At 40.7% G+C, this 72,089-nt stretch overlaps 4 protein-coding genes across 4 annotated transcripts; 1 reads left to right on the forward strand and 3 right to left on the reverse strand.

Moving 5' to 3' along the window:
* Positions 1-34,589: 34,589 nt before the first annotated feature.
* On the reverse strand, positions 34,590-35,409 carry LOC134624277 (histone H3). Its single transcript, XM_063469238.1, has one exon. It carries the CDS (start codon positions 35,357-35,359, stop codon positions 34,949-34,951), a length of 411 nt encoding a protein of 136 aa, XP_063325308.1. The 5' UTR covers positions 35,360-35,409; the 3' UTR covers positions 34,590-34,948.
* Positions 35,410-35,704: 295 nt separating this feature from the next.
* LOC134624279 (histone H2A-like) lies at positions 35,705-58,106 on the forward strand. The gene is made up of 2 exons (XM_063469239.1): positions 35,705-36,087; positions 57,935-58,106. Exons 1-2 carry the CDS (start codon positions 35,705-35,707, stop codon positions 57,939-57,941), a joined length of 390 nt encoding a protein of 129 aa, XP_063325309.1. The 3' UTR covers positions 57,942-58,106.
* LOC134616297 (histone H1-like) lies at positions 37,395-37,964 on the reverse strand. Its single transcript, XM_063461052.1, has one exon. It carries the CDS (start codon positions 37,962-37,964, stop codon positions 37,395-37,397), a length of 570 nt encoding a protein of 189 aa, XP_063317122.1.
* Positions 39,624-40,311, reverse strand: LOC134616306 (histone H2B 1/2). Its single transcript, XM_063461063.1, has one exon. It carries the CDS (start codon positions 40,300-40,302, stop codon positions 39,928-39,930), a length of 375 nt encoding a protein of 124 aa, XP_063317133.1. The 5' UTR covers positions 40,303-40,311; the 3' UTR covers positions 39,624-39,927.
* Positions 58,107-72,089: the final 13,983 nt, after the last annotated feature.

Below are 72,089 nucleotides of genomic sequence, written 5' to 3' on the forward strand. Positions count from 1 at the left end.
GAAACATGCAAAACGGTGTCCAAACCTTTGTATTTGAGCTTTATTTATGTCTTACACAGCATCCCAACTCTTTAGCTAACTTAATAACTTTAGCTAAAGTGAATAGTTAGTCTAATTCATTAGTGCAGCATTACTGGATCACCTCTGTTTGAAGTAATATGATATACAACTATCACTGTGTTTAACTATCATGATAATTCTTAGGGTACTGACTGCATGCTTAATTAGTTGTTTTTTTAAACATACTGCTCCATTGCTATGTTTGACAGGCTGAAGTTGTCGGGTCACCTCCTAAATCGACCATCTTTTACAGGTGTTTTGTGCCAGAAATGGAGTGTCCACTGAAGACTGAAGATACTGAATCTCTACGCCGTGCCATTGATCCCTCCTGTGCCTTCATCTAGACAAGAGACATCAACTTAACCACTCTCACATGCTCTGTACCTACATCACCTTCCCTGACAATCGTAGCTTAGCTCATCTGAGGGTGAAATTATAAGAATGTGTTATTTTGCAAAGTGCTCTCTAGGGTTCCTAAATAAAATATGGCATTGAGGTCATTTCTTTTGAATTAATCCCTTCTTCTGAAATATAAGAACCTCTCCTGGTTTAAATGGCACTTTCTGTTCCTTACTTTCTGTTCCACTCCCAACCTCAAATAGATGCTGACAAGCTGACACAGTAACATGGAAGAGGGAAAGAAGCTGGAAAGGACTCCTACAAATAAACCCAATGCCTAACAATGAAAAATGTAAAATAAGAACAATAATAATAATAAAGATAAAAGATGAAGTAACAAGTTTTTAGTTTTTAGTTTATTCCAAATGATCATCCAGATGTCTGTGACATGTGATGACAAACACCATAATGGAAGGCCTTTGTCATCACATGCTTAAACTCATCATATATTTTTGCATATGCTGAACAGGCAGTCAGACATGCTGTAACTGTGGGGTAGAAAACTGCATGAACACCACACGGCAGGGGTCTCAAACTCCAGTGGGCTGGAGTTTGAGACCCCTGTCATATGGAATATGACAGGTGTGGTTGAACTGCATGGAGACTCTGAAGTTTCTCTTCTCTTCTGGCAGGACAGGAATGTCGCCTTGTCCTGTGAGCCACCGTAAGGATGTACTTAGAGTAGAACTGGACTGTCACCGGCCTCAGGCTCTTCACCTTATCAAAGACAAAGCAGTCATTTAGATAAAATATTAGATATTGTTTACCTGTAAATGCACAAAGAGAATTTAGAAATGTAATTATTGTCAAGAGTGAACAAGCACTGATAGTGTAATCTACAGCTGTGGCCAAACGTTGAGAGAACGAGAAGTGTTGTTTGTTTATTTACAAAGTTTGCTTGTTTCAGTGATAGTTGTATATCATATTATATCACTTTAAACAGGTGACTGCAGGAACAAATAATTATAACAAAAACAGCATTACAGGAAAAGGTGCAGAAGTAGCATTACATGAGAGAGTGCAAAAGTGGAACACTAACAGCCATCTAACACATCTTGATAAGTATAGATCAAAAAGCAGAACTAGGAAGAGAGCTTGATGCGCTTAGAGACCCCACAAACTCACGCTCATAGAAAATGAGGCTATGTGCAGAAAAAGGGAGACAGAGTGGATGTGTAGAACCATAAAAGGTGAGATGAATTGATGTGTAAGACAATAAAAGGAAAAGATAAGAATTTCAAAGGACGAGGGAGATGTTTTGTTTGAAACTGATTTGGTGCATGAACGCAGAGTACTGAATGAGGAAGAAGTATCAATGTAACAAACTGAGGGAGTGCCCCTCGGATCAGCAGGAGACTTTTGCACTGTGCACATTCCCCGTGTACATGGAAGAATAAAGAAGCTGCTGAACTGAAAAGTCTGTCTTGAGTCTTGTGTTTTTGTTTTTTTGTTTTTTTTTACCAGGTCAGAATCCAAGTATCGGGGTGACAGCTGGTCGCCAACAGGTCCCCAATAGGGGTGGGTTTTAATAATCGATTCATCGATTAAAATCGATTCTGGCTTGGATAACGTGAAATCGATTCATTAAAATCCTGAATCGATTTTTTAATATAAATTTATTTTGGCCAAAACGCCAGAATCTCTGGTGAAACCTCACAAAATTTCAACAACCACCAAACAGCTAAGACAGTAAATGAGAGCAGGTACACGGATTCTGCACAAGGACGTAAACACACAACAACAAATTTAAACTTTTTAAAATTATGCAAAATGCAAAACGCTTAGCCGTGTCTCTAATAAAACCGCTGTAACGTCAGAGGTAACGTTCATAAGTTGATTAATGGTTTTCTTTCGTTTTTGATGTACTGCAGAATATTTTTATAAAATCCCAGCCCAGGAAAACCACCTTCATGTTTTTCTGTGTTTTATCTTCAGCTACTTTGACACAAAGGCATCTGATGTGACTCTTACACCTTTGATAAAGACTTGCGTGTGTCAGCTTCCTTTTTATAGATACAAAAATATGGAAATGTACTGATCTGAATTATAATATTTCTGACTGTCAAAATTTCCCAGATTCAAATCGAATTGAATTGAATTGAATTGAATCGAATCGAATCAAATCGAATTGAATCGAATCGTGGATCGAATCGATTCGGGACCTTGTGAATCGGAAACGAATCGATTCAAGAAATCAGTGACGATACCCAGCCCTAGTCCCAAGTCGTTTGGTACCGGGCTGCGAGAGTTGAGGCTCGGGTGTGTAATTTATGGTTTTCAGGGTTTTTATCGTTAACTCAGTTTCCCTGGGTCTTTTCCCATGTTGTAGTTGTGTCTTATTTTGAAAGAAATATTTACGCATTACCATAGCGACCGGAGAGCATTGAGGGGCAGAGAGGAGAATGGTACTCTCAATGCCGTTGGCACATTTTCAGGAGGAAGCTGCTAATAAAGTTATACAATATAATAAATGTGAATTCACGTTTTGTAAAATGGCCTGCGTTTGTATAGCGCTTTACTTAGTCCCTAAGGACTCGAAAGCGCTTTACACTACATTCAAGTCATTCACACACTGGCAATGGCAAGCTACATTGTAGCCACAGCTGCCCTGGGGTGCACTGACAGAGGCGAGGCTGCTGGACACTGGCGCCACCAGTAAGCAAACATGGGGTTAAGATCTTGCCCAAGGATATTTGTCATGCAGCCAGGAGGCAGCCTGGGATCGAACCACCGACCTTCTGATTAGTGGCTGACCTGCTCTGCCACCTGAGCTACAGCCACCCCTAATCTTTCATTATATTTACAAAATGCCACCGTTTTTGTCTTGGTCGTATCATTTTATTTTGTTGTATTTTTCTGTGACACCTTAAAGGCCGCTCCGTATCTGACATTAAACTGATCTGTGGCGCAAACAAGGTTGGGGACCGCTGCCATACAGCATGAGAGTTAATAAAATTGTACTCATATAAATATGATGTGTAAATTGATTTATTATTGTACCTCCACGCCACAGTGACCCAATTGTTCACCCCAGTGAAGAGGTGATCGTTTTCTCCTCGTTTTAATAAATTTGATCATCTGATAATCAAAAAATCAAAATTATCAGAGAGAAATTCTCCTATATGGGCTGCAATGAATCCTGGGATATGGTAGGACAGGAAGGATACACCAGACACATCCTTCAAATTGGGGGAAATGGACGCATTTGTTGCCACATTTTGAGTGCTCTTTGAATTCAGACAGTCCTCGTCGCGTCACTGTGATGTCATTGCCTCCAAATACGGCATGTGAAGCATCCTTCCCCTGAATTTGGACACAGCTACTGTGAGAGGAGACAGAGGGGAAGAGTCATCAACACAAGAGGTCAAAGGTCAGTCAGTACAGCTAGAAGAAGAAAAATCTGTTAAATTAGATTTAAACAAATTTTTGAAACAGTTTTATAGTTACAGAGGTTTTCTTATTCTCTAGAGGGAAAAACAAGATTTGTTTCATGTGAATGTTCAGAAAATAATCAAGGAAAATATCATCAAATTAAGGCAGCACGATTTTCAATACAGTTTCAAAGATAAAAGAGACGTTATGAAAATTTGACCTTGAAGAAGAGGTCAGGGGTCCAAAGTAATATGATATTTACATATTATACATACACAGCAATACATATTTGCTGTCTATACAAACAATGGAAGTAAGAAACAGTTGTACACACACACACAAAGTTTGAGACCGGCTGTAACGACCTGAAAGCGGTTGAGTGACGTCACTCTTTGAACTCCCCCCTGAATCCTGCCCTATGATAATATTTTAATTCAAAAAGAAAAAAAGTTCTGATTGAAAAAGTCAGATTTTTCCCCACTTGAACTTTTCATATGAAGGAATTTTCTCAGATTTTCATAATTAGACACAGAGACACTGACACAAAGTTTCTCCTGACAGTAAAACTCAAACTTTTCTTCTTTTTGAACTCAGTCTGAGTAAATGTGCCAGAGACAGTTTGAGTTTGCTTACAAACACAGAGCATCAGGAAGGACACAAACAGAGATAAAGATGAAATACTTACTGTTGTTGGTTCATTCTCTTTAGGATGATGTTTGGTTTCCTCATAGTGTGGACACAAACTTCAGATACGATGCAGACCTGTCAGTGAGTTTAACTCAGTGTGCTGCATCACTGACGTTTCATGCTTTTCTTCCTCTTTTAAAGACGTGTTTAACAGCTGAGCTGTTATGTAATCTTACAACTGTACAGTTAATAGTGTAAATGTGGAGTTCACAGTCGGGCTGATGCAGAGACCATTTAACCCAAACTTCTCCAGAAGACTTTCACAGTTCAATAATATCCTGTCACAGTCTTTACACAGAAACACTCCCATTACAGAGACGTTTACAGCCAGAACAACGTGGCAGAAGCTGTTTCAGTGCAAACCACAGAACAAAAACAGTGACGGCATGTTTTACACCTCTGCAACACTTTGCATTTCACTTTGTGATGACTTTGACAAAGTTATGACTTGCTCCTTTAAAATGATTTACAGATTAAACTTTACTGACTTTTAATGTTTTCATTCTTTAACAAAAACTGTTATTAAAACAAATGCTGCTCTACAGGAAGTTTCAAAATCTACTGTGATGCAACCGGACTGAAGAAATAATCATCCTTCCCTCTTTGTATAAGCAGCTTTGAACTGTTTTTGTCTGCTGAGCTGATCGCGAATGATCGACTCTTCCAAACTATTTTATTATTAAAACAAAACAAAACTGCTATGTCAGCTCCAAGGGGAGAGAGAGACCTGATGAAACAGCTGGCTGAAGAAAACAAACCACCAACTAAAGAAGAGGAGACAGCAGCAGCATGTATGTGCTCTGTCTTATATTTGACTCTGTTTCTACTTCCTGCTGCTTTATTTATGTCTTCTTTATTTTTATGTCACGTTTGTTAAAAACATCTTTGATAAAAGCAGGTCCATCCATATTGCTGCTGTTTTTAAAATCCCAATACTTTATTAATGCCTGAAGAATTTTATTACAGTTTTGACCTGTTTGTCTCCTGATGTCTCTTTTGTTTTATCTAGCCTCAGGTTTTCTCTTCTCGTTGCCTGTCACCTGGTGTCTAGTTATCTGTGGTAGGATCTGTCTTTGACCTCAGTCTTGTCTCCGTGTTAATTAGTCCGTATCCTCGGTCATGTTGTTTTTTCGCCTGTTCCCCTTTCAGGTCTGTGTTTCTCGCATTCCCTCTGTTCTCTGTATTTAGTCCATCTGCGTCTCTGTGTGCGTTTTGTGTACTTCCTGTTTTACTTTGAGAGTCACTTGTCTTGTGTGCAGCATGTTGTGTTTTGTTTGCTTGTCTCATTAGTTAGATCATGTTCTGCTGTGTTCCCACCTGAGGTCTGTTCCCTCGTTTGCTCTTGTGTGTATTTAATGTCTGCATCTCCCTCACTTCTGTGTGTTCTTCCAGTCTGTTTAGTTTCTGGTGTCTCCCAGTTTTACTTTGTAATCTCAAATTCCAGCAATAAAACTACATGCGGAGTTTAGTTTTAGTTTCTTTGAATTCTGCATTTTGGGTCCATTCGTGCCTGCCTCACACAGCTGTTATGACATATGAACAGTAACAGACTGAACTAAATTAAATAACACAATATGTTACAAAGTTTACAAAATATAAGAAATAGCTCAGTTTAAAAACCCAGAAGATGAAATATTTATGACTGACATTTTACTCTAAACTTTAAAACAAAGTTTTAAAGTTTTTATTTTTAATTATGGGCAATATGAAGTTTTTACTGATTTACACATTTGAGGTGACCTTGACCTGATTTTCACCAAAATTAAATCATCTGAGCTGTTCTTGGTTTCTGCCCTCACACAACATTCAAAAATGATACCAGTGGACACTAGACTACGAACAAACAGACAGGGAGACAAATGTACATTGTACAATATAAAAATTCAGACTTTTTGATAAATAATGTAAAAATTGTGTTACATCTTCAGCATGTAGGTGAGGTATGAGGTCACCTTTGTGGTAAGGACAGTACCTTTTCAGTCTGTTCATTCTGTTTTACTGTCAGAGACGCTGTTTCATTTGAAATGTTGCTTCTTCTGAAGATTTACATTTACTCAAAAGTATTTAGTTTCTCAGCTGCAGAGACGTGAAAATTGAAATTTAAAAAAAGAACCAAAATACAGACTTCACTTTTCACTGGACTAATGCTCTTTACATGAACATTAACACATGTTCCTTTTTGTTGGAGAAGTTCAGTAAAAAATGTATGTAAGTAAGTATTTATAATTTCCTTATCATTTGACACATGGCGCCACGTTGTGTCAAATTAAAAACATTTCAATTTGTCTGAAAATTTGCTCTTCTCTTACTAACTGTCTCTGAGTGGCTCTGCTGTCTGTGCTTACGGCTCTACATCCTGGGGTTTGCTTTGCTGATTTATTATGTGTTGTCTTGCTGTTATGTGTATCTACTTTCTTGTTTTTCATATGATTCAGTGCATTAAACTCAGTTCCAAGAATCCTAGTCTGTTCCTGAGGATCTTTTCCACTAACAGAAGTCAAAAAGTTGTGGTTTTTCAGTCCTGTTTGATCAGGCCTGCTCCTCGACTGGTTCCCCACATGGATTTGCCCCTTGACACTTCTTATTTATCCAGGACACAAATATGTGTGAGAGTAGGTGTGAAAACAAGAGCGTTGTAAAGTTTGCTGATGACTGTTACTGTTAGTCAGCTCCAGGATAATAACAGCAGCCACGTCCCAGTCAAAATCAGCTGCAACCCTGTGTGGTTGTTATAGTAAACACAGCAGTCTTTTCTTTTTATGTTTTATTTTATAAAGTGATTTATTGTTAGCAACACAAATGTGAACAGAGGGAAAATTTTGTTTTGGCACACTGATCATTACAGTCACAGCCTGTTGTCTTTAACAGTCTCAGTGTTTTTCTTTTCATGTTTGTGGGAGAATTTCCCCAAATCATGCGATGATCATGATTACTGACAGTCTGGTATGAAAAGTTGTTTTGTTTGGAGTTGTGCAGGACTTGTCTTTGTCATTGTATCACAGAAAAGTGTCATCAAGATGTAGTCATAGCCGGATTGGCCAGCAGGTATCCCTGTGGAGATGGTTTCAGATTGTTTTGACACTTCAATATAATTACTGCACAAATGCTTCAGTGTTTCACGAAGCCTCGCTTTGCCCATCACTAGTAAGCAGGCACCAAGTGCTGTTACTGCTGCACACACGATCTTTTCTCAGATCGACCAAACTGTCCGACCTGTAGATGTACATGGTTCATTCCCATGTGTCAGTTTAAAGATATCTCACTGATTGTCAGAAAGACAAGTTTGCTTCTCTTCTCTACTGCAAGTGAAAAACAAACTGCAGGATGTCTTCAGTGTCATCAGTTCAGCTATATTAAATCAATGTCGTGCTACATTTTGCTGTAAGAAGCAGTCGGAAATGTTTTCATGTAATTCAAAAGCTTCGGATGTGTTATCAAATTTCAGAATTGCTGAATATAATTTCATTTTCATTTTTACTTACAATTTATTTTAAGCTTATAATCATTTGTATTTTACTCTAAAATTGAAAACTTGATTTTATTCATTTTAAATGATGTCAAGGTCTGGGCTATGTGACCCACTGTTTATGGTTTAGCACTGATTGTTTTTGGTTTAAGTAATATTCTGTGTTGTTGTTGTTGTTTTGTGGCCCTGCCAAGAGGGGCTACTCTTTTGAAATGAAGACAAACACAGCAGTTGGAAATCTCCAGTTCATGCGATGTGTATGATGAAAATTATGGTGATGAATAGGGATGGGTCTGACATAAACGGTAGTAACCAGACCGAAAAGCAGCGCACATTTCGGTGCTTTATTTCGGTGCTTTTTTTTTCCCTGAGATGTCATACACTTTGGATTCCAGCCAATCATTTTACCTTTCCAAGGATAGTAGGCGGGCCCAGGTACGTACGTTCTTTTAGAGCAGAGCTACAGATTAAAAACGCCCAAGGCGAAGTTGTCAATAGTCTGGCTGTAAAATGCATAATAGAACAATGACAAAATGAAGAACAATAAAAAACAAAAAGCACAACATAAAATAAACAAACAGTGGGTTTACAGTGAATATGCAGATATGAACAGGTGGGTTTTGAGTTGGGACTTAAACTGTGAGAGAGAAGCAATGTTTCTTATATCTGGGGGTAGAGAGTTCCACAGCCTAGGAGCAGAGCAACTGAAAGCTCTGCTTCCCATTGTGGTGAGGCGGAAAGAAGGCAATGCAAGCTGGATAGAAGAAGAAGATCGAAGTGAGCAGGCAGAAGAGATAGTGCTTAACAGGTCAGAGAGGTAAGGAGGGACTCTTTGATATGAAACTCCTTTGATTTATAGAAATGATTGGAACAAACCAGGGCTGGACTGGCCATCGGGCATACCGGGCATTTGCCCAGTGGGCCGCTCGTGATTTTTCGTTTTTATTGGCCGATGGGGTTTTATTTCTTTTCTTTTTTTAACGGTATAAATGAAAGGTGGTGGATTGGCCAGTTGGTCATGATCGACTCTGGGCTTGACCAGTTACAGCCGAGGAGGTCAAACTTTAAAGTTCAGGTGAAAAGGAACGCGATTTCATTACTACTTCAGCTAGAAAGTTGCTAATTCAATCATGAAACTGATCAATGATCAGCTGATTGGCTTTTCTCTCTGCGCCAGAAAGAGGGAAACAGCGGATGTCGCGCTCGGTTTGGATATGTGGTGAGAGGGAAACATGAAGATGGAACAGATGTTCTTACTGAATCATCAGAGCTGAACAGGTGATGGAGAAACAGGTTTACATTTTAGGTGACATGAATGAGTTGAAGGGAAGTTATGAACTGTTTCTGAGAGACAAATAACACCAGGATTCTTTTCTATGTAGCTGACAGCTGGTAACTGTGCAGGGGCGGGTCTAGCAAAGTTTTGCCAGGGGGCAATAACATGGAAAGGGGGGCACAAAGAAATACTTTTCTTTCTTATTCTCATTTAAAATGTCTAGCTTTGAATAAATATTTATCTGAATCTTGCAACCAAAGTTTTCATCTGATGTAAAATGTATAGAAATCTATTATTGTATTCAGTAAATATTAAGTCTAGTATATACCCTAGTAAGTTATAGTATTCTTTCCTTTGGGAAGGTACCATCTGTGTAGTCTGCAGTTCTGTTGAAGAAAGATGTTGAATCTATTTGATTACAGAAGAAAAATAATAGATTTCTGTGTATTTGTTTAATACGTGCATTAAATTAAAATCGGTTTTGTCAATTAAGCATCTTGAAGCAGAGGGTGGGGGAGTGGTTCCCTATTTTTATTTCTTTTCTTTTTTTGCTGGGAGTTGGCAACCCTATTAGTTAGGTATATGTAATTATAAATTAGGTTGTTTTATATTTTTGCTAAGTACTGTTTAGAATACCAGAATAGGGAGGGTGGTGTAGGTTTAAGTTTATTATAAAGGCTTTATGGCTTTTCCTATAATACCATGGTGGGCCGGTCAGTAATCAAAATGCCCGGGCTGATTTTTTGTCCCAGTCCAGCCCTGAGTACTGCAAATTTAACCACCAAAGCCGTACAGAGTGCGGCCCTGCCTCTTCAGAGTGTATCCATGGCAGTTACGGTCTTTCTCTTGGCGTGCTCAGTGTAGGTGCCGGCGTCATGGATGACGTTCTCCAGAAACACCTTCAACACACCGCGAGTCTCCTCGTAGATCAGACCAGAAATACGCTTGACGCCACCGTGGCGAGCCAGATGGCGAATAGCTGGCTTAGTGATGCCCTGACGCTTTGCGCCTCCTCACCCCCCTTTCTTTTTTTCCCCCTTAAAATACTTTATTTAAATATCAAATTCACAAATACAAATACACATCATATAAACACCATGCACAAAGTATTCACATTATATTGTTTTACATTTTACAATGATAAAAACTCCCACAGCAAGTCATTACATAGTTTCATATCTCTAGTTCTCCTCCTCCTCAGGTCCGCTACAATATTTTTACATACTACGGAACTACTTATCATTTTTTGTTCTATAACCCCTTTAGTCCTTGTTTTCCATATGTGTACATTTATAATGCACATCACCAACCAAAACAATCTTCTTTTATTTTCACTTACCTTTTCTTTAAACAAACCATATCTTACTGCTTTATATTATTTTTAATTTCAAAACCGAGTTTATCCATCTTCTGTCTTATTTCAACCGTCCTGTAACATGATATCAACAGATGATCAAGAATTTCGTCTCATCACAATTCTCCATAGTGCATTTCTTTGTAGTAACGAAACAACTCCACTGAACCACAGCTCTTACTGGGAGACGTCCGACAGAGATAAGCCACACTGTATCTCGAATGTTCTCGGAAATTACTTTGTCATATATGTTTTTAACTATTTTCTGATTTTCTTCTCTTTCAGCAAACTTATATTGTATCATTCCTTCATTTTTTTTCCAGATTGATTTTATTATACATTTGTTTTGAATTTAATTGTAAGAGATTTAAACCACACAAGTTCCACTGATCTACCAAATCCCCAAACACAAGTTTAAAGTATGGCACTCCCGTTCGGCTCTCCCTTTCATGTTTTCCCACAAGGATTTCTCCCCTTGGATCCAGTGGGTGCTTCTCTCTAATGCGCTATATACATTTTTCAAAAAACGGAATCATCAAAATGACACCAAGATCTGGCGCTCCTAAATCTCCATTTTCTTTTCCTTTGTACATTAATTTCCTCTGTGTTACTTCGCGGTGTATCCTCTAAATCAATTTAGTACACAATTTACTTAAATTAATAAAAGTTTTCTAAGGACGTGGGGAAGACAGTAGCTAAACTCTTAGAAGGGATGTTTTAAAATTGACACATCATGTGTTAAAGTTTAACACGTGCTGCATCAGCTCAGGGACAACACATGATGTGTCAGTTTTAACACAATTAATGTGTCTGCTCCTTTAACACATTTTCTGTGTTAAAAAAAGTCAACACATGGATGTGTTAGTTTCACACAAAGATGTGTTAAAATGTGTACATTTCATTTTTTCAAAAAGGAGAAAAAAAGATGCATTTATTGAATTAAATTTTTTACTTAACTTTTTACATAAGTTATCCCACATCAAGCTACCTCTTATTGCACATGTTTGCTCTTTTTCTATAATTTTCTTTAATACCTCTTCTCAGCAGCGGTTGCCCGGCGCGGCATCGTGGTGCCGGCATCGGCAGAAAACCAAAACACGAAAACACCAGACATCATGATACAGACTTATAATTTGCACCGATGTTTTTTCAAAATTCTATACACGAAAAGTGAGCGCGAGAGCCCTCGGTGCGCCTGCTCGCTGCTCAAGTCAAAGTAAACTTTATTGTCATCTCCGCTACATACAGTCCAGCATATAGAGAGACGAGACGACGAGGCTCCAGTTACAGCAGTGCAAGTAAACAAACAATAAATATAAGAAGAGTATGAAAATAAATATACACTTTAGGACCAGGGTTAAAGGGATCCTTAACCTGATTCACCTCACCCCCCGCTATGTGCCAATTGTGAGGAGGGAACCTGTGACCATGAGGAGCATTAGGAGGTGGTCAGAGGAGGCCTTAGTGGAACTACAGGGCTGTTTCGAGGTGACCGACTGGGAGACACTCTGTGAGCCTCACGCTGAGGACATCAATGGGCTTACTGAGTGTATCACAGACTACATAACTTTCTGCACCGACTCCATTGTTCCAACTCAGACTGTTCATTGTTACCCAAATAACAAGCCGTGGGTGACTAAGGACATCAAAGCTCTCCTCAACAACAAGAAGAGGGCTTTCAGAGAGGGCAACAAAGAGGAGGTGAGAAGGGTCCAGGTGTTACTAAAGGACAAGATTAGAGAGGCTAAGGACAATTATAGGAGGAAGCTGGAGTGGAAACTCCAGCAGAACAGCATGAGAGAGGTGTGGAGGGGCATGAAGACCATCACTGGATTCAGGCCAACCAACAGCAGGGGAGCTGAGGGAGGTGAGGATAGAGCTAACGAGTTAAATCTGTTTTTCAATAGATTCGACACCACAGTGTCTGCTCACACCCCCACAACCTCACCTGTAGTCAGCCTGGAATCCAGAGCCACACCACTGTGCCTGCCTCTCTCTTCACATTACACTGTTGCCTCCTGTGAGATTCCTGAGACCCCTCCCCCACCCATCACCTTCACTCAATACCAGGTGGAGATGCAAATGAGGAGACTTCACTCAGGCAAGTCTGCTGGACCAGACGGAGTGAGTCCCCGCGTCCTCAAGACCTGTGCCCCCCAGCTGAGTGGAGTCTTTCATAAACTGTTTATGCTGAGTCTGAGTCTGCAGAGGGTCCCAGTGTTGTGGAAGACATCATGCCTCGTCCCTATTCCAAAGACGCCACGTCCCAGTGGCCCCCAGGATTACAGGCCCGTGGCACTGACCTCCCACATCATGAAGACCCTGGAAAGGCTCATCCTGGACCAGCTGCGACCCATTGTCAAACCACATCTGGATCCCCTTCAATTTGCCTATCAGCCTCGTCTCGGAACAGAGGACGCCATCATCTACCTGCTTGATCGTGTCTACGCCCATCTGGACCAGCCGGCGAGCACTGTGAGGGTCATGTTTTTTGACTTTTCCAGTGCTTTCAACACCATCAGGCCGACCCTGCTGGGTGATAAGTTAGCAGCGATGCAGGTAGATGCTTCTCTGGTGACCTGGATTGTTGATTACCTGACAGGAAGACCACAATATGTACGTCTTCCACAGTGTGTGTCTGACAAGGTAATCAGCAACACAGGGGCACCACAGGGGACTGTCCTCTCCCCCTTCCTCTTCACCCTCTACACCACAGACTTCAGCCACTGCACAGAGACCTGCCATCTTCAGAAGTTTTCTGATGACTCTGCAGTGGTTGGATGCATCAGCAGGGATGATGAGACGGAGTACCGGGCTGTGGTCGACTCCTTTGTCACGTGGTGTGAGCAGAATCATCTGCAGCTCAACGTGGCAAAGACCAAAGAACTGATCGTGGACTTCAGGAAGACAAGGAAACACTTGACCCCTGTTTCAATCCAGGGGGTCAGTGTTGACATTGTGGAGGATTATAAATACCTTGGAGTCCACATTGACAATAAACTGGACTGGGCTAAAAACACTAAAGCACTCTACAGGAAGGGCCAGAGTCGTCTCTATTTTTTGAGGCGACTGAGGTCCTTCAACATCTGCCACAAAATGCTGAGGATTTTCTACGAGTCTGTTGTGGCCAGTGCGATCCTCTATGCTGTTGCATGCTGGGGGAGCAGGCTGAGGGTCGCAGATGCCAACAGACTCGATAAACTGATCCGTAAGGCCAGTAATGTTGTTGGGATGGAGCTGGACTCCCTCAAGGTGGTGTCGGAGAGGCGGATGCTGTCCAAAATAAAGACAATGTTGGATAACACCTCCCACCCACTCCATGACATGCTGGTCAGTCACAGGAGCACGTTCAGTGAGAGACTGAGAGTACCGAAAAGCACCACTGAACGTCACAGGAAATCATTCCTGCCTGTGGCCATCTCCCTGTATAATGCATCTGCTTAACACACTGGTTACTGCTACAACTACACGGTTCTTTTCCAGCTATTTATTATTGTGTGACTTATGTTTCTTTCCTGCTATTTATTATTGTGTGACTTATGTATATATATATAGATATATATATATTGTGCTATTCTTAGTTAGCGTGTTGTCTGTTTTGTTAATGTTGGTGTATAATGGAGCACTGTAACAAAGAAATAATTTCCCCCAGGGATCAATAAAGTATTCTGATTCTGATTCTGATTCTGATTAATCCTTAATATGTTTTAGGTGTGTGTGTGTGTGTGCCTCGTCATTTAGGCAGCTCGTATTTAATTTCCAATAAGTGGAAGGGGGGGTCAGTGCCACCCAAAATCGTTGCTCTGAGTACCTTATGATCAGGGAGCTTACGAAATCATTATATCTTAAAGCTGAAATCTCAGAAGATATATAAATTCTATCTATTCTAGTTTTAGAGGCTGAGTCAAACCTTGTGTAATGAGTTGTCTGAACGTTTAAGATAATATATAAATCCCTAAGAGATGCGTCTTTAAATATTTGTGTCAGTAGCTTGCCTTCCCTGGACTCCTTGAATGTCATTCTAGCAATCCTGTCATTCTCTTCCGTAAGTATATTAAAATTCCCACATGAAACAGTATTAAACCCGCATTCCAACAACTGTCTCATTTTCTTTAGCAGTTCTTTTTTCTTTCAGGTGCGGTATATAAATTAATTAACCAGAACTTTTGACCACCATAATAACAATCCACAAGTAAAAGCCGCCCAGGTGTTATATCTCTTTACTTTATGATATTCACATGAGTGTTTTTAAAGAAAAAGCCCACCCTGTCTGCACTGTCCTATTGAGACTACTGACTGGCTTGGACCCAGTCAGTAGTCTCAGAAAGTAGTAGTAGTCGCAGAAAAAGCACTTTCTTCCTTCTTAGTCTTTCTGATTTTTAACCCTCTAACATTCCATGTTATTATTTTAAGAGTACTCATATTTATGTAGTAGGAGGTTGCTCAGTAGAGAGGGGGGAAATTGTAGATTCAACATTACCTTGTGGAGGGCTGGAGCTATCGTCTTTTCTCTTGTCTCTGCCATAACATGTCATCGAGATACTTCTTTTCCTACCGCCTTCTGTTGTTTCATTGACCAATCCATTGCGGGATGATGTTTGTTTAGAAAAATCCCTGTTTGTGGATCTGCTTCATCTCGTCTTGCTGGGCCATCTGTAGGAGAAATCTCCACTGGAGTCAAAATAGGTGATTCTTCACTACCACTTGCGCTTATGTAGCTTTCTGATAAAACTATTTCCTCATCTTCACTCTCACATTCCACCTCAGAGGTTTCTGAGAAGAATTGATCCTCTGGCTCTTCTCTACTTCATGCTGTAATCTCTTTAAGTTGTGTTGGGGGCGTCAATTCCTCCTCTATGTTGTTATTGTCTGTCTGCGGCCCTGTTACACCAGGAAGATTTGTTTGAGGTACGATTGCTAGGTTCTTGTCTTGAAATAGCTTCAGAGACCACAAGTGGATTTGTTAAGGATTAATTTCCAAATGTGAGCATTTTTTGTAGCGAGGTTGAATTTAAGGCTTCTGGCAGCGCTGAGGTGGATGGAAAAATTGTGTAAACAGCACTCGTGGAGGGCTGCTGGGGGGCTTTAGTTACTGTATATTTGCAAAGGATTTGGGACATTTAAAGAGGGTGTGTCCCTTCGGTCCACACATGGAACACTCGCTGTCATTTTGGCATTCTTTAGCTTTATGACCCAACTCCCCGCACTTGCAGCACTTAAAGGTAAGGCAGTCTCTTGCTTGATGGTCTAGTGCTTGGCAGACGAAACATCTGTTTGCTTGTCCAGGATATATGATACGTCCATTAAAAGGGCCCAGAGAGAAGGAGTTAGGGATGGAAACAATATGACCTGCTTCATCTCTCCGCATTGGTACCTTGAATTTTCTCACTCCATACCATAAGCCGAATTTATCAACCGGCTTAACAGGAGGTTGTAAGACAGTACCTTTGTAGGTAGAGTTCAATATCCTGGTCTGGAACTCTTCCTGTCCAAATTTTCACCACAATTGTTGTGACTTCTAGCTGGACTGGAGATTCTACAGACTATTCCTTCCACTTAGGATGATTTAAGTTGGCATGATGAATTTCCAAAAAACATCGCAAGGGGCGTCTTGGAGAAAGTACAACTCAAACTCTCTTCTATTGGGTAAGGAAATACAAGAATAGATGTCCTGCGGATTTACGCAAGAAGATTGGCAAATAAGTTCCTCCGCCACATAATCACGAGAAGGTGGGTCATTACTTCCACCGTTTTCAAAATTCATGGCAATTCATAACAAAACAACACACACAAAAAAGAAAACTTTGCATCAAAATACATGGCAGTACACACAATAATTTACAACAAATACATAGAAATACATACTCAAACATTTTAACATTAATCATATCTTTAAAAAGATCCCAAGGTAAAGGACTATTATTTTTCTGTTCTAGAGTTTTCCTCCTCCTCAAGTCTGCAAGAATATTCTTACAAACACCTACACTATCTATCATCTTTTGTTCGATGACCACCTTGGCTCTTGTTTTCCAAATGTGGGTATTGATAATGCACATGATCAGCCAAAAAAAGGTGTCTTTTATTGTCATACATTTTTTCTTTAAACAGACCATACTTTATAGCTTTTATGTTATTATCAATATCAAACCCCACTTTAGCCATTTGCTGTCTGATCTGTAGCAGGATAACAGCAAATGTTCCAAGGTTTCATCCTCAGAGCATTGTGACATTGGGCATTCTTTAGTAGTGACTTAGCAGCTCCATTTTACTACTGCTCTAACCGGAGACGTCCGACAGAGATCAACCAAACCCTGTGTCTCATGTTTTCAGAAATTATTTTATCATAGACATTTTTAACTATTATCCGGTATTCTTCTACGCCCGCGTCCTTATATTTTATCTGTCCTTCATTATTTTTATTATTAATTATATTATATACTTGTTTAGTGCATGCTTGTGTCCAATTAATGTTAAGGTAACATCCCTTACTTTTTTTAAGCCTTTATTTTCAAAATTCATGGCAAATTCACAAGCAAACAACACATAAAAACTTGCATCAAAATATATGGCAATACACATAATAGTTTACAATAGATACATAAATATCACTTTTGCTGTTAAGAAATGAATCTGAAGGGTTGCTTGATGGACTCATAAATTTACATCTCGTGTAAAAGAAGACATAAAAGAAAACAGGATCGGCTGAAACTACCGCCATCTACTGGCCTTTGGCGGAAATGAGGAACAGCATGACTGTGACTGCGGGTGGAGTAGCACTGGTTGTCTCCATCGCCGTTTACTGTACACTGAATAAATACACTCGTAGATTTCCTAGAAATAACACTGACATGACATTGTGGGTGCGATTTGGTGTGAGCCTCCCTTCGGTTAGACTTATTTTGTCATTACCAAAAGACAATGGTTCCACATAAAGAATAGAAGAGTGGGCGGAGCCACTGAGCTTCGAGTCGTCCAGCGAACCTCGCACCGTCTGTTTTCTTTTACGTCCGCCGAGCACACATAATAACACGGCTCCGTGGGCTTGAACTTCATTCGACTTTGCTCGTTCAGAGAAGAAACTGTAACCATGAGTGGTAGAGGCAAGGGTGGCAACACTTAGTTAATCCTTGCCCATCTGCTCTCTTTGTGCCCACTGCTATCATGCCGCCCTATACACCTGCACCCTATGCCTCCAAATTTGGCAATTTATGGGTCAGATTGAAATATGTTGGGGAAGGAGAACCCCCCACTAGAGACTTTGTTGCGGAGGAATTGCTTTTTCAGTCCTCTTGGGTTAATCCTCGGGACATTTACTCCTTCATCTCCCTTCCAAATAGAAGGGACTTTGAGCTGTGTTTTCTCCAGGAAGCCCCTCTAAGACGTTTCATGGAGATTGTTGTTTCAAACTCTGGCCAGCCAAAATGGAAAGAATGGACGGTAGAATCATCTCTTCAAATTGAAACAACCACCCTAGTGGTCAAATTCTGGACAGGAAGAATTCCTGATCATGACATTGAACTGTATTTGAAAAGATATTGTGACGTGTTACATCCGCCTATTAAACCGGTGGACAAATTCGGCCTGTGGTATGGGATTCGGAAGTTTAAAGTTCGTCTTCGGAGGGATGAAGATGGTCATTTCATCCATATCCCCAACTCCATCTCACTGGGTCCGTACAATGGTCGAGTTATCTATCCCGGTCAAACGGCTAGATGCTTTATTTGCCAGGCTTCGGACCATCAAGTAAAAGAATGTCCCACGATCAAGTGCTGGAAATGCGGAAATCTGGGACATAAAGCTAAAGAATGCCAAAATGAAAGTGAATGTTCTCTTTGTGGTCAAATAGGACATACTTTCTTTAAATGTCCAAAATCCTATGCAAACATGGCTAAGAATCAGCATCAATCTCTTCCTGTTTCTGAGACGCCTGACCAACAGCAAACAGCAGGAACTCTAGAAAGCTCTGAGGTCCGTGTGATTGTATCGCAAGCTGCAGCGGGAGAACAAACGCTTCCAGAACAATCAGGAAACCTCCCAGAACCTGGGTCTCAAGTACCTCCTCCGACTGAACAGAATACAACCATGACAACAGAAGGACCTACTGAACCGGCTGTACCGGAGGAGGAGGAGCATCTGGATCTACATTTAGAACAGCAGGAAAGCGAGGACAGCTGTGTGGAGGAGCAATTAGACACACGGGATACAAATGGATCCAAGTCAGTATCATCAGAGAGTGTCAGTGAGGATGGAAACAACAAGGAAGAGAAGGATGACGACAGCGATGAGGACATCACATCTGACAGCTATGAAAGTGCGAGCGAGAGTGAAGGATCGCCTGTGGAAACACCAACGGGAAATATTACAGTAAGCCATGATGACGATCAGACAGAAGCAGAGCTACGGTGGGCAGTTTTCTCCAATAATGATCACCCTGCAATGGGTGAGCTCATTAATGATTCCCCTAGTGTAGGTAGAAAGAGGAGTCCCAGTCAACACACATATGTGGGGCCCAAATAGGGAGCAGCAGGGCTAATATTTGGGGCCCACTTGGGAAACCCAACTGGGGTCCAGCTAATTTTGTCCTCAGTTTCCATGGTGGCCCCAAATGTGTTTGCCCACATCGGTTAATGACGGGCCCTGGATGGGCCCCAAATCAGGCCCAGCCAAAAAACAAGTGTGGGACCCAGATGGGTAGGAGTGGGTCTGATAGTTGGGGCCCATTTGGGTTACCCACCTGGGACCCAGCTACTTTTGTCCGCAGTTTTCATGGTGGCCCCAAGTGTGTTTGCCCAGATGGGTTAATGATGGGCCCCGGATGGGTCCCAAATCAGGCCCAGCCAACAAACGAGTGTGAGGCCCAGATGGGTAGAAGCGGGTCTGATATTTGGGGCCCACCTGGGTTACCCACCTCGGACCCAGCTACTTTTGTCCTCAGTTTCCATGGTGGCCCCAAATGTGTTTGCCCAGATGGGTTAATGATGGGCCCCAAATCAGACCCAACCAAAAAACATGTGTGGGGCCCATATGCATAGAAGCGGGTCTGATATTTGGGGCCCACCTGGGTTACCCACCTGGGACCCAGCTATTTTTGTCCTCCATTTCCATGGTGGCCCCAAGTGTGCTTGCCCAGATGGGATTTTGGATAATACAGTAAGCTAAAATTTAAATCACCTGTACAACAAAGTCAGTTAATCTTTTTTATTTTACAATACTGATTAATATGAAATTTTAAAACAGAATGCAGTATAACAGTAATTTTTTATATACTATACAAATAATTTATTTTGTTTAGAGAACATGTTGACAAAAAAGGTCCCTAGTATACACAAAACAATAACAAATCAGTGTTATACAGTTTAAAAGAAAACGAAATGCACTGAAACACAGCTTCTCACTCATTCACTGATCCATTGGTCTTGAAAAAAAGTGCATTTTTTCACAAATAACATCAGATTTGAAATACTACTGGAGTTGTTTTAAAGGTGGGGCTGATCAGGTTGTTTGACCTCCTACGTCTTCAAGTATGCTGCAAACCAGAGAGAAATATGTGGTCATTCCTGGCAGCAGCCATCACCCTCCAGAACAACATGAGCTGATGACACCTCTCCCCCCCCAAAAAAAAACCCCAAACATAATTTCCCTCAATAATAAAGTATTTGTAATTAATTTCATTTCCACAGTCTATCTAAACAGAGTCACTAAGGTATACCTCTCCTGCACACGACACTGTGCCCTTGCCATGCGATTTCCTCCTCTATCTCTTGCACCAATAAACCACTTGGATGCTGCCTTTTCTGCCTCTTTTCTGGTAATCTGGCTTGTAAGAGCATTTTTTTTCAAGCTGCCTGTAAAGCACAGATATTGACCACAAGAAAGTGAGACTATATTACTGAATCTAAAGACACAGCTGTAATTCTCTTTTTTTGTTACATACTTATATTTAAAATATATATTATATATTATATTAAAATCTCACATAAATGTAGAACCAAAGTATAAAAACCTTAAGTCAGTGATTAAATTAATTGGAAGACTGACAACAGCTGAAGTGAGCGTCTATGATTCAAACATCAACAAAATATCTTATAACTAATGCACTTACCATATAGCACTTCAAAAACTTTAAGCCCTCGAAATTCCCGCTTTCCATGGCGCCCAACGAAGTTATATTGCCTGGAAAGAGCATTGTCCATAATGAAGGCCATCATTCTTCTGGTGGCTTCATCAACAGTGCTCCCTCCGATCTCTGCCACAACAGCAACCTTAGGACACACAAGGACAATAATTTTACTGACAGTAGTACCATCAGTCACACCTAAAAGAAAACCTGCACAGCTACACAGTAATTAGGCTTAAAAATTTTGATGCTGTTTGACTGAGAAAGAGTTAAGTATCAAAGTCAAACACTGATGTGAATGCAAAGAGCTATTATTACATCATTATTATTTACCACTTCTTTCAGGAAGACAGGGTCTATCAGTTTTTGCTCCAGTGCTTCCACGTCTGCGACTGTCCGGAGAGGAAAAACAGCACCCTCGGGTAATACTGCAGCAACTGGTCCATCACGTTGTTTGAGGAGAGACTGTAGCATTTGACTGTGGATCCTCTGAGTCTCCTTAATGTCTTCCAGGAGGGTTAGAACACGTACAAACATGCTGGTATTGGTGGCTTGTACAAGTTGTCTTGGAACTGCTTGTGAAGGAGTTGAGGGTGGTGGTAGCCGAACAAATGGATGAGTGATGTTCTGGTGGGGAGTTTCACTTGAATGTCTATTCTCCATTGCTGATGGTGATGAGTTCTCTGGCTGTTCCGCAGCGTTGTCCCAATCCTCATCTGAGCTTGACTGGATCACTGGCCTTAAAATGAATTTAAAAAAAATATTAAAAAACGCCACAAACAATTTAGTTACTGGTTAGTCCTACAAACTAAAATAAAAATTAATGTATAGTCCGGCATCAAAAGGAGTCTAAAACTGATTTTTAAAAGTCAAAAAGTTACAAAGTGCTATTTTAAGATCATATCTAAATCTGGTGAGCAGCAATGGTCTACTAAAGATGCTGTCAGTTTGTTTTTGTTTTTCTTATAATCACCACAATAAATTGTTGCTTTTAAGGCGTTTTTAAGAAACATAATTACCTCCTTTTCCGCTTCCCTTTTCCCAATCTGCTTCCAGAATCCGACTCAGTCTGCAGATCAGAGGTTGCTTCAGACCTCCGCAGTTTCACCCTGGCATTTTCATAGTTTTCTGTGAATTTTTGACATACATCAACAAAATGTTGTTAGTGAAATTACAGGGAAATCTTTTGTTCTGTCTTTAATGACAGAATATTTGGTAGCAATAAACAAAAATGCTTCTTACCAGCTTTCCCCAAGATGCGAACTCTGTACTGTGACCAGTTTGCATCTGGAGTAACTCCATCCTTTACAGCCTTATTGATATTGACTCTCCCTGGTGGCCAGAAACAAGAATCTTCCGCTGGTCCTGTAAACCACTTGCAAGGAATTATGGATACACCTCCACCATCCAGAAAATCAACAACTGCAAATGGTAGCATGCTGGGGAGAAAGCAAAAAGAAGCCAACTAGTACAGCAGTGGCAATGCCACATATCCAGACTTCAGTGGCAAAAGCACAATTTTCTGTTTTAATTCATCAAGTAATACAAGATGCATTTGTTTAGACAGATTTGAAACAAAGTAAATTCCAAGGCATGTTGAGTCCAATGGATAGCTGAAAAAGGCATTACAGTTTTCAAAGACCTGACACAGTGCTTTGACAACTTTGCAATCCTGTAAAATGTTTGCCACAATAAGAATTTTCCCCCCTACATTGAAACAGTTATCTCCCATGGAGCAAGAAACATATGTCTGTCCATCAGTGTATTTTCTGTACTGCTTAAAAGTTCCAAGATCACTTGTTATTGGTCCAGAGTTATGAGGCTGTTTAAGAGGAGAGGGAACAGACATCCTCTCTTTTCTTTTCTTCTGAATACTTTGCATCTCATAGACGCGCTTGACAATTTGTTCCACAGGTTTATGAGGCCTCCGCACAATCTTTTTCAGTTTACCCAGGAAGGTTTCAAATGGGAAGCAGGAAATACTGTCCAAAGGTCCAAATTTTCGCGCATCTTCAGCTAGGTGTATTAAATTATGTACATTATAACCAACAAATTCAAGACCATAAATCGAACCAAAATCTTTCACAAACTGCTTTAAAACATCCTCTGCATAATCACAGTTATCAATACACAAATCAGGACTTAGAAGAATTCTTATAGATACAGATAACAGTATAAAGTGTCTATACATTTGGCTTGGTATATTATTAAATAAAACAACTGGGCCTGTGTATAGCAAAAATTGTCTCAATTCAGTTGCTTTCCACATGCTAATTTCAAGGAGAGATCTTGGTTTCCTTGCAAAACATTTAGGCAAATATTGCCTGACAGAAACCATGAATGCTGAAATCACGGTTAGAATTTGCATAGACTGTCTGCATTTTCGGGGACCTTTTAACCAAAGATAAATAAGCTTTCGCATTACCCCCAGACACACAAGGTGCATATAGTCCAGCACAAAACCTGAGACTAGTCCCACACCCAACTCATTCAGAGGTGACACCCCAACCTGATGCTCTTTGTAGGCCATAGCACGAAAAGTCTCATCAGTCCTTTGCTCAGCAGAAATTTCAGGAAAACATAATCTCCTATTCACATACATGCCCTTTTGAGTGCACCGCTCACACGCATAATAGCCAGTGTGTCCCTTCACACATTTAAGAAAAGCACGAGCAGGTGCATCACAAATGAATGCATCTGGAGCAGCAACACTGAAATGGACACCATTATACTGAACTCCATCTTGTATAATTGCCCTTACATCTTGTACAAAGTCATTCAAGTACTCCTGTACATTAGAAGGTTTGGTTGTACCTGAGTATAACCCGATCACAAAAACATCACAATTTGGGATCTCCTTGATTCTACCCAGAATAGGCCACAGACTAACATTGTTGCTGCGGAATAAAGGTAGACCATCAACATTAATTCTAAGTGTTAGATTGTTTGTTAGTTTCTTTAAATCAAAATCTAAAAGCTCCAATGCTGCAACAATTGAATTCTTTAAACCAAAATGGTAGTATGATCCCCCAGCCACATTTATCACATTACATTTGCGGGCAGTTGACATCAACGTTCGAGCATCTAGTGGTACATCAAGACCTTTCTGTCTAAGAATTTTAAGAAGGGCAGACAAAGCATTATGTGACACATTGTATTCTGCAGCCCACTCTGCAAGTCCTTTTGTATCATCTGTGTGAGATGTCAGCTTTTTCGCCTAGGGCAGGTACACTGACACTCAGTCAGGGCTGAAAGCCGACAGCTCACTAATTCTGATGCTGCAGGTTTCATCACTCTCCAACCAAAATTAACTGAACCAGCAGCAAAAGAAGACCCAAACTACGCTTCACATTTCATAAATACTGTCATTAATTTCCTCTTGCTGTCTTGTTTTCACCATGATTTTAAAAAGAAAAAAAAAAAAAAAAATCACACTTCCTGCACAGCTCTCTCGTAGTGTACTTCAAGAAAAGTTTCCCCATCTGAAATCTGTTTTCCACATTATTCCTTTGCTTATTATACATCAGTGTACGGTTGTGCTTAGCGCTGTTGTCCGTTGGTTTTTTTTTTTTTTGTGCCAAATTATGCCAAATTGCAAAAAACTCAGCTTGTTCTCTAGTAAAACCTCTAATAAAACCTTGGTAACTTTGCTCTGCTTTACTTCAGCAGCATCAGGTAATGTTCATATATTGATTCATAGTTTTCTTCAGCTTTTGTTCAACTGCAGAATATTTCTAAGGCTATCTGATTTAAAAAAGCCACTCCAGGAAAATCTCCTTCATGTTTTTCTGTGTTTTATCCTCAGTTACTTTGGCATAAAGACATCTGCTGTGATGCTTACACCAGCCTTAAAAGCTGTTGTATTACAATAAAAGACCCTGACATCGCTTTATAGAGTAACAATTCTAATTGTTACAAACAAAAGATTCCTACTAGTATATTTCTGGCATGCATCAAATTTTGAATAGAAATAAATTTTGAAATATACACTGCTTCTTATGTCAAAGTCTGTAAAAATAAAGAAAGAAATAAACCACACATAACCCTTGCTGCTATTCACTGCACTGTCCAACAGCAAAATCAAACCAATATACAGATATTAATAACATATTAATGTAATAGTGTGACTATGCAATTTATAAGTAGCCATAGTCAGCCAAGTCATAATCAAAACAACAAACATCTCAAGTTTTGAGATAATTGCAAACCCTCCTGGTCATTAACCACACAAGCTGTCCATGCAGGAAGGCTGATAAAGGAGCATGCACAAAATTCAAACAAATTTAAGCCATAATGAAACAAATTAAAATAACAGTGTGCATGCACAAATCAGGCAGCAGACAAACACTTAAAGATCATAGATCTTTAGAACCACATCCAAAGAGCAATTGCTTTTCTTTTTTTATAAATAAATAAATGTGTAGATTCATGCTAAATATACATTACAAAAAGGAAAAAAGGAGGGCCACAGCAATCATAGTAAAAGGAGTTGGCACTGTGGCCCTAACAAGACCGATCAGTTCTGCTTAAATAATCAGTTTCCCTCATGTACAGAGCTTGCACAACAGTGAGAGGCAGATTCTAGAGTCAGTACACTATTTCTGATGAAGTTCTCACTAAAACAACTACACATATAAAGTTGCGTACTAAAGTGTGTATAAAAAAAACCCCAAACAAATCAAGAACACCTATATTATATTTGCTTTTTCTGGAAAAATGAGAACAATGGCAAGAAAAATGATGATATCTTCTACAGAAATAGAGTGCTCACTGATCTGCCTCTCTGACTGCTGTGCATGCTCCTGACACAGGGGCAAAAGCTGGGGACTAGTTGCTCATGGCCTACCCTCCTCACTTAGCCGTGAGGAATGAAGCTAATAAAGACAACACCAAAGCAATTTTGGTTGCTCTGATAGTGAAAATACCCTCCTGTATTCCTCTTAAAAAATTAGAACTTCGTTAAATTGGTCTAATACAGTCCTTTATTAATACTAATCATAGAGAAAAACCAAGATAATGTTTAAGTACAACTTGATGTTAAGTATATGCAGTAATTAATTTTGGTGCTAGTTAAGCAGTATACAGGACACCAGACAATGCTTTCAAACTGTGAAAATTGGCTAAATCCAACATTACGTAAAAATTTCAACTAGCTTAGCCTTGCTTGAGTGCTAGGAAAAAGTTCTTTGCAGCATCATAACTTTGTAAACATTTCATTTATACTTAGGGATTCAAATTAAGTCAAAAAGTTCTTACCTTTAGTGCAGAAAATAAGTCCGTAGCTCAAAGATGCACTTAATCCAAAAATTGCCAGCTTAATGGTCAGCTTTGTCCAAAGGCGCGAAATGAAGAATGTTCCAGAATGAGGGGGGACGGGTTTGAGAAAACCTCGTGATATTTCATGAAATAACGCGAGATTTCGAAAATCACTCCTACATGGAGTGAAATTTTTTTCCCACTCAAATGTAAAACCATTTATTTTATTTTATTAAGCGTCTTACAATTTGAAGTCACATCTGTTCTTTGTGTTTCACTTATATTAATATATTTTACATGTATATTTTGTTATTAATTAAATATACATATGCTGCCTCTGGCATAATTTATTATCAGTTATTTCATCTTAATTCATGTTTATACTTACACATGACTAATAATTATACTTAACTAAGGTCGTTAAACTCAGTTGCTTGTTCATGCAACTTCCCATATATTACCCATATGGTGCCCATAGAACATACCCCATCTGGGCTGGCTCAGGTGGGTCCTACATGGCTAACCCAGGTGGGTCCCAGATTGGATGCCCATTGTAAGCCCATCCCCACTTGGAACCCCCATAGCCCATGTGGGGCCCACATACTGGTGTTTACTGGGGTGTTTCCGCGGCCTCCTATAGTAGGGAGAAACGGAAAGACGTCAGACCCAGCCCTTCGTAAGTAACTGCTTTATATTAATTTCGACTATAAGTCTCCTCAGAGTACTAACCTGGAATATTAGAGGCTTACAGTCAGAAAGATACAGGAAAAAGAAAGTGGATTATTTATTAAAGCTAAATTATGATATTCTCTGTCTACAAGAGATGAGACTGAAAAGTGATAATGATATATCTGCCCTAACTCAAATGTGGGGTCCGGGACACTCAATAATTTCAATTGGGGAGGATAGTGCAGATGGAGTTGGTATTTTTTTTAATGACTCAAATGTGAATATAATCAAACGAAGAGACATTATTCCTGGAAGACTTCTTTTGGTTGACTGTTTTTATCATGGACAGAAGATGCGGATCATTAATGTTTATACTGCACCTGAAAGGACAAAGAAAATGAGGCTGTTAAAAAAAATGAAGCAGCTCTTGGAAGTGGGTTTTAATTTAATAGTATGTGGTGATTTTAATATTGTAACGGAAGAAAGGGATAGAGTTGCTACAACGCCTTTTAAGATCAATCGTGAAGGTAAATTTTTAGCGCAAGTTTGCGCCGATGCTTCCCTTAGAGATCTTTATAGAATAATACATCCCACTAAGGTTCATTTTACTAGATTTGACACCAATGTCCAAACTAGAATAGATAGGATCTACATTTCTTCCTCAATACGCGCCCTTAATTATGATACCTTTATGACTGATCTATCTGATCATATGATTGTTAAAGCTACAATGCAGTGTGGTTTTGACTATCCTAAAAGTTATTGGAAATTAAATACGGCGTGTTTGAGGAATCTTGCCCTAATACAAGAACTAAAATGTGAAATTAAAAAAATATTGCAATTAAGAGTTCTGGTAAATTCTGAGATAGAACTGTGGGATCTGCTTAAAAACCGCTTAAAAGATTTTTTCAAATTCAAATGTCGGGAGCTAAATCATGCCAAGAATATGAAATATAATGAAGATGTAAAAACATATATAAATTTAAAATATAAAAAAAGAAACGAAGAAGAGGAACATCAGATGAATGAATTGAAAAAAGGAATAGAGTTGATAAATAATGAATTACTATTTAATATGCATGTAACAGCAGGGTGTGATGGAAATGGAAACACTGACTTTGCGATTGTCTCTGGTCAGAGGAGACGTGGTAGCAACTTTATCCCCTCCATTAAGGATGGAAGAGGAAAATTAACCCTCAATGAGAGTGAGAAAAGACACGCAGTCAAAGAACAATGCTCTTCCATGTTTTCGGCATTACCTTCAGACAGCAATGCGTTAAAATCATTGTTAAATGTTATTGAACCTCTTGAACCTTCTGCTTTTGATCCACTTCTTGGGGTGATAAGAAAAGAAGAGGTTGTAGTTGCTATTGAGCAACTAAATAACAATAAAACTCCAGGTCTAGATGGTCTTCCAGCTGAGTTTTACAAGTTAGGTTTAGAGGAAGTAAACGAACTCTTAACCTCAGCATTGAATTCAGGTCTTGAAAAAGGAGTATTATGTGACTCTTTTTATTTTGGTCTGATGTGTTTATTATATAAAAAAGGTGATAAAAGTGATATAAATAATTATAGGCAATTAACAATAATGAACGTTGATTACAAAATATTAGCTAAGATAATAATGAATAGATTAGAAGATATATTAGATAAAATTGTTGTGAAGGAACAGACATGTGCTATAAAAGGTCGCCAGATGTGGGATAATCTGTGCACCTTGAGAGAGGTAATATACTCCAGAAGAGACTCTGAATTTTTTATTATTGGTTTAGATCAAAAGAAGGCCTTTGATTATCTCTCCCATTCATATATATGGGCAGTTATGAAAGCCTATGGGATGCCGGACAGTTTTATTGCAATGGTAAAATTGTTATACAAGAAATCCATCATACAAGTCAAGGTAAATGGAAGTTTGACCGATCAATTTCATGCTTCATGTGGAGTGAAGCAGGGATGCCCACTAAGTGCTGCCTTGTATGTTTTAGCCATCAATCCTTTATTAAAATTAATCAATAATGACCCTAATATTAAAGGATACTGTTTTAATGATGGCTATAGAGTGACAGCCATGGCTTATGCCGATGATATCACAGTTATTATTAGGAACCATGACGAGTTAGACAGGTTACTGTCTCATCTCAAACAATACGAACTGGCATCAGGGGCAAAATTTAACCCAGAAAAAACAGAGGGCGTGTGGTTTGTTTCCTCAGTGCAAAAACCGGAAATAAACATACAAGTATATGAAGAAATGAAAGTCTTGGGAATCTGGATCAACAAAGGGGACCCCTGTTTGCTAAATTGGTCTAAAAAGGAATGTGAAATTAAAGAAGAAGTAGTCAAATGGGAAAATAAAAATACTAACTATAAAGCTCGAGTTAATATAGTTAAAACCCATATAATATCAAAACTTCTTTTCCTCCCCCCCATAAAACATTTATACTTTTAAACAAATTGTGTGTCAAATTAATATGGGGAACAAACAGAGAGGTAACGAAAAGAACCTTAATGTATACAGACAAAGAGTGTGGTGGATTGGGTGCTCCAGACCTCCGCATCATTTTAAGAATTCCTTTTATTAAAAATATTTTTAGCGCTCTTAATAGAGAAGCTCCTTGGATTAAAGGTAATGTAACTCAATGGAAAAAAATCAAAGGTAGGGCTAGATCGAATATACCTTATTATAAATTGTTTTTTGGCGACACTATAGAACAGTGGAAAGACCATAGCATTAATTGGACAGAAGTAAGCACTAGACAAGTATATAATATAATTAATAATAAAAATAATGAAGGTCAGATAAAATATAAAGACGCGGGCGTAGAACAATACCCGTTAATAGTTAAAAATATCCGTGACAAATTAATCTCTGAAAATATGAGAGATACGGTGTGGCTTATTTCTGTTGGACGTCTCCCTGTTAGAGCTGTGGTCCAGTGGAGCTGTTATGTTACCACCAAAGAATGTCCTATGCCACGGTGTGGCGAGGATGAAACCCTTGAACATTTACTGCTATCCTGTTATAGAACAGTTGAGATTAGACAACAAATGACTAAAGTAGGGTTTGAAATTGATAACAACATACAAGCTATAAAATATGGTCTGTTTAACGAAAAAATGTACGACAGTAAAAGACGCCTCTTTTGGCTTATCATGTGTGTCATTAATACCCACATTTGGAAAACGAGAGCCAAAGTGGTCATCGAGCAAAAAATGATAGATAGCGTGGCTGTGTGCAAGAATATCCTTACAGACCTGAGAAGGAGGAAAACGTTAGACCAAAAAAAGAATAGCCCTTTTCCTTGGGACCTTTTGAAGATTTAATTGATAAGTTTTAATGTTAAAAAATTTTTTTTGAGAGTTTTTTTTTTTTTTTTTTTTTTTTTTTTTCTTCTTTGGATTTTGTGCTTTATGTATCTATTGTAAATTACTATGTGTATTGCTATGTATATTGATGTAAAAAAATATTTTTTATTATGTGTCATTTGCTTGTGAATTTGCCGTGAATTTTGGAAATAAAGGCTTTTTTTAAAAAAAAAAAAAAAAGCAAGGGTGGCAACACTTAGTTAATCCTTGCCCATCTGCTCTCTTTGTGCCCACTGCTATCATGCCGCCCTATACACCTGCACCCTATGCCTCCAAATTTGGCAATTTATGGGTCAGATTGAAATATGTTGGGGAAGGTGAACCTCCCACTAGAGATTATGTTGCGGAGGAATTGCTTTTTCAGTCCTCTTGGGTGAATCCTCGGGACATTTATTCTTTCATTTCCCTTCCAAATAGAAGGGACTTTGAGCTGTGTTTTCTCCAGGAAGCCCCTCTAAGACCAGGGCTCTAGACTGCGACCAATATGGTCGCAAATGCGACCAAATTTTTCCGTGGTGCGACTAAAAAAAACATTTGGTCGCACTGGTGCGACCAACTGTTACCAACATTTGGTCGCACCTGTTTGGGTAACAAAAAAAAATCTCTGCAACTCTCCACGTTGTCAACAGCAGACACACATTATGCCCCTATCGTGGACTAAACCAATCAGAGATAGTCAGGGGCGGGACCTCTCTGATTGGCCGTGGTCCAGTGGAAAGTGCAGGTAGAAGAGGGAGGTGAGTAGCTTGAATAAAGCGATATCAATTCATTAACGGATTCCACACAAAGACGTAAACACAGAGCGACCCGACGCATCAGAATCAGCTTTGTCTTTCTCGGCTTTCTCACCGGACGGCCCGCAGACGGACACGCTGTCGGAGCTTAGCGATTCTGATGCGTCGGGTCCGCGCTGTGTTTACGGTTTTTTGCGCTGATTCTGAGCTGCAGGTTTTGTCTCTCCAACCAAAATTCGCCGAGCCAAAAAGAAGCAGCAAACTGCGCTTCACATTTGATCAATGTCGTCATGAATTCCCTCTGACTTTTGCTGTTTTGCTTCCCCACGATAAAAATTACACTTCCTACACAGCTCCCTGTGTGTACTTCAAGAACAGTTTCCCGTCTCAAATCTCTGTTTTCTGGATTATTCATTCGCTTATTACCCACCAGTCTACCGTTGTTTACAGCGCTGTCTTTTTCTTTTTCCATGTAAATGACGTCCGACAAGAAAGCCTAATTTCTGCTGTTCAATACTGAAGAAATTTAAACTTCTTAAAATTATGCAAAATTGCAGAATATTGCAGAATATTTTTAAGGTTATCTGCTATACAACGCCAGACCAGGAAAATCTCCTTCATGTTTTTCTGTGTTTTATTCTCAGTTACTATGACACAAAGGCATCTGCTGTGATGTTCACAATTCTGATGAAGTCTCACAAGTGTCAATACTGATAAATGATCAGAATTATAATATTTCTGACTGTCTGAGGCTAAATTGAATCGAATCAGGACTTTGAGAACCGGAATCGAATGGATTATAGAAATCAGTGATGATACCCAGCCCTAGTGAGCAGCCCTGGCCTGAGAGAAGTGGATGTAGCTGTGGGTAATAAGAAAAGATGAAAAGAACTATTGATAACTTTTTTGTTAAGTTAAGGCCTGATCCGTCTGAAATTCATAGCCAGTGCTCTGACACAGTGCCATCAATCTTTGAATGCTGAAAAAGCAGCAGTGTATCCAGAAAACACACTTCATGCTGCAATAAATGCACTGCCCAAGTGTCCCCTCTCCCCACTGCCTTTCAGCAGCATGCAACAGCAAACAGGTCGTCAGAGGAGGCCAAGATGATGATTAAGTTTAACATTTTCTACAATATTGACAAAGCACTTTAAGCACAACATTGTTAGTTAATAATTTAGAAATGAATATTGTCTGTATGGACCTCCCCCCAAAGAAGGTGCACATGTAAAACTGCGGTGTTAAGCGAAGCGGTTGAAAAATTTGAGTGCGCCTAACTTTGTGCCGGTACGCCTAAATTTTTAAGTTAGGCGTACCGGTGCGCCCATGTCAAATAGTTAGTCTAGAGCCCTGTATAGGCTGTCAGATTCAGGTGTTTGTAATGTGTGCTTTTCTTCACAACATCACCACAAACTGAACTATAGAAAACTCAACTTCAGAGGTTACAGACTTATTCAATATCACTCTTTATTAATACTCACTGAACAGTCATACACCAAACAAAAGGAAAAACGATCGATTTCACTCATTCATCAGTTTATTTGTTAATGTCTTCCTGACACAAATCCGCTTGAAGCACAAGTGCTTACTTAGTAGTTTCTTTTTACATAACCAACCCACCTTTGATCTAGTAAAAGGTGGACATGAGTGGATGAAGCCCTACGAAGCTTTTGAAACCTCTTCCTGATGTGTGCCTGAAATATCATTTTCACCAATCATATCAATGTAACAATTTTGATGTGTGATCTTCCTTTCTGACAGGCTTACTCAGTCTCACAATCCTGACATAACCTTCATACAAGGAAAATTATCTAAGAAATGTTTTAGTACCCAGATTATAAGCACTTGAAATGCAACATGTCTGTTTAAACTGCAAACTGTGATGAAACGCCCCACATCGCAAACAAGAGGTTTTGCCAGGTTATCTACGTTTAGTTGATGTGCTTCCAGGTAAAAAATAAAATAAAATGTAAATAAGCTCCATTGAAGGAGTGGATCAGAATTACAGAAAATACACCACACACAAAGTGTGTTTGAATGTAGCACACAGCTGTGGCTCGCTGTCGGTCTAAATGAATCTCAGACCTAAATGAGAGTTTGTACAGATTTATAATTATAAGTCTGAACCTCTTTAATCTACTCAGCTATCTTGTTTTTTAGGTTTTAGTTCAAGTACTTTAAGGAAAAAACAATGAGACAATGTTTATGTTCTTACTACACAGATTTCTGTTTTTACAGGAAGTTTATAAAAAGAAAAGTCTGGGTAATAACTTTACAATTCAAGTCAGTCAGATTTTTATTCATGTAGTAAAGCAGGTAAATGTGTTGCACACACTGATAGACTAACAGGGCTGGCCCAGTTCAGTTCTAGTGTGAACATGAGTTTGACACCTATGGATTAAAGATTTAGTTTCATTACTTTAATCAACTGTACTCTCAGAGGTTGTGAGTGGCTCTTACAAGAGCCGTTAGTTGGTTGAGGACAGTCGCAGGATTTTATTTAGCTTTCTCAGTCTTCTTGGCCTGGATGTTGTGCAGAACACCACATTTAAAATTACAATCCATAGTTTTATATGTGAATTATATAATGTCAGTCAGTCATTTGTTTAATCTTTAGTTTACTTCAGCCATATTCCATACAAATCAGGTATCATAGAAGAATAAAAAAAGCTTCAAGTACAGTAATGACAATAAAAGAATATGACTTTAAGGACTTAACAACATTACTTCAGTTATAGTACACCAACATCTCTGATACATTAGCACTAAGGGAACACTGAATGACCTGGTTGGTTTTTGTCCATAAAACTACTCATCTAAGATTACCACAAAGTAAAAGATCTCTCAGCAAAATTATGCAACATTTTAGGCACTATTGCCCCGATCAAATCAGTGAGCTGGGACTTTTTATTCTAAACATGAACTACTGTTACAGCAACACACATGGACTACTGGTGCCCCACACAACAACTCAGTGTCCACTATGTGAAGCAGCCAAACAGAAGCCTGCTGCTCTCGTTAACTGAGATAAACTGCTGGCATATTTGTTTTACATCTATACTGTCCAGTCTCTCCTGGTGGACATGGCACACAGCAGCATTGTTTAATCTCATTTGAGTCTTTGTTGACTTTAGCCATGTTTTTAGTCTTGTGAGAGCACTGAAGCTTCTTTGAACCTCAGCCGAGGATACTGGGATGACTAAAAGCAGCCTGACAATTGTCATCATAATAAATACTAGTTAATCTAAATCATCAGTCAGTCACCTGTGACCTTGCCCCTTCACCTCTGTCCGAGCTACAACATGGCAGAGCTGCCTCTGTCACCTGATAAATAACAGTGAGACATTCCAAATACATGCAGTCACACATGCTTCAAAAACTGTCAGGTTTCCCCAACATTATAAACAGCACATAGCTGTTTATAAGATCGGGGAAACCTGCAGTCAGCTGAGACTGAAGAAGTCACCTGGATGAGTGACGAAACGTTTCTCCCACAAAACGCTATGAACAGAATCAACTTTTTAGAGATTTACTTTCCTGGATGATTGAGAATGCATCAAGACGTAAACAGAGCTCCCTGAAAGGCACAGCCAATCACATTGGCCATATTTGTCACATGAGGTTCTTAGTGTTAGAGGTGAGAAGGTCAAGCCAACTCTTGACAGTATTCACACAGGAGCACTGTTATATGTACTGGATCATTAGCAGCAGAACAGGACTGATACTGTGTATCCATCCTCAAAGTTACTTCAAAGAACTGTGCAAAAATGTTACATAATATATTTTTTTGGGAAAAAAAAACAGACAAAAAAATCAGATTCATGTTAGGCTTACTGTCACATTTAAGCAATAGTGTACACCAGGTACTTGAGAGCACGGGGTCTATCATGTAGCTTATCACAAAGCACTGCAATGTGATGAGCTTTGGAAAACAACAAGTGAATAAGGAGGGAGACATTTAAGGACACAACAAGTCATGCTATTACTGAATAAAGCATTGTTGTAACTGAAGTGAGTAAATTCCACGTTGATCCCAAGTGTAGTTTGTGCTATAGAAACAGCATGAAGATTGAAGTGTGAGCATAAGATTTCTATTATAAAAACAACACTAATAAAAAGAATAAAGGAGCGAGCTCTCGGTGTGAGTGAGTTGGCTCTGAAAAGAGCCGTTGTTAGTAGGAGAGTGTGTAGCTTAAGCTCTCTCTCCGCGGATGCGGCGAGCCAGCTGGATGTCTTTGGGCATGATAGTGACCCTCTTGGCGTGGATGGCGCACAGGTTTGTGTCCTCGAAGAGACCGACCAGGTAAGCCTCGCTGGCCTCCTGCAGAGCCATGACAGCAGAGCTCTGGAAGCGCAGGTCGGTCTTGAAGTCCTGAGCGATCTCGCGGACCAGGCGCTGGAAGGGCAGCTTGCGGATCAGCAGCTCGGTGGATTTCTGATAACGGCGGATCTCGCGCAGAGCCACGGTACCGGGCCTATAACGGTGAGGCTTCTTGACGCCTCCGGTGGCCGGGGCGCTCTTACGAGCGGCCTTGGTGGCCAGCTGCTTCCTGGGGGCTTTGCCGCCAGTAGACTTGCGAGCGGTCTGCTTGGTTCTTGCCATTCTTTCTCACTTTTCTTTCCCTGTGATAAGAGCAGAAAATGTAGCAAACAGACGAGACTCGCTGCTCTTAAAGTGTGTGACTGGCTGTGACGCGGTGCCGCTCCGGCTCGTGATTGGTGACGGGCTCCACGTGGTGCTCAGCACCGTTCAGAGGAGCACCGCCCCGCCTCGGTGTGTGCTGCTCATTGGAGAAAAGTGCATTGAATTTGCGCGCTGCCGATAGCCTCACTGTGATTGGTGCGTGACGAAGCTGCGCGCGCTCTGCGGAAATATAAGCGAGGCTTTAAGCCGGTCTGGCCACATTTCCTCTTAGTCTCGATACTACGACGAAAAGAAGCTGTCAAAATGAGTGGGCGCGGAAAGACCGGAGGCAAAGCCAGAGCTAAGGCCAAGACCCGCTCATCCCGTGCCGGGCTTCAGTTCCCCGTGGGTCGTGTCCACAGACTGCTGCGCAAAGGCAACTATGCTGAGCGTGTGGGAGCGGGCGCCCCCGTTTACCTGGCAGCTGTGCTCGAGTACCTGACCGCTGAGATCCTGGAGCTGGCTGGCAACGCAGCCCGCGACAACAAGAAGACTCGCATCATCCCACGTCACCTGCAGCTGGCTGTGCGCAACGACGAGGAGCTCAACAAGCTCCTGGGGGGAGTCACCATCGCTCAGGGTGGTGTGCTGCCCAACATCCAGGCCGTGCTGCTGCCCAAGAAGACCGAGAAGCCCGCCAAGGCCAAGTAAACGCAAAGCGCTCGGCTTCACCAAAAGCAAAGGCTCTTTTAAGAGCCACACACTTCTCTCTGAGCAAACATCCTTCTTGCTGTTACGGTGTCAATAAGAACTTGTGTACTATGCAGTATAGTGTATGCATCTTAATTTACCTTTACACGTTTATTTATACTGTTTCACAGTGAGGGACTCAAATGCACCTTTAAAAATATTTGACTGCTTAGCAGAGTGTTTACTTTCGTTCTTGTCATCAGGCAACAATTGACATTAAGATTTAACATCAACTCCAGACATTAAAACAAGAAGCAAACGCCTGCAGTCTCTCTCACCATATAATCAAGGCTTTCATCTTGTCCAACTTCATATCTTAATTTCAGGTAAATTCAAAGTTCATGATGTGGCAAAACCAAACCTTTTCAAACTCAACAGGAAATCATAACAAGAACATGAGAGGGACAGGTGGAGTTCTTTGGTGCTTCAGGAACTATCCAGGTACAGAGGGAGGAAAATGTGGAGCTGTTTGCGACGTGTTCAGCACTGCTGCTGAATTTGGGAAATTGTGTGTCTATTGTGAGTAGAATAAAACGATTACAATAGAGCTTGCTTGGATAATAGGGGGTGGCTGGAAATGATTCCTAACTGTGGGCTTTGTTAGAATGATTTTGTCAACCCCTGCTTAAAGGACAATAGTGGATTTGTGTTTTCAAAGCATTTCATGTGACCTTAACTCTCAAGAATGAGATTAAGTTCTTGAACCCTGACCTCTGACGTGCCAAATCAGTTGGTTCAGCTATAAACTCTGGTGTGTAACTGTATAGTGTGAATAATGTATTGACAGTGAGGGTCTGCCTGTTATAAAACGAGTAAAAGCTGCCTCAGCCAGATAAACAGGAAGCCACAGTTACTAGCCTGGGAAGAGGACAGCCCCCCCAGACTGAACAATAGAATATTGCATTTAATAGAATTAAATAGAATAATAGAATAAAATATTTAAAAATGTAGGTGATAACTTTTAAAGGTGTATTTCGTGCATGATAGTGTCTCATAGAAAAATGAGAAGTGGTGTGACGTCTTGTATTACGAAGGTCTGATTGTAAATATTGAGTTGTTAATAGTTGTATTGTCTTTTTGTGGAGTTGTCGACTTGTGACGACAGCACTAATGTGCATCACGACACTAATACAAGTTGTAATGAGGACAATGGAGACAATAATAAGGACATGATTGTGAATGATGAGTGGTGAGGAAGGGGCTCTTGTGTGTTGCTGTGGTGGCTCTGAGAAGAGCCGTTGTTGAGTGTGAGACTGGTGGCAGCTCACTTCTTCTTGGCTGCTGTGGCGGCCTTCTTGACTTTGGGCTTGGCGGCCTTCTTGGCGGGGGACTTCCTTGCTGCGGGAGCCTTCTTGAGCACCTTCTTGGGGCTTTTGGGCGCTTTCTTGGGCGCCGCTGCGGGCTTCTTGGCCTTCTTGGGCGACTTCTTAGCAGCTGCTGCCGGTTTCTTGGCTTTGGCCGCGGCGGGCTTCTTGGCTTTAGGAGCGGCTTTCTTTGCGGGCTTCTTGGCTTTGCTCTCAGTAGCCTTCTTGTTCATCTTGAAGGATCCGGAGGCTCCGGTGCCCTTGGTCTGCACCAGAGTGCCCTTCGCCACCAGGCTCTTGATGGCGGTCTTGACGCGGGCCTTGTTCTTGTCCACATCGTAGCCTCCGGCAGCCAGAGCCTTCTTGAGAGCGGCTGCGGACACGCCGCTGCGCTCCTTGGAAGCGGCCACGGTTTTCACAATCAGCTCGCCCACGCTGGGGCCGACCTTCTTGGGCTTGGAAGTCGCTGTCTTCTTCTTCTTGGCCGCCTTGGCCGGGGCGGCAGCAGGTGCGGGAGCTTCCTCGGACATTTTCCTCTTTCGTGTCTGATCGAGATTCAACGAGATTCGCGGTACAGTGATGGAAGCGCCACGCTGCACTTAAACGCACCATGAGAACCGTGGAGAGTGAAGGCAGCGCGCGCAGCTCTCGCGTGTGCTTCATTTTGTGTTTCGTGTCTCGGGATCAAAGAGCTCAAAGTGAGCGTGAGAGCAGCACTGCAGGTCGACAGTGGAGCAGTCCACAGCGGGCTTGTCTCGTCGTGCAGGCCTTGTGTCGGGCTCTCGTGCTCTCGGTCCGTGGAGCTCCCAAAGCTCAGTGACTCGGTGCGGAGCTCTTGCACTCTTTTCTCTGCTAAAACCGATGGAGCCGCAGCAGAGCTCCGTAAAAAGCCTTTTCCAGCTGATACACATGTTTGTTCACGCACTCCGAGTTAAAAGCAGCATCTGGTGAGCGCAGCTGTGGGACAAAGTGACGCCGCGAGCTCCCAGCAAACACACAGATGCTGCTGGAGGCCCACGGAGCAGCGAGACTTCTGTGAGAGCTGCTCACTTCTAACCAAAGCACAGTTTCACTCACATTGTTGTACATCAGAAGCTTCATTAGTGACCTTACTGCAGCTCTACAATAAGCAACAGCAGTGAATGAAGACGTGAATACACACATCCACAAACTGATCACTAAGTATCTCTATGTGTAATACTCAATACCTGCTAAAAACATCCAGCCATCTCACTGTTAAACGTTCTTAGTAGAACATTATTTTATCATTTTATTTATAGTAATATTGTAATTATTTATTTGATCCTGCTCTGCCCATGTTGGTGAATTTCCCAGCTCTGGGACTAATAAAGCTCATCTCATGTCCTGGACAGCGACCTCAGTTTAATCTAGTGTCTTTAGTTATGCCCAGTATATCTGTGATTCTTCCACCTACTGAAAAATATGTAACCACAGATTTCTGTCCATGATAAGTGAAATGCTGAACAGTCACAGGAGTGGGTTTAGTGAGAGACTGAGAACCAAAATTCACCTCTGAACACCACAGGAAATCATTCCTACCGACATCCTGTACAACTCCTCCATCTTATGCTTACTACTTACTACAATAGTTACATCATAAAGGCAGATAGAAAGGGCAAGGTGGCTACGGAGCCATCAAATTAGGAATTAGCTTTGATGGAAATTCCTCTTTGGTCATTGCCAGGAAAGCTTGAACGACACAGCAGGGCCTGTCTGTGGCATAGGCAGTATAGGCAAATGCTAAAGGTGTCACCCATCCAGTGGCACAAGTGGGGGGAGGGGAAAAATGTATTAACTAAGAAAGTAACGATACTAATTCATACCTTTCTTAGTATTTTGGCATCAAGTCAGCCAATTTTGGCTCTCCAATAGTCCAACAAACCACCCCTTTATGTATCATAGTTAGTCCAGTTGTGTGTTTGTAAAGTGAAAGTGCACATCAAGTCAGGTGGGTTTGTCATTTCAACCATGTGCAGTACAGTACACAGTGAAGCGAGAGCATGGTGCTGCATATAACAGACACAGGACCACAAAAATTGCACGTATGGAGAAACTGCAACAAAACAAATACAGACTAAAACGATACAGACACAAGAGTGCAATAGAAAGCTGTAACATGAATGATGACACCAGTTTTCTGTGTCACAGCATTTTAGTGTAATTACTCAATTTTGCATATCAGGAACAATAGAAAAAGTACGCTTGGAGCTGTAACACAAGTGTCGAATACAAAGTCGCATTAATTCTGCGTTTGTAGTCAGTTTGTCTTTCCACAATCTGAAGCGCAGGAACACATTTCAGTCGTCTCGGTCAGTGCAGCGGATTAATACCACCCAGCGACACAAAGCTCCACATCCGCGATTCAAGTAGTTAGCAACATAGTAACTCTGTTGAACAGTAGGAAGTGTGCTCGTTAGTTTAGTGTGTGGCTCTGAAAAGAGCCGTTGTGTTGACGTTTGTTAGCCAATCTTTTTATTTGGAGCTCGTGTACTTGGTGACGGCCTTGGTGCCCTCAGACACGGCGTGCTTGGCCAGCTCACCGGGGAGGAGCAGGCGCACTGCGGTCTGGATCTCCCTGGAGGTGATGGTGGAGCGTTTGTTGTAGTGGGCCAGGCGAGATGCCTCGGCAGCGATGCGCTCGAATATGTCGTTGACAAACGAGTTCATGATGCTCATGGCCTTGGAGGAGATGCCGGTGTCGGGGTGGACCTGCTTCAGTACCTTGTACACGTAGATGGCGTAGCTCTCCTTCCTGGTCTTTCTCTTCTTCTTGCCGCCCTTGCCGGCGGTCTTGGTCACGGCTTTCTTGGAGCCCTTCTTGGGCGCGGACTTGGCGGGTTCAGGCATTTTCTCTCCTCGATACTCTGCAGCAACGAATGAGCTCCGTGACTGAGAGAAGCGCTTTTTATACAGGCTGTATGCTAATACCGCTGCGCAGGCCCTCGGATCTCATTGGTGGAGCCGCACAGTGGGCCGGACGTTGTGTTGGAGGGAGTTTGTGAACTGTGCTGAAACAGGCGCGCATCTAACAAAGACAGTGGACTGTGTGATTGTGTCCTCGTTTGCTGAGACAGTCATTTGTTCTAAATGAGCAGTAAATTTATTTCCAACTAAGCAAATCGCTTTGGCTCAGATTGAAGTTACATTTCATAACCTTTGGGACGAGTACAACCAGTATGAATCATAAACGCCTCAGGCATGTCCATGAGCAGGTTGTTTAAGTTGACAATCACACTAAGGAAGAGCTTTAAAAAGCTGAGCATAGCCTGTTGCTACGTGACAGTACACTGTTACTTCATGGCTGCAGAATGTCAGTGAAAAACAGTGAAGCCAGCAGCAGTAAATAGTTTATTGCATTACAGTGAAATCAGAAATCACATCATCACTTGGTTAGCTTTGTAAAAAAATGATGATCGATGGATTAAAGAGAGAGAGAGAAGAAAAAGAGGAGATAAAGTACAGCAGCTGGTGTCTGCTCGTCTTTCCACTCACATTCTGCACTCTAACAAACACATGACTGAGCTGAGAGAACAGCAGTTCAGTGAGGGGGGGGGGTTATGATGAAAGGTGATGAGTTTTTATTAACATATGCTAGCATTTACACTTTGAAGCTAGCCGCAGGTTACATTAAATATAAATTCTAAAACTGAATACATTTCATAGTGTTAACCATTTTAAGCCCAACAAGTCCACCAGCTTATCTTTACACCCTTACATGCTGCAGGGCCATTCACATGTTTTCTGTAATTGAAAAGTTTAATTATGTGTCCATTAACAAAATAAGTTATAAACTACATTTATATAAAACATGTGCATAAATAATTCATATTAGAAAATATAAAGCCTGCATATTTATAAAGAAATGGCTTTGACGTTGCCACTCCATCGGATGTCTTTAGATCCGCCCCTGCTGTAGTAGTGCCATAAATTAGGTAAAACAGAAATACTGAGCTGGACTTCAGTGGCTGAGGACCATGAGAAGATTAAAAGGACGCGATAAAACCATAATGCCTACACAAACCAATTTGTTTACACTCCACGGGTGAATGCGCCGGTGATGGTCCTTTTAACAACTGATCCTAGAGCAAACACTCCAAAACAAGATGCCCATACGGCACTCTCTGTGGCAACTGGAGCAAATCCTCAAAGGACGAGCAAAAACCAGCGGAGGCAGCAGTTTTTGCTCCACTTGGCGGGGCCGAAACTCGCCGATGAGTGGAAGTTCTGCATGGCAGCGATCAAGTCATAGAAATAACAAATTAGCTTTAGCTTCTAGTTTTGTAATTTGCCGTTGATGGCAAAATGGCGCAAATGCTGCTTAGCCCAGAATTGAAAGAAAGTTATATCCAACTGAAGGAATGCAGCTGCCCTTTGCACAACAGCTGGAAATAAGGAATCGGCCAGTCTGCAAACAGCGCCGCAAACAAGCCACTAAAACACTTACTAAACAAATTAAGTGGATAAAGGATGGCAAGCACACAGTCTGACTGTAACTTTGTTGAGTCGGATCAAAATCGCCTGGGTCATCCCAAAACTGCACTGACGCCCGATTCCCACGATCAGAAATGCTGAAGGAGCAATCAATGAGGAAATGAACCCCGCGTGTCCTTATACAGCAGACGCAGAAAGAGAGAGAAATAGAAAGAAAGAAAGGTGGTGGGTGAGCTCCTTTCACTCATATCAGCAGAGAGAGAGCGGCACACTGAGTGACCTCTGTAAAATGTTTCAATAAAAACACTCAAGGAGGAAGTAAACCTCGAGGAGGTTTTAGCTCAGACTTCCTCTGTTTTGTAGTTTTTCTACTTTCAAAAGAAAATGTCATTTGCAGCATCAGGTGACGTCAACATCTCTGTAACCTGCTGCTCTAATACTGCACCGCCATAAAGAAAATATTTATACTATCAAAAGAAATGTTCATCCAGGTTGTGATGAGTTTTTTCTTTTCCCTTTTTTATTCTCACTGATGCTTCAGCTGTGAATATCTCATAAACAACAGGCAGCAGGTTCACTATGACCCAAACTCCAGATGCAGTAAAACATCATGTTAGTGTTACAGGATACAAACTCCACAGCAGTGGAAAGTTAAAGAAAGTTCATTCATGGTTCAAAGCGCTGCTTCTCATAGTGATGAGGCGGAAAGAAGGCAATGCAAGCTGAATAGAAGAAGAACTGCTTTCTTTTGATGAGATTCACAGTTTGACCTACAGGTCAGAGTGTTTTTCCTGATTATGAGTTGAAAAATGCCATTTACAAAGATCTGACAACAACTTTGATGAGCTGCATTTTAGTTGGTACCAGTGTCAGAGTCTCCATCAGCTGTTTAGTTTTAGAAGGTACATTTGGATCAACTCAGGCTAAGAAAGTGTTTCTGGATCCAGAAACTGTGTAAAAAGCAGAATTTATGTTTAAATGTAAAACAGCATCATCATTAATCAGTGGTGGACTGCCCAATGATCTGTGATGTTTAAACAAACAGGTGTGATCAGGTGCAGCTGTCAGTGGATGTCCACTGTGCTTATTCTACATGTTCAAGGCCCGGCTGTAGGTCTGGCAGGCTTGTTTTCTCCACCTACTTGGTTTTTGTGTTGCTCCACCGCTCTCTGGTTGCTTTCTGCCCCTCTGGGGATTCCCTGGGTGGATCTTCTGGACACTGGTGCAGACTTATATGCATGTTTCTAATATAGCACACTGGTGTTCTCGGCTTCTTGGTCTTTGCTATTGTTTGCGAACAAACTGGGGCTTCTTGGCCCATGAGTTCTCATCACGTCATCACCACTCTTTGTTGATATGACATGTGAGCTCAGTAGAAAACAGAAAAAAATAAATTTACACACTGGGCAGATTTCTTGTGATAGTAATCCTTTTACATTCATGTCACAAGAAGAGAGACAGTACAACTCACACAAGTTAGCTAGAAATTGAAAAAAAGCACAATGCAAGCTTAAACATGCCAGTTTAAAGGTATGATCCTCTTTGAAAGCTCTCCACTCTGTGAATTAGGAAACAAGAGCAAACACATCTGAATCAGACCTGACATGAAAATACAGCAGCCTGCTGTGCTCAGCCATCTGCCTCAGGAAATGATCTTAGATGTTTGTATGAACAGTCACAAAAGTGCAGTATCTTTGTGGTAGTATAAAATGTTCTTTAAATAAACTGACTTCCTCAAAATGATCTGCTTATCTCACAGATCACTTGCAGAGAACCACTGTCCAATGACTCAGTAAAGCTGAAACCACACTTAATAAAGCTACATGATTTTAGTGCTTCTAAGATTTTAAATGTCACTCCTGTCGATACAAACGGCTGCTTGGACACTTTCAGCTGCCATGATATGAGTTCAGCTTGTGTCCCATCATTTGGACAAATACCTGCTGTATCTTCACTCTCTCTGGCTTTTTCAGAAATTAAGGGTCATGGGGGGAAGTTGTACTTTGGGTCATTCTGACAGTCAGACAGAGAACAGCTGTGCCAAAGTCAATTGTGAGGCACCTCCTCAACTCCATATTCAACAAGAAGCATTATTCAAAATTCAGAAACTCCTCCAGTTTTAGTTACAAAGTAAACAAGTTCCTCAAATCGAACAAGGATTAGGACGTTTTTTTATGGCCCCTGCATATTCCTAACCTAACTGTGATATAGCACTGATATTTGTAACCTCGGATTGATTACGACTCAGTAAGAATAACTTCAGTTACAAATAAACAAACAAAAAAACTCAAAATGAAACGAGGAGTTTTATTAGCTATAGTAAAACTCAGGAAAGCTCTCAAATAAAATTAATTTACCAGAAGCATGAACGATTTTTTTCTGCTTTATGTTCCCCTTTGATCATAAAGCTGCATCAGCAGTATTTCAAGGTCAACAAAGTCAAATTTAATCTGAAACTTTGTTCATTCACAATCACAGCATCAAAGATGTTTCATGATGAACAAGCTGCATACAGGTAGATTAATGATGTTGATGTTTGTACACATGTACATTGTATCATCGCATCACTATCCTCATTAGCATGTTTTGTGTGTAACTGAACAAATATAAGGAAGTGAAAAAAGGGAACAACTAACTAAGCAGTTTTCTTATAATCTGACAGACGGAGCGAAGTGTTCGACGCTGTTCTTCTGAAGTTTAGCAACTTTTCTTTCAGGATCAAAACCAGAATGAAAATCCTCCATTTTCTCTTCTTCTGCTTCTTGTCAGGTGAGGACTGATTACCTCATTGTCTCTTTCATGCTGCTCTTTATTCATTTTTTTTTTTTCCTTTTTAAGGGAACTTTTCAAAATGCACATATTTGCATTTGATATTCATCTTGTTGTTATTGTTATTATTATCTGACAGATGCAGCTGTGCTCGTCAAGGCAAAACACAATATCTGGTCTGCAGCTGAAGGAGGGAATGCTACACTTAACTGCCACTTAACTTTGTCTGGAAGCACAAAGTTCTTCTGTAAGGAAAAATGTGAGCGAGCAGAAGATATCCTTATTAAAACAGATGGAAGCACAGCTCAGAGTGGGAGATTCAGCATGAATTATAAAGATGGATCTTCAGGAAGAGGAATTGTGTCTTTGACCTTCACACACATGATCAAGTCTGACTCAGGAATGTACAGGTGTGCTTTTGGAAAATCTTCTGTTCCAGAATCATACTCAGACTTTGAGGTCAGAGTTTCAAATGGTGAGTTAGTACTAAAAGTCACTTCAGTCCAAAGTGTAGAGTATGTGTATGTTTCTGTGCCTGTGTTTTAGCCCAAGTATGTCATGGCTAGTGTTTTTGAAACAGACGCAGGGAGAGGTTTTGCAGGTGAACAAAAAGCAAGCCTTTATTTGGCTCGTGGCAAGAGATAAATGTGAAAACTAAGAAAAACTTCAAAATACCGTGTTAACTTTGACAACTATGAAAAACTGTGATAACTATGACCAATTATGGTAACTGTGGCAAGAATAACAGGTGACCCAACAATGAAACACAGAAAACAGAGGACTTAAATACACAGAAGGTGATCAGGGGAAGTGGGAACACATGGGAAGACAGCTGACTGAAATGAGCATAATGACACCACGGGAGAAATGAACCTAAAACATAAGGAACCAGGAACACAAGACTCTTAAGTAAAACAGGAAACATGTGAAGATGACATGAGCAACATGAAAACTAATGCAAACGATCCAGGCTAAACTGAACTCAAGGCAAACAAATCAATAATCCAAACTCAACATTATCTCCCAAAAATTACAAAAGACAACAAAAAGAACAGAAAACACTGGGTCAGGGACATAGCCCTCCACAAAGTACTTGCACCTACAAGCATCACATTATCAGATGTGTCTTGGTTTTAACAGCAAAACCCTCCTGAGTTAACATCTCCGGTCAAGAATAATGGAAGCAAGAAGTTTGCTCTGTTTGCAAAAATTGAATGGTGGCTAAACGTTTGATATTATGGGAAATTTAAATTATAGCAGATGAAAGGTCACCCATCTGTACTTCAAAATCTTCATTATGTTAATGTAATATTTTGAATGGCTTCATTAAATATGCTAATGTTATTGTAGAGTAGTCACTGATCCTGCAGGGGGTCAGGTCTGTGTTTTTGAGATTTTACTGATTTTATATGAAACTCAAAATATCAATAATGATGCTTACATGCTACAGGAAATGTGACACAACAGCTTACAGGAAGTACAGACTAATTCATGTTCTTCTATTTCACAGATCTGGATAAAAACTCTGGTTTTACTCGCACAGAAACTGACGGAGAAACAGTCACATTGGCATGTGTCGATAGTCCATCTGGACAGAGGAAGTTCTTTTGTAAGAATCAGTGTAAGAATGAAGGGGAGATCCTAATTGACACAAGCAATAACAAAGCTGTGAGTGGCAGATACAGCATTGAATACAAAGCAGGATCTACATTTGGACTGTATGCGACCATCACACAGCTGACCAAGTCAGACACAGGAGGGTACAGGTGTGGTTATGGAAACCCTCTGTCTCCAGATTCATACCACAGTCCCAGTCTTGTTGTCATTGGTAAGTAGGATGGTAAGAAATATGTGATTTGACACTTAAAAAAACAATAGCATGCTTTGTCAGTAGGATAAAACTGTGTGTGTGTGTGTGTGTGTGTGTGTGTGTGTGTGTGTGTGTGTGTGTGTGTGTGTGTGTGTGTGTGTGTGTGTGTGACTGAAATGCCTTATCTTTTGTTATTTTGAATAACACCTTAAATTATTTAAGTTCTAATGAGTTGCCTGTATCCTGCAGTACAACCTGAGCAGGAGAGGTGTGACTCATAACTGTATGAATAAACATTTGCAAAAGTGCAGACATCCCTATGATAAATCTTTTTTGGGGGAGGTTGTTCTTTTAAGTTGCCTCTGTTTTTCCAACAATGTCTGTTCATATATATAAAATCATAGCCAACCAGCTGAGGGCAACTGCACTTACGTGTTACAGTCAAGTTACAGTTAACGTTGTGTTGGTGACGGCATTGTGTTAAACTGACAGACAAAACCTGATTTACAAGTGTCTCAAATGTGGCTTGAAAAAATTATGAATCAAACTAAATTACAAAAAATCAGACCGTTATCAATTCTAGCCTAAAAGCATGATGGTGTTATATTCTGAACAGAGTTTTATTTGTGATAGTCAAGCTATGATTGATTGCTAATTGTATTTTTAATTATTTTTAATGTACAAGACACTGCAGAATGTAACGTTTTTTAAGGAAAACAATATAATCATGTGCCAAACAACCATCTGTCACACCAACATCCAACCTCACTTTTTTAATGTGCAGTAAAATTTTCCACTTTAATGTTTTGAAGAGTCTGAGTTCATCAGGTGATGTGGATTGATGCTGAGATTGAGTGAGAGGCTGAACATGACTTTCTAATCTGCTTTAAAGATTTCATTATAATGTTAATGATGCATTTTTTGTTTGATAAATGTTTGTGATAAATATCACTACTGATATTTTTCAATTTGTGTATTGTTCACAGGTTTAAATCCACCTACTTCGACACCACAAGCAACAACTAAAACAACACAAACACCAACAACAACAACAACAACAGCACAGAGTCAGAGTTTCACTCCAAGGATTTCTTCGTCTTCATCAGATTGTCCTGACTCCTCCTTGGGTCTGGTTGTGTGTGTGTCTCTGATTGGTGTTTTACTGATGGCTGTTTTCATCCTGATCATCTACATTTATAAGACAAGGAGGAACACTGCACTGAACATCAGGGAGAATACAGATGACGAAAACATGGAGGTGAGTTTCTGTCACTTATTTGGTTTCTGTTTATCAGGTTTCAGTGTTTAATCAGTGTGGTGTTCTCAATGAAGTGTAGTGAAAAAGAAACATTTTCCACTGAATAACAAAGGGACAGAAACATGTTTTATTCTTGTTCTAGTTCTTCTTGTTCTTATTAAGTTGTTCTGCATGTGCATGTTTTACTTCCCAGACAAATATGAGTTCACCAACATTTTAAGGTCATATCTAAATATGTGAAAGCACATTTAGTCCTTTCAGTATTCTGCTCTGGAGACAAACTGCTGTACTTCTCATTTAGCATGAAACTGATAATGTGTTTGAAACCTCAGCTTTTATGTTGTTGATGTTTTATTTTCAGTTGTCTGACACGTATGAGAACTGGGGTCCACCCTCCAAACATTAAGGCAGTGAGGACCAGGATCACGTCTACTCTGCTTTGTAAAAGGCAGAAGTCTGAAAATGCTAAAATACTAATCTGATGCTTTTTTTCTGCTTGGGCAAGTTTTTTCTTTATCCATAAATCTGACTGAATGAAACATTCATGTACCACATTTCACTAGCTGGGCCCACGTCCTCATTTATGTTTGACAGCTGTCAAGAAATTCATTCTAAAAGACACTTCTTCAGCTAAGAGTCAGAGAGTAGAAAGACACACGCTGCAGTTTTTACTTGCAAGGGCAGTCACAGAGCGCTCAAACCAGAGTGGGGGCCCTGTGATGTTCTTGCACTTGTCTTTATTTATATACAAAAATAATACAACAGTGAATACGTCTATTCATAGAACGAGGAATGTTAGTGCATATGTATGTGTGTATGCAGGTGTATGTGTGTGTGTGTGATTCTGAGGGACGCGGCCCCTCTTCTTGTTAGGGAGCGCAGATAAAAGTGTCCAGCTCTCCTCTTCCTGGTAGGAGTGAAACTGCTTGTTCAGCTATTATCGCTGTGGGAAAGAATTTATGAAACAGAAACAAGTCTTGTAGAGGACAACAGTCTAAGTCATCAAAAGGTCAACATACAGTATTCTATCACATGTAAACTTATAAGTTTACATGTGAAAGAACTTAACTTATATCATCTAACTTATATCATTAAAAGCCTATACTGACTACTAAGTACAATTTTCCATTGACAACAGCGGTAAAAGTGAATGGTAAAAGGTAATAGGTAAAAGTGAATGCTTTGACATGAATTGAGCTGCGGTTTGGGGAAGGCCTCGAAGGGGACTGACAGATCCTCATGTACTAAATAGAAGCGAAGAAGTTAAAGAAAGGACAAGGAGGAAGGGAAGGTGGGGCACGTAAACGAGAATGATCGGCTTGCAGAACTAGGGGAACCTATATACAGTAGATGACAGCCGGAAGGAGAGTGTTTGGAGGCGTGGTCCTGCTCCTGAAATTCCGATACATAATCTCCAATTAATAATAATGCAAAGTCTGTAACTGTACTAAGATTTTTAATTGCTGGAAATCAGGAAGTGTCCCTTATGTTTTTCATTTTTATTGACATATTTAGCATTTCACATATATTTAGCATGGTATTGAAAAAGCTTCAGTATGCAATCTAAGCTTTGTAACACTGAGAACATGCTTATTATGCTGCATTATAAACAATTGAAGAAGAGATCAGTGGAAATATGTTTTATTGGCAGAAACAGAAAACCAAAAGCTTTTTTCTAACATGCAATAAAATAGTTCAAAAGCTGGCCAAAAATATGTAAGTTGAGCCTTAAGAAATTTACCTCTCCTCATCCTCACCATCACCCTCAGAGCAGCTTCTTCCTGTTCTTTACTGTGGTGGTGAGGGAGGCTGTCAAACTAAAGAAGAAGGCTTTGGTTGGTCTGAAGCAGCAGACGGCCAAAGTGTGTGTCCGCCAGAGTGCGTTGCTTCTTTTGATTAAATCATTCGTTAAATGTTTACAAGCATTTGGATTTTTATAACAACATGTCAGATTCAGGACAAACTTTTTCTGCATATAAATAAAGTTTGATTCAACTTTAACAACATTAGGAAATAATAGAGTCACATTTGTGTTTACAGAGATAAAACATGTTTTATTTAGTTTAGTTTGAATCATTTTCTATCACTGGAAGTTCATAGAAAATCTAAATCATTTGATAACAGCTTCTCATCAAAGAAATGATCTGTGTGAACAGATTCAGAGTTAAATACAGGAAATAAATAGAACAGGTACAAACAGTGTATCACAGTAATATAGTGACTTATGAGTTTTATAGAGGAGGAGCATCACAGCAGCAACAGCTTCACCAAATGTACAAAGTAACATTTAAAGAATGTCACAGAAATACAGTGAAACCCCGGCTTACAAAGACCCCATTTAACGAAAAATTCAAGTTACGAAGGCACTTAACAGCAATATTTCTGCCCGTGGTACAGCAAAATATGGAACACCAGGACTGCCATAATTAATTAATTAAATACACCATTAAATAATTAATAAATGTGGCAATAATTAATTAAATGTGGCAATAATTAATTAAAATTGGAAATAATTAATTATATAAATAAATATGACACATTTAATTAATTAATAACACATTTAAATAATTAAGAACACATTTAAATAATTAAGAACACATTTAAATAAAAATTTAAATTATTGACAGTTTTAATTAATTATTTAATGATTTATTTATTTAATTCATTATGGCACTTTTGTCCCCTTCATGTCTCAACTTGAAATAATTTAATCTGTCAGTCTCACCCATCAAACTTAGTGGGCGGGGTTAACGCTGCCACTGCAGCTTCTCTAGCATTTGATTGGTTGCCGTGCAAAGTAAGTCAAGACAGGTCGATCCTAGATAATTAATTGCTTGTGTGGACTTGAGGCAGCCAGGTATCCCAGAATGCATTTCAAATCACAGTCAGCAATGGTGGTGGTGTAGTTTTAAAATACCCCATTTTTCTGTCACCAACTACACTTTTAATAGTGTTTTAGCTGCGAATGTCTTGGCGTAATTTTCACGTCTGGCCACGTTGTCAACATAGAACATGTTTGCGTGTCCGGTACTTTCCCTTTGACCTTTTGATCTTTCCGGAAGTGAGAAGCGCAACGAATTGCATCCAGATGCGTGAGGATATTTAAAAAAATATATATTATATATTATATTATATTATTATAAATATTATTATATTATATATTATATTTTGTCCAGCTCCTCTTAGACTCAGGTTAAGTGAGAGAAAGAGTTTTTTTTTTTTCTTTTCCATTTTTAGAGGTACTTTCACACCAGGGTAACGGGTTTACTCATTAGCAGAAACGCTCAATAAACAAAAACAAGAATATAACCATAAAAGAATATTACAGTGAGATGAGGAAAACAGCCTTGTTTTACGCACACTGCGGGTCAAGAAGGAGTCAGACAACCGAACATCTGTGCAAAGAATTGTTTATGTTCATCCTGAGAGGGAGGGTGGAGCTTGGAGGAGGCAAATTTAAATCGGGAGCTGACAAGACTGAAGTTGCTCTGTTGGTTCCTGATTCTAGCTACACCGAGTTCTTTTGATTCCTCAGAGGCATCCGATGGAAGACAAAACACTGCTCAGTAGACCATTTAACACTTTATTACTTCTAGACGGGAGATGCATCCTGCATGACACGCTGCCGCGGATCTCAAAATGGTGGTATTACAGAAGCTCTCTCATTCTAGTCTAAACAACAGTGTCTCAGTAACTTTCCACTAGAGATGGTCCCCTCTTATATACATTTTCCCAGGCAAGTGTGAGCGAGAGTCTGCAGCTTTCTACTTCACAAGGACATGTAGTCTAATGCATTTATTTTTAAGGGCTGTGTCCACTTAATACTACACTGTATAACTTTAAACACTTATTAATAAAAAAGCATAGCATTATTGAGGCACTGAAAAATAATTTATTCCCAACAACGCCCATGACGTAAACTTCTGACCACGTTTATTTAAATACTGTCTTGAAAAAGCGAGCAAATGTAGGTCAGCTGCTCTTTGTAACTTCCAGATAACCTGTTAATGTCAGCTACTACTGCAGTCATCCTGTTACTTCTACTCAGACTGTGTTATCTTGTAATATTGTATATACGTCAAAGGTTAAACTGGCTTTAGGGACTGACTTGTTTTTAGAACTGGCCTTAAGTGGCCTTTAGAGGCATTACAGTTTTTTTTTGGTTGTTGGTTGTTGGCTTAATTTTTTCCAATTCTTAATTTTCAATCAAATTTGACCCTCGGAAACTAATCTCAGATTAAAAAGAACAAAACAAAACAAAACACATTACTGTTTAGTTGCGGTGAACAGTAACCACTTACCTCAACTTTGATGTGTTTTTTTTCTCAGCTATTTATTCTTAAAAGAAATAATCATTTTACAAGGACAGATATGGACAGTTTCAACACGATGCACAATGCAGAGTACATGAATGAAAGGTAGGAATTTCTCCTCTCTATACTTATACTCAATGAGCTCATCACAAACGAATGTCAAGTTATCATCTCCATACTGTTTGTATGTGTGTGTGTGTGGATTTATCCAACTTTTCAAGTTTGTAATTTCATTCGCTAAAGTACTCAGGTGTACAAGATGGAAAACAAATTTATTCTGACAAAATGCAGACCATAAGTTGAACAACTTCGGAATCAGATCCAGGATCACAAAAAAACAGTAACACTTGGCTCCAAACAGACACTGTCAGCAGAGAAGAAAACTGTTCACAGCCTTTAAAACAAACAGTACTAGAATCCACCTGCTGGAGGCGCTGTGAGCTCACTGGACCAAATCAAACTGAACGCACAGATTGAAATACTCCTTTACTTACCATGTACTTTCCTCTTTCTTCAATCCTCGGCATATCAGATTATTATTTTCATCCTATTCTTATTTTCAAACATGCATTTTTCATTTATTTACTGATTTTTAATTATTTAGGTTAAATGAATCCAAACAGTCACTTTTAAATACTCGTCACCATTTTCAGTGCAGTGTGCTGGTTCAGTCAGTATCTCTGCACTTTCAGGGATTATTAACATTTTCCCTTCAAAGCTGTGTTTTAAATAAATTGGTTTGTATCGTCCAGTTAATCATTTCGCTGTTTTTGAACATGTCTGATCATTTGCTCGCGTCTGTTGAGCAGTTGCTTTTGCAAAGCAGCTTTTTCAGTGGATGAAGACAGTGTGTTCATGTTTAGCCTCCATCACCAGCTTACTCCAACGAGCTCTGGCAAATGCAGCAGCTGCAAAGTAACCACACATGGGCCTATAGTAGCTGTTAATCCATCTCTCCCTCGTCCACCAGCAGCAGCTACCACAGCCATGTGCCTTTAAACATACTTTTTAACTAGTTTTTAACATACTTTTTAATTAGTATGCAAACAGCTACCAAACAGCCATCATAATTCATCATACAATGAGAACAGGACAAATCAACAATTGACAATGACTAATTAATATTAAAATCTGTAACATAATGTATTGTTTGGAGTTTAGTCTGTTACTGTTGCTATTTTTACCATTTATTTTTGGAGCAACTGTAACCCACATAATTTCCTTAGGGATCAATAAAGTATTCTGAATTTGATTGTTTCAGGATGACCTGCCATTATCCAATCACACATCTGCTTACCTGTATCTTTTGCTCGTTTCTCCTCCTCTTCTTTTCTCTTTTTTCTAAACTGAGCACCTGATGGCTTTGAACTTTTCTTGTCCATCTTCCATTGGTTTTAATTTTGCACTCCAGTATGAACACCCATCCCTCAACCCGAGGATCACCACAACATAACCTAACACACCTACACCTTAGTTCACAGATTCACTTTGTCTAAGGTGCATTTCTGGCATTTCACACAACCCAGGATTCAAATCATGAATACATAATGGGCTTGGATTTACAACATTATGAATGAAATGTGCTCTATTTGGAAGCAGCAGGGCCCTCCCCTTTCGACGGGTTGTGTGTGAGACTTTAAATCATCAAACTGTAAATTTTAAATTGTTATTGATCCCTTTACCCCTGGTCCTAAAGTGTATATTTATTTTCTTACTCTTCTTATATTTATTGTTTGTTTACTTGCACTGCTGTAACTGGAGCCTCGTCGTCTCGTCTCTCTATATACTGGACTGTATGTAGCGGAGATGACAATAAAGTTTACTTTGACTTCAGCAGCGAGCAGGCGCACCGAGGGCTCTCGCGCTCACTTTTCACGTATAGAATTTCGAAAAAACATCGGTGCAAATTATAAGTCTGTATCATGATGTCTGGTGTTTTCGTGTTTGTTGGTTTGTTTTCGTGTTGTTTTATTTTGCGAGTTGGTTATTAGACGCTCCAGCCGGTCAGAGAATCCCCCGCCGCCCCGCTCTCTCCTCCCTGTGCCGCAAGCAGAGGGCGCCCTTACTCCCAGCAAATGGGCGATAGAAAACCGATCGGTGCCTATGCCATTCCCAATATGCGCTGGCTGACGTCGGGGCAGCATGAGTACGAGCATTTTTTTTTTTTTTTTTTTTTTTTTTTGCCGATGCCCGTGATGCCGCCCCCCACCACGATGCCGCCCCGGGCAACCGCCCGTGTCGCCCGTATCTAAAACCGCTACTGACAGGACGCCATTATTAACTTTAACCTTCTTCTGACAGTGGAAGCTTCCAGTGTGGCCTTAAATCTGCATCATCAAAGTACACAGCAAACTTGGCTGAAATATTCTCTGGAATGCTGTAAGTCAGGGCTTCTGCCCTCAGGTGTGTGAGGAGTTATCTCAGATCAAGGAGTGCCCTGATGCCACTAACCTGAGGAAATCCCTGGGTATTCCCCAGGGAACCTCTGTCAGGTATGCAGAGTATCTGCCAGCAGCAGTCAGGGCTTGTTTGCAAACTGAGTCTATTTGAGTTTTGTGGAGGTGGAAAGATTTACTTGTTCAGCTCTTCGCTGAACAATGAAAGCAGTCAAACAAGTAAAGACACAGTATGAGTTTACATATTCAAAATCATTCTTTCTTGGGTTTAAATCTTTATAATCATTCAAAAGCCTCCCATTATTAATATTTATACTAAAAATATATCCTGCATCATAGTACATGTTCAGGTACGAGGAGAGTGGCAGAAATGACGGTTTGCTAAAAGTGTTCACATCAAGTTAATGTCCTCAAATGTGTCTCTAACAGTGATGGGAATAACGGTGTTACAAGTAACGGCGTTACTAACGCCCCTTGAAAAAGGGGCAAAAGGGAAATGGCTGCAAATAACTTTGTGGTTTGCAAACTTGTGCATATGATTTTAAAATTGACAATTTATATTTGCATTTAAAGTTATGAAATATGATTCATTAAACATGTTTGTGGTTGTTACAGTAAAAATATAACTTTTTCTACTCGGATTTTATGTTTTTTGTCTGATTTTAGATCAATACATTATGTCAAAATGAAAACATAACTGTACATAACAAAACTGGACCCCAGAGGGTTACACTTTTTTTTTTAACCGTAGAACACTATCGCTATAAATAGTAACACGATCACTAATGCCGGGTGATTTTTACCCGATATAATATAACCAATAAAAAGTAATCAAATATATCAAAATATGACAACACATTTACTTTCAACTGTGCCATGTCTAACAAAATGGAAAAAAAAACCTCCTAAAACAAAATAATGACTCTGGAAAGCTGGTCTTTGGTCCAGCCATTCCTGGGACATTTGAGACTTCCCTGGTGAAGGCAGGCTCCCTGACACGCAAACAGCTGCAGGAGGAAGAAATCATGTAAATGTATTTGCTCGGGTGTAAATCACCCAACGATAGTGTTCTAGGGTTAAAGTAACGCAATAGTTACTTTATAATTAATTAATTACTTTTAGAATCTTGTAACTCAGTAACTTTTTTGACAAAGTAACTAGTAACTATAATTAATTAGTTTTTCAAAGTAACTTGCCCGACACTGGTCTGTAACCTGTGGACACACTATGTCACACAAACATATCACAGAGCTGAAGAAGGACACTACAAACACCGGATATGAAAGGTTTCCCTGCAGACATGAGACGAGATAAAGAGGAGAGGCCAGGGGCAGGCAGAGCTGCTACTCCTCTTTGCTGCTCCTCCTCCTCTCTTGTTATATAAGGTGCATTCAGTCATGCTAGAAAAGCTGGTGTGTTGGAGCAAACAATGATGGATCCACTGTTTGGACAACATGAGCAACGAGCAGCTGAAAGCAGAGATACCTTTAGTAAGTATTTTATTTTCTACTATCTTGTTTTTTTTCCTGGTTATCAGTTTAAAGGATTATTTAAGTGCAGTTCATTAAAACAGTCCTGTGATTATCATCACATATACTGATAGGCGGATGCAGATAAAGTAAGAGTTTTCTAATTGTGTAAGCTCAGCACAGAACACAGGTGTCGTTTCTGACCTGTGATTGGATGAACAGTCTTCAGCTCACATCTGAAGTCTTGCACTGTCCGCCCCCATAATGACATCACCGAGTAACGTAGAAGCAGAGTGTGTTTTGGAGCTGCAGGTACATTTCTGTTTGCTTCCACTTTAACTAATTTCACACATTGAATGTGATGATGAATCATAACTGATGTGTTTTGGTCAATAAAAATTTTCACACCCATCTGAGTTTTTCCTCGAGATCAGAAGCTCCAACTGTGAGCGAGAATGAACTTTTTAATCAGTTGGATTTCACTTTGGCCTTAAAGGCTCATTCTGGTATTTAACTGTTTATAAGCTGTCCTCTTTCATGGAAGGAACAAATTTGGCGAGCAACCCAGTGAGCATCTACTTTTTCCTCTGAAGAAATGAAGACATCTTATTTTTATGCAACTGGAAGCATTCAATATAACAGTAATGAGCAGTGCTGGGACTCTTTCGCTCTAAGCTTTGTCCCACCCAGGTTTTCCAGTATTTGTTTTCCTACACAGACAGCATCATGGTTTGAGATTTACTGCCAGATAAGAGTAGATCTTTCTGGTCTGTCTGTGCGACTTGTCGAGGCAAAGTTTAGAGCTGCAGTTCACCTGAGTTATGTGTTATGTGAGTCCACATACTAACCATCAAACGGAAACCATCAAACCAACCATCAAACTGAAAGGAGAAACAAACAAACAAAAACCAATGTACATATTTTTTTAAATACAAAACAGAGCCTCTGATCTTTTTTGATCATGTTTTAATGCTGAGGATTAAGATGGATAAAAAATATCCATTTTAAGAGTTGGTTTGTTTTTATACATGTTGGAATGACACACATCATAGAAAACAAGCTATAGAAACAGAAATAATTGTACAAATAAAAGTAAAAATATTTTAAAATGGTTTCTTACTGCCCAATGCCCAATTCAAAACAACATGTGGCGCCACCTTGTGACAGAAAATAAAATCAGCAGCTTTGAAGACTATAAAAATATTTTCAGAGTAAATGAAAGTGCAGGTTTTTCTTCTGGTTTTACTTCATGTAGTTTTGGTCAGTCAGTGTAATAATCAGGATCACGAACAGGATTACATCCATCAGACTGTAGATTTTCCTTCTTCTAGCTGTACTGACTGACCTTTGACCTCATGTGTTGATGACTCTTCACCTCTGTCTCCTCTCACAGGGAGAAGATGATCTGCAGGATCCTGCTGCTCATCATCCTCACCTCATGTGTCTCTGGTTAGTTTACAGCTTCACTTTATGAACTCCAATTAAAGCTCAACAACAGATTTGTTCCAGTTCTCAGTGTGTCTGCTCCTCTCTTTCCCTCTCTGTCTCCTCAACAGGATCATTTGTAGTCAATGTGACACAGACCTCCTATCAGGCAGAGGAGAACCACAACATCACACTGGAGTGGACGTTCACCACCAAACCTGACAGATCCTGGATCTACATTTTCATCATCTGTTACCTGATAAATGCTGATAAAGATTTAGTCCTGTATCATGTTCATGAAGGTGTTGAGGTGTCAGAGTCTCAGGATGAAAAGTTTTCAGGACGAGTCCAGAGTGACAAAGAGAAGGACGAATCGGACTTCAACTGTCCAGACTCAGGACTGATGACTCGGGTCTGTACAGATGTGAAGTGAAGACAAATCATGGCAGCAGCTTTCAAGATTCTAAACTCAGCGTCACTGGTAAGTTGATGTCGTGAAATTTTAAAAGTGAGTCTCATATTTTAGTTAAACTTTAGGATAATAAACTTTGCTGAATAGGTTTTATGAACTTTTGGGATAAAAGAATATTTTCTGTCCTTTCCTGCAGCTGCTGATGAGCCCAAACATCAAACTCCAACAGTGAACCCACAGACAGAGAGTCGAGGAAGGATCGGCCTCTATGCTGCACTCACACTGACAGCAGCTGCTGCAGCTCTGCTCATCACACTGAGTTTAAAAAGCAAAGTCCTGAGACTTTAACTGTGGATGCTGATAATTACAATATGCAGTTTTCTACTTTTCCTAATGTTACTGTTTATAAAGTGAACATATTGTAAATAAATCTTTATTTATATGATAGAAGTTTTGACTCTTCTGTGTGTGTATCTGTTATGTTTTAACCTTTCTTAATATATAGCACTTTGGTGTACCTTTGGTTTTAAATGTGCTATATAAATAAAGCTGTATTGTATTGTATGAGTGTTTTTATCACAGAGCCAGAAAATCTATGAGAGTAACACAAAGTATAATCTAATAAATAATATTGATACTGTGACTCCACAAGGCTCATCAAAGGCAGCACGAGAGTTCATCATTTAAAATGAATCAAACACTTCAATCTAAAAACTCAGAACAAACTGAAGTGAAAATTAAAATGATCTTATGTTCCTCAAAACCAAATGAAGAATTTTTCTGATAAAACATTCAAAGCTGTAACATAACATTAAAACATTTCCAGCTGGTTTTTATGTTATGTGGTGGATTTTTGTGTGACATGTATACCTATGTAACTATATATCTGCACTCAACATATATATTTTAACTTTCACGTGGTTTATTAAGGTGAGGTGTTAAGGTATTAAGATTTAATAATTAGGATTAATGTGTGACCTTTGACCGTGTCATGACCTATTGTAAAAAGTCAAAGGCCAGTCAGAGTCCTGACTGGCCTTTGGCCAAGACCTTGGCCGCTACCTGACCCCTGCAGCTGTGTTTGGACGGGTGGGAAAGTTACCCAGCAGCAGGGGGCAGGGATACTGGTCCCTATATATTAGGGAACCAGAGGACACCCCAGCACTTTTTCCCCCTCTGCTGTTCCTCTCTGTCCGTCTTTGTGTTGCTCTGCTGCCTGTGCTTTAGGCTGTATATGGAAAGTAACTATTGCGTTACTTTAAAAAATGTTTAAATATGTAAAACAACTTGGATCCAGTCTTAATCAAAGTTACTAAAATAATAAAAAGTAAATAACTAAACATACTTGAACGTACTAAAACATATATGCAACTCTCTGTTATAAAACTAAATATATAATTGAAGTAAATAGGCACTTAACAGAAGGAACTAACAGTAAACATTAATATATGTATACAAACTATTCAAACGTTACTGTGATAATATGACAACACCAATCAAGTAATATTTTATAATTGTAGAGATAATTATTTTTTTAATTTGTAATAAATAATATAGAATATATATGTACTGGAGGTGCTGGGTATACAAGTCTGGCCTAAGTCTTCGGTCAGAAAGACTGCAGCAGTCCAGGAGTTGAGTTCACTGTCTTTAATTAAGCCTTACAGAAGAACTGGTTACAGCAGGGCTTGCCAGGATAAATCCAACTGTGCGGCAGCCAGATATGAACTTATAACTGTAGCAGATGCAGTATAGGTGACTATAAGCATGGTTTTCTGGAAACAGAAACAGGTAATACTATAATTAGCAGGGTTAAAAATAACTAAGTAACAATCAGAACACATCATCTACTCAGACACAGCAATATTTTACAATGTCCACAAGGGGTCACCGTAAGACCACAAGTTGGCTAAATAGCACATATATTCCCAGTTGCTAGTACTAAGGCAAGAATGTGGCAAACTAACAACAGCTAAACTAAGCAATAAACAACAGAGAAATCCTTTAACCGCGGGATGTAATCATTGGAGGAGATTCTGGCCACTGGTATGAACTTAGTGCAAATTAACTAAATAATTAAATAAACCTACTAACGTGATATCAGTGTACCGAGGCATAACTTTAGCTTTAAACATGCACAAACAACTATGACTATTATCGTACCAGTTATCATACCAGTTAACAAAGGTGAACTTACAGATTCATTAACGCACACGGAATCACACAAACTGCATTACAACTCCCATGCTCTGTCGCTGCGCCTTTCGTCTCTCACTCCCACTCTCCCTCTGCGTGATGCGCACATGATCAATGATGCGCTCATTTGGGTGCGCTTGATTCTTGCCTCTAACCATCCTGAGGCTGAGTCAGCAGGGAATTTGCACAGCCGCCCCCAAATTCACTAAGTGAATTTGCAGAACACAAATGTCCCTGCTGGATAATATACACCCTTTCAGTCCTCTGGCATTTTTGGAAGAGTGATGAGTTTAGTCACGGGGCGAATGTATTTAACTCCTTTTATGTCGACCTCAGCTGTGCGTATCTTGCCATCATCGCTGGGGATTACTTTAGTTACCCGCCCAACTGGCCACAGAGCCCTTGGTAGCTGTGGGTCAATCACCATGACCACTCGATCTACTGTGAGATCTGGGGTACCGATGCGCCACTTTTGACGGAGCTGAAGGTTCGGTAGGTAATTGCGAGTGAACTGAACCCAGAAATGGTCGGCAAGCACTTGGCTGTGTCTCCAGCGGCGGTGTCCCAGTAGGTCACTCTTGCTGTACACTGCTTGTGGTAGGGATGCGTCTCTCCGCCCCATAAGCAGAAGGTTAGGAGTAATGGGATCAGGGTCCGCAATGTCTGATGTTGCATAACCAAGAGGTTTCGAGTTAAGAATGCCCTCCACTTCTACAAGCATAGTCACCAGCACTTCTTCTGGGACGGCTTGGTCTTTCAGGACGACACGCAGGGAAGCTTTGACTGACTTGATTTCCCTCTCCCATGTGCCTCCAAAATGTGGAGCAAGTGGTGGATTGAATTTGAAATTAATACTCTGTTCAGCGAGCTGTTGCTTCAAAACTGGTTCCATGGCAGCAAAATCTTCTCTGAGTTCCCTCTCTCCTCCTCTGAAGTTGGTGCCACGATCACAGAGAATCTCAAAGGGTTTTCCTCTTCTTGCAACAAAGCGCCGAAGGGCAAGCAAGAATGAATCTGTGTTCATGCTGCACAAGAGGTCCAGATGTACGCACCTGGTGGTCAGACATTTAAAGGTAATACCCCACCTTTTCTCATGCCTCCGTCCGATTTTTATGGTGTAAGGGCCGAAGCAGTCGACTCCAGTGGACCAGTATGGTGGTTTAGTGATGCGTAGTCGTGCAGCTGGTAGGTCTGCCATCTGGGGAGTGACTGGTTTGCTGCGCCATTTACAACATTCCACACAGCTGCGTTGATGTCTCTTGATGATCTGTCGGCCGCGAAGTATCCAGTAGGTCCTCCTTATCTCTGCAAATATACGGTCAGGACCTGCATGTAACAGATGGTTATCATAGTCCTGCACTAACAGCTTTGTGACAGGGTGATCTGGTGCAAGAACTATAGGATGGATGGTGTCCTCTTTCAGATTTTCAGCCCTCCGGAGACGACCTCCAACCCTGATCAACCCGACAGTATGGTCTAATTCAGGTGAAAGCGACAGCAAGCGGCTGTTAGGGCTGATAGTTTTACCTGACTGCAATGCAGCAAGCTCTGCCGGGAAGCTCTCACTTTGTGACCTTTTCAGTAGGGCAATTTCTGCCTCCCTACGACTGGAGGCAGTCATGGGTGGAGCGGCCGCCCCGTGGAGGGCGTGATATGTGGCATGTATCAGCTCGGTCCAGGATTTGAACTGGGTCAGATCAGGTGTCAGCGGGCTGCTTGTGGAAATGTTGCCACAGAAGATGGTGTCGCGGATCTCTCCCTCCTGCATCGAGCTCACTGTGGGGTGCGTAGGCCAGCTAGTGGGAGGATGATGGAGGAATGCTGGGCCATCTGTCCAGCGGTTTGACTTATTTAAATCCTTTAAGGATTTCCCACGTGTGATGTCATCGGCAGGGTTCTCTTCAGAGGGAACATATCTCCAGCTCTCTGCTCCAACAAGCTCTTGAATCTCTGCTATTCGGGTTCCCACAAACACTTTATACTGCTGGGATTCAGACTGGATCCAGTGAAGGACAGTGGTCGAATCTGTCCACAGAGTAGTTGTCTGTAATGGCAGGGTTAACTCGGTCTGCAGAACTTTGGCTAACTGTGCTCCTGCTAGGGCAGCGCAGAGTTCCAGCCGAGGTATTGAAAGCTGCCTTTTGGGTGCCACACGAGATCGGGCCATCACAAATGCCACTTTAACTTCAATGCTGTCAGTCTCTACTCTCAGGTATGCAACTGCACCATAGGCTCTCTCTGAGGCATCACAGAAGATGTGTAGGTTCACGGGGCTCCCAGCCGAGATACCAGGAGTGTAACACCTTGGCAAGCTGAGGTTTGGCAAGTATGGCAGCTCACTTTCCCATGCTAACCACACGGACAGGAGCTCATCAGCAATCGGCTCATCCCAACCCCTCTCTTTCTTCCAGAGTGCCTGAACCAGAACCTTGGCTCGCGTTGTAAAGGGAATGATATAACCTAATGGGTCATATTGGCTTGCCAGTACTCTGTAAACATATCTCAGGGTTGGTGCAGTACGTGGAATGGCACGGTGCTTGTATCCCAATGTGTCAGAGCTGCAGCGCCACAGGAGACCAAGGGAAGACTCTTGTGGTTCAGTCTTGTTAGTGGTCAGCCATAACTCACACTCAGTTGATTTGGCTTCTGTTGGTAGGTGAGAAATAACCTCAGGTGCGTTGCTAGCCCACTGCCTTATCTCAAATCCTCCACTGGCAAGGAGGGCTCTCATCTTGTCTATCAGGTCCTTTGCCTGAGTCTGAGATTGTAGAGACTGTAAGCAGTTATCCACATAGAATGCATGAAGCACCGAGTACAGTACCTCTTCATTGTCTTCGCTGTGATCCTTTACATGGCGCTGCAGGGCATATGTAGCACAGCATGGGCTACATGTGGTCCCGAAAGGAAGGACACGCCACTCGTACACGTCTGGGCTGCGCTCCCTCTCCCCATCTCGCCATAAGAAGCGTAGAAGTGGCTGGTCCTCAGGCAGAAGGCGCACCTGATGGAACATGCCGCGAATATCTCCACTGATAGCCACAGCATACTCTCTGAATCTCAACAGCACGCCAAGCAGTGTTGACCCAAGAACCGGGCCAGGAAGCAGGTTCTTGTTAAGTGAAGCTTGCTTGTAGTTAAAGGAGCAGTTGAAGACAATTCTGGGCTTGTTGTTGTGGTACACAATGTGGTGCGGGATAAACCATGATTCCGCAGAGCTGCTCACCTCATTCATGCTGATCTTTACTACATAACCGGCTTTCTCCAACTTGTGAATTTCCTCATTGTAGACAGCAGCTTGATCTGGATTGTTACACAAACGTCGCTCTGTCGCTCTGAGGAGTGCCATCACTGCTGTGGGAGGTGCCCGAAGAACAGGTGCATTCTGTCTTCGCAACAGTGGAGTAGCATAGCGAACCACTCCATCGACGGTGACCCGGACAGTCCCTTGCTCCAGTCGTTCTATGGCTGCTTTATCTTCACCTGATCGCGTCACCTCCTTGTTGGTGTGGAAGGGTAGGGTGTCCAGCTGCCAGAGTCTCTGGACATGTTGATGCAGCTCATCTGAGGAGGAGAGAGTGGACAAATGCAGACAGCTTCTCTCATCTGTTGGTTGCTGCAAAAAGCTTGCTGGTCCCTGAATCGCCCACCCCAGCATTGTGCACACAGCCACTGGGCCACCAACTGGACCGGTACGCACAGGCTGGGTAGGTATTATCAGGTGAGGGTTATCAGAACCGATAAGTAGCAGGGGCTGGACCTTGTCAAAGGACTGCAGGGATAAGCCTCTCAAGTGTTTGTATCGTTGTGTCAGGAGGTCAGCAGCACGTGATTGCTCTGCCAGAGTTACTTCGGCTGCTGTAAAAGCCTGGTGAATGTCATATTTCACTCTTCGGTTTGTCATACCTGACACCTGAAAGGATACAGTGGCTCCCTTCAGCTGTACGATTTCTTGTCGAATTGTCCTGAGGGACAGAATCTCTTCTGTTCCCACAAGGCCAAGGTGATGGACAGCAGCAGGTAGTATGATTGTTCTTTCGGAGCCATCATCCAGGACAGCATATGTGTCCAGTGTTTTCTCCCCATTTTGCAACCGCACTGGGACAACCTTTAGCATTACTCGCCCTGAATGGCTGACTTGGTCCAAGAAAACCATGTTGGAGGACGTATTTACGGTCAGGATGCTCTCTGCAGCAGCAACATCATGGAGTATGAGCAGATGTTGTTCTCCACATGTTGCACAGGGCTTCTTCAGAGTGCAGTTTTCTGGGGAATGTCCTCTCCCACATTTCCAACATCGTTTTTTCTCTTTTATCCAGGTAGCTCTGGCCGTACAGGTGAGCGTGGCAAAGTCAGCACAGGCATTGAGGTAGTGCTCCTGGTTATTACAATAAGGACAGAAGGGCTTGAAACGATCTCTCTTCTTCAGGGGTAGTACAGTGGCAGGGCTCGGAGAAGGATTAGCGGGCTTCGATCCCTGCTGACTACCAAGCAGAATAGTAGCAGGTTTGCCCCTCTGTTGTCTCACTGCTTTCCGGTCCTTGTACTCAGCATGTGCTGGTATAGCTGGGAAGGGGCTTGTGATTTGGCAAGACACTTGCAGCGTCTGGGCCTTCCTTTCCAGCCACTCAGCCAGATCAGGGAGAGTGTATGTACGATCACTGCCACTTTGGATAATTCCTCGGTTAAAGCAATGTTCAGCAAATGCATCTCGATAGTTAGTGGGGAGTTTGGTAAGTAGGGTGTCCACATGAGACCCACACTTCAACTCTGACGATGAGGGGCCCTCCATTGTACAGAGCATCCCCACTAGAGTTCCAACTGCTGTAGCAAAGTCATCAAATGCTTGATAATCTCCGGCCCTGACTGGTGGGGCATTCAGAATGGCCTTCAGTTCCCCCTGCACTAGCTGCCTTGGCTGTCCGTACCTCTGTGTGAGCGCTTGCATGGCACTTGTGTATGGGGTCTGACTGTTGACATACCTCTTTGCCACTTGAAGTGCAGATGGGAATGTGAGATGGTCAAGCAGGATCTGATACTTATAGTCTTCACTTAAATGCTTGTGCGGACCAAGTAAGCTGTCCAGACCCTTTTTGAGCATAAGAAAATCACTCTCTTTCCCTGAGCTGAATACAGTCAGTTTGGGTTTAGGAATGCCAAATGATGAAGCGATCGCCATCTCCATCATACTTGGCTGATGTGAACTGTCTACTGGGTGAGATGTTGGATAATAGTGCTGACCACGGGGTGGTCTAGGATAATGCACAGGTGGATATGGCAGTGGAACAGACTGCCAGGCCCTAGGAAGTGCATCATACTGCTGCTCTTGCGGAACATGCTCAGGCTCAAACAGTGTGGTAGAGGGCACGGGCTGAGGCACATGTGGTTCTGGCTGTGGTGTGATAGGGGACACTGGCTGAGGCATCATTAGAGTAGCAGGAGGTGGTGCGAAGGGCAATGTAGGCTGTGTTAGAGCAGGGGGTACAGGCTGCGTTGGCAACGGCGGCGAGCAGGCTGGAGGAGCCGTGGATGCGGGGGCTGGTACAGACGTCGCTTCTGAAGCAGGCTGCGGGTTCGATGCAGCAGTGTCAACCTGCACTTGAGGAGCAGGGGCTTGTGTTGGAGCGTGCAGAACCTGGTGCTGAATGTTAGGTGCAGCTCTTGGGCTGGGAGGCCGTACAGGGTAACCCAGTTCTAAATGGGGGAGGCTACTGTAATGTGGCTGAAATGCTGCATAGTGGTATGAAGGGTAAGGCAGATGTGCACTCTGTGGATACGAAGGCAATCTGACCCTGTCCATTTCCACTTCAAGCTCTTTCATCTGCTGGCTTATCGTTTGCCAACGTGATTCCAGCCGCTGCCATCTTTCCTCTGGACTTGCCGTACCATAATGACCAGCTGCATGGTAGTTAGGGGAACTCCCAGGGCTGAGTGGTGATGCTGGTCTTACTGTGGTACTATAAAGACGGTGAGCTGGGTAGGTGAGTTCGAAGTCCTCCAGATGTCCGGGAATGCGTCGCACCCTGCTGGGACGGGGACTCAGTGCACGTTGGTCGTCGTTAAACTCTCTGGGTGTAGCCATAGCGCAGCTAGTATACATCCGGCTCGAAGGACCACTTATAGAATATATATGTACTGGAGGTGCTGGGTATGCAAGTCGGGCCTAAGTCTTCGGTCAGAAAGACTGCAGCAGTCCAGGAGTTGAGTTCACTGTCTTTAATTAAGCCTTACAGAAGAACTGGTTACAGCAGGGCTTGCCAGGATAAATCCAACTGTGCGGCAGCCAGATATGAACTTATAACTGTAGCAGATGCAGTATAGGTGACTATAAGCATGGTTTTCTGGAAACAGAAACAGGTAATACTATAATTAGCAGGGTTAAAAATAACTAAGTAACAATCAGAACACATCATCTACTCAGACACAGCAATATTTTACAATGTCCACAAGGGGTCACCGTAAGACCACAAGTTGGCTAAATAGCACATATATTCCCAGTTGCTAGTACTAAGGCAAGAATGTGGCAAACTAACAACAGCTAAACTAAGCAATAAACAACAGAGAAATCCTTTAACCGCGGGATGTAATCATTGGAGGAGATTCTGGCCACTGGTATGAACTTAGTGCAAATTAACTAAATAATTAAATAAACCTACTAACGTGATATCAGTGTACCGAGGCATAACTTTAGCTTTAAACATGCACAAACAACTATGACTATTATCGTACCAGTTATCATACCAGTTAACAAAGGTGAACTTACAGATTCATTAACGCACACGGAATCACACAAACTGCATTACAACTCCCATGCTCTGTCGCTGCGCCTTTCGTCTCTCACTCCCACTCTCCCTCTGCGTGATGCGCACATGATCAATGATGCGCTCATTTGGGTGCGCTTGATTCTTGCCTCTAACCATCCTGAGGCTGAGTCAGCAGGGAATTTGCACAAATAATACAATAAAACACAACAGATGTGTCAGAAACTTTGATATTTATTGCACATAAACAGGCTTTAACTGGCTAACAAATAAGTATTAAATTAAATTATGCTTTTTAAGCAATGTAGTGCAAATTAAATGAGCCAAAGTGTAACAGCTTTAGAGAACTCTGGCTAAACAAGTATTTTCCTCCATGCAAAAGTAAATAGTTGAGGTGATTTCCATTTAATACTGAAAAAGTACACTGTATAATAAAACTAAAACATTTTTATAAGGTGTAAAACTGTAAACAGGTAATACAAAGTGTCAACTCCATGGCCAATTACAATCTATTTGAAGTCAAATGTGCTGTTCTTGCAGTAGAGGTATATTAGAGAGTCCTGTTTTAATGTCCTCTGCTTTTTTAAAACATGAATAATTCTTATTTGCCACATCCACAAACCCCTTACATCCATTCTTCCTAGCCATTAAACCAGTGGTTGTATCTCAAAACAAGTAGCTTCTCAAATTTCTCATCAGAGATTCTGTCCCTCGTTGGAGAGAAGACGAGCTTTCCCAGGCTAAACAGTCTTTCTACTGGGGCACTGGATGGCGTGGCTGCATTGTATCTGAGTGAAATATTCTTTATCAGTGCATATCTATTCAGAGAGTCCATTCCATGTGATCCTGATTTGAAATAATCTATGACTTGACTTTCTGCAGTAGCAGAGGTGTCATCCTCATCTTCAAAGGAAAAAAAAAGCCATCCTCTGTGGCTGAGTCTGTGCTAAGTTGGCATGTTGGTGTGCAAAACATCATCGCGATGATCTATGTGAATATAACAGTAAATACTAAATGTTAAACATTATTGTGCAGCACGTAAGATCGACAGCGCACAGTGTGCTTCGAGGTAGGAGCCAAAAAGGGTGTAGTTTGTGTGTGTGAGCACCTGTGTGTACACCTGTGAGCATGAACGCGCTTGTATTTAACAGGTTCCTTCATGTAATGATCTGCTAGAGGGTGTGGGGGGCCACTGCCCCGTCCTCCAGGGCACGAAGCAGGTATGGAGGAGATCCAGGCTCCAGACATCCAGAGGCCTTCAGAACACAAGAGACCAAGGACGACAGTGAGTTGTTGTGGCAACACCACTAACCTTGTCGTAGAATATGATGAGCTTATGTTGAGGCGAACTGAAGAGGAGGAGAGGGACAGGTGCTGCTAGGGCGAGACAGATGTCTCTCGCGGAGTCGCTTGAGGTTTTTTTATTTCTATATGATAATTCTGCATTATTAAGCAATAAGAACAAGTAGTCTGATGTCTTGTAATCATTATGAAGCTATATTATTATATCATTATTACAATTACATAATACAATTATATATTGGATTTTGAAATACAATGAAACAGTATCAGTTATGGATCAGTATCGTTGATACCACCCTGAATTTTACTTGGCATCGTATCGGAAAGGAAATCAGTGGTATAAAACAAATATAGTATATTAGTATAAGTATAAACCAAACATTAACATTTCAAAGTTATCAAATAGACTTATATATCATGTTTAACTTATATATATATATTGGTAAAATCTGGGAACTAAATGGGCCCCAACTAGGCAAAGTACACAGAAACCCACCCGGGCCCCACCTTTTAAGTTTTTTGTGGGTACAACATGAGGAAAACATGAGCTAAAAAGTTGGAATGGCATTATCAGTGGGTTCTGTAGTTGCATCTTACTTCTAGTTTGAATTGGCTAATTTCTGGCACTGAGTGGGCCCCATGTAGCAAAACAGTCACAAAATCAATTTATCAGACGGCCAATACGGGTTCTGTGACAGAAAGACACCAAATATATTAAACAAACAAAAACTAGTTTGTAAGTAAAACCATTTCAAAAATCACGAGGGTACACAAAACAACATTTTTCACATTTATTTTGTCCAACAACTGTGATTTTACGTAACTGTATACCAAAGTGCGTAAACTTTAAAAAAACTAGAAATGTCAAACTACAGCAAAATTCCTTAGATTTATGGAACTGTAGCAACATGGGGAAAAAGTCAGATGGAAAACTCAAAAGCTTATCTTGAATCAGCAGGGTTTCTTTTTTTGTTTTTTTACAGAGCCGTAAGTCTATTTTGTACCCTTGCAGTCCTCAGTCCTCCTCTGTCTTTAGCTCCAGTGAACCACTTGGAGAGAGCCTTATCTGCTTCTTGCAAGTTGACTTTTGATGTTAAATAATTCTTCTTCAGTGCCTCTGCAAATGAAGAAGAAAAATGGGCAAGCCAAAGTAAAGTTAATCTTAGCTTACTTCATTTGGTGATGATTTGCAAAGAACAATGTTTATTTCACTTTATTGCCTCAAAAAATGTATACAAATTGTATGATAACCAATCTCAGTTACACTTTCAAACACTTTATTAAAAAAGTTTAGTTTTCTAAAGTTCAAATGTCTCAAGTGAAACTAACTTACCATACACAACATTAAAAAGATGAAAATCTCTGAACTTTTTTTTCCCATGTCAGCCAAGCATGTTGTACTCCGCAGCCAGCTCAGGTGATATGAGGAATTTCATCATCCTTCTTGTGGCATCGTCTACACTTGTTCTCCCCGTATCTGCTACCATGGCAACCTGAGGGGAACATACAAAAAGGACAGATTAGATACCGGCCTCTGGTTAGGATGCCTCCCTGGTGAGGTGTTTTGGGCATGTCCCACCAGGAAGAGACCCAGAACACCCAGGACATGCTAGAGGGACTATGTTTTTCAGGTGGCCTGGGAATGCCTTGGGTTTCCCCTGGAGGAGCTGGGCCAAGTGCCTGGAGAGAGCAAACTCTGGGCATCTCTACTTAGTACCGGATTGGGTCGCGAGGGGCAGCAGCCTAAGCTTAAGATAATTGACCAGGTATGGAGGATAAATGGACACTTTACATATTACTTAATGTTTACTGTGTGGTGATAAAAAAAAAAATTGGTAGTAAACACAAGCTAAACTAAAAAAATTAATTGCGGTTCCTTAACCCTTTATCCCCAATAATGTTATGCAGGATAACCGGAATTATATATTGTTTTAGCTGTAAAAGTGTCATAAAATCAGCTGTGACTGTGTGTGCTTTTGTCCCTTTTTTCAGTATTACTACTACTTTACACATCTGGTAGGTTTTTTCCTCTACCCTATACTATATGAGTGTAATCAAGGATTAATGACAGAAAAAAAAAAAGAAATTGAAATTTTGCCGTTTTTACTGAAAAAGGCAATCAAAATGTACATGAATAAAATATTTAAATTAGTTAATTCGAATTGATAACTCTAAAACAGTGAACAAAATCAAGTATTTGACCCTGTGGTTTATTTTCGGACATCTCTTTTCTTCTAAAAGTCCAGGCGTGTTGAGCCCCTGGTAGAGCTCAGGTTTGACGAAACAGGTTTGGAAAAACCTGTCGCTGGCGACTTTTTGGGGGCTAAAGCCTATTAAAATAAATAGGAATTGGCCAAAATTTGTATAAACTATCATAGCGGAACAAAAGTAAAAAAAATCTTTATCTGTTATCAGAATCAAATATTTGATTAGAATAAAACATTTTACTTTCAGGAAGATTTCTCGTTACATCTGTCATAAAAGTAACAACATCTCAGAAAAGAAACATGATAGTAACAGAAAAATATGATGGCAGTGTGATGTGATGGTCCATGGCCAGATTTTTACACATATTATAAGCCCTGTGACACGAAAACCACTTAACTTGGACACGCACAGACTGTTTTCCTTCGTGGTAATGAAGGAAAATGCTGGTCTGGTATGTAAAAGGGAATTTATTCTTCCAGTTCAATTCAATTCAATTTTATTTATATAGCGCCAAATTACAACAAAAGTCGCCTCAAGGCGCTTCAGGACCTGAAGCTCCGTAAAGCAGCCCTCCAACAGCAAAACCTATCTGTTCTCTGATTGTCTTGATGCATGCTCAATCATCCAGGTAAGTAAATCTGCAAAAGTTGATTCTGTTCATCTGGACGTAACGTTTTCAGTGGGAGAAAATGCTGAAAACGCTACGTCCAGATGAACAGAATCAACTTTTGGAGATGTTCTCTGATTGCATTGTTTAATTGGTGATTGACATGAAATTGACCAATCAGCTGAAAGGAAGAAAAATAGGGTCAAAATTTGTAAGTATAAATCTACACACAGCCAGGAAAGCCGAGCGCAGAGTTGTTTGTAGCACCAATTCAGCAAGAGTGGAGCCAGATGGATTTTCCATCCATCCACACTGTAAAGTCTATAGACCAGCAAGCGATAAATTAACAGTGCTGTTGGTATTTTCTAAAACAGTTGTATGCAATAGGAATTGCTGTTTATACTCCTCCTGTATATCTGCATGTTGCCTCCCAATTAAAACCTGTGATAATGGAGATTCAAATTCATGTCATACCTATACCAACAGTTATCAAGTATCCGGATTGACATTTACTGATGTGCTTAAAGGAAAATTGTTATTCCCATGTATTTTCCTGTTCTGCCTTCAATTTTGAGGAGTTCCCCCCCACATTTCTAGTTGTGACAGTGCACCTACAACAACAAAAATCTGCTGTGATTTACATCTGTTGAATGAGCAATTTTGTAAAATAGTCTATTTTTGTATGCACAGTTTACAAATCTGTCCTGTACAGCATGGACTGATTGTATGCTAAAAAGTTGTTGCTTAAAAATAAAACAATAAGTTTTTAATTAATAACATCAGCAGAAAGCCTTGTTATTAATTAGATGTACAATTTCTATAGAATAGCAAACAACTCAGTTCATTTTTGATCATATCAATACCAGCATATTACACAACTAGTGATGGGATTTCCGGCTCTTTTTAGAGAACTGGCTCTTTCGGCTCGGCTCACCAAAAAGACCCGGCTCTTTCGGAGAAACTCCAAAGCATATACAAACTCCAAAACCCATTTCTAGCGTTAACTGAACTTCCAAAACAGAGCTACCTAGATCACTTAAATTACACAATTGAAAGCATATGTGTATTGCTTGTGTATTCACACACAAGCACTCATATATATTCAAATAATTCCAAAGAAATGTTCATTTACCTGTTACTACCACACGCCAAATCCGGTCGTTGGTACTTCCTGGCTTGTGTAGCCACTAGGTAACAAAAGCTCAACACTGCGCCTAGTAGTGATGGGATTTCCGGCTCTTTCGGCTCCGAACCGGCTCTTCAGGTTGTTTTGTTGCTTT

Source organism: Pelmatolapia mariae, linkage group LG3_W (genome assembly GCF_036321145.2).
Source record: "Pelmatolapia mariae isolate MD_Pm_ZW linkage group LG3_W, Pm_UMD_F_2, whole genome shotgun sequence".
In the NCBI taxonomy this organism is placed as follows: Eukaryota; Metazoa; Chordata; class Actinopteri; order Cichliformes; family Cichlidae; genus Pelmatolapia; species Pelmatolapia mariae.

Bases quoted from the DNA above. Each gene is read 5' to 3' on its own strand.
- LOC134624279 (XM_063469239.1), top strand. From the start codon at position 35,705: ATGAGTGGGCGCGGAAAGACCGGAGGCAAAGCCAGAGCTAAGGCCAAG.
- LOC134616306 (XM_063461063.1), bottom strand. From the start codon at position 40,302: ATGCCTGAACCCGCCAAGTCCGCGCCCAAGAAGGGCTCCAAGAAAGCC.
- LOC134616297 (XM_063461052.1), bottom strand. From the start codon at position 37,964: ATGTCCGAGGAAGCTCCCGCACCTGCTGCCGCCCCGGCCAAGGCGGCC.
- LOC134624277 (XM_063469238.1), bottom strand. From the start codon at position 35,359: ATGGCAAGAACCAAGCAGACCGCTCGCAAGTCTACTGGCGGCAAAGCC.